The sequence below is a fragment of the Lutra lutra genome, chromosome 3 (assembly GCF_902655055.1).
Source record: "Lutra lutra chromosome 3, mLutLut1.2, whole genome shotgun sequence".
NCBI classification, from domain to species: domain Eukaryota; kingdom Metazoa; phylum Chordata; class Mammalia; order Carnivora; family Mustelidae; genus Lutra; species Lutra lutra.
Genome location: NC_062280.1, coordinates 195,202,196 through 195,274,284, shown reverse-complemented (window position 1 = coordinate 195,274,284; position 72,089 = coordinate 195,202,196). Strand labels below are relative to the sequence as shown.

The 72,089-nt window shown below is 41.0% G+C and overlaps 1 long non-coding RNA gene across 1 annotated transcript; it reads left to right on the top strand.

The window, feature by feature from the left end:
- The first annotated feature begins 34,934 nt into the window (after positions 1-34,934).
- On the top strand, positions 34,935-60,224 carry LOC125094814 (uncharacterized). Its single transcript, XR_007125710.1, has 4 exons — positions 34,935-35,096; positions 40,106-40,365; positions 52,682-52,831; positions 57,848-60,224. It is a non-coding gene; the product is annotated as an uncharacterized LOC125094814 (long non-coding RNA).
- The last annotated feature ends 11,865 nt before the right edge of the window (positions 60,225-72,089 follow it).

Here is a 72,089-nt window from a genome sequence, read left to right as displayed (position 1 = left end):
CTCCATTTTTTTTTTTGGGTGTTGATACTAACACCAATTTATTAAAGGGTAAGACACCATATGTTCATTTCAGAAATATCAGTTCCATTTTGTTCATTTTAAATTCCAGTATTTATGAAGCAGTTTGCTATTTACTTCGAACTTCTGCAGTACTTTTGTATACTTTCCATTTTTTTCATTTTAACTTGTGTTTCTCAAAGAATTTTGTCATCTTGATGCATTTTTAACTAAAAGGATGCATTTTTACTTTTATCTCCTTGCAAAGAAAAGTGGAAAATTTGGGTACCAGAAATTCTCATACACAAGCATAGTTGAGGAAACTTAACTTGTTTGTTTGTTTGTTTGTTTGTTTTTGAGACATGCCAAAGAGCTAAAAATGTTGTTTGAGTGAAATAAAAGATGACTGAAAATATCATATAATGAGCAGAATCACCAACTGAGGTATACCTGCACAGGGACTAAAAATAAGACCCATAAAATATGTCCCAGTATGGAAATGAGATCAAAATTATTAAATGTTTCCAATATTTGGCTTACATGATATAAAATACTTGACTGAGTAATCTTTAAAATTGGATTTCCAGTTGCTATGTGGAATTGAGATCATATTTAAAATTGGCTTTTTCAAGCGTACTCATTTATGATGTATCATTTTTAAGATAATCTTTGAGGTTGAATGTTAAAGGTACATACACATCAATGGCCATTTGTTAGCATAACTATTTACCAATTATGTTTGACTTTTATTGATGCCCATTTTAGACCTGGGGAGGAAGCCAAATCCCAGTACTACTGTCAAATGGAATTTTCTATAGAAAAAGATAAACTTAGTTGATTTCACTCCCATTTTAATATGTTATATATATAAGTATGATGCTATTGAAGTTTACATAATGTGTGGTGATGAGGTTCGTATGTTGTTTTCCCTGTTACTTGAGACTATATATATATATATATAGTACTTAGAGTACTATCTGTAGTCCTCCATACCCTTAAAATTGCTCATTATTTAGCTCACTAATCTTTCCAGATTAATACAACCCACTGAAAAATCGTTACACTGAAGGAATATTTGAAACAATTTTCTTTAAAACATCGTATGATTTTAACAATTTCCATATCTCTTTTTTATTTTTTTTTAAAAGATTTTATTTATTTATTTGACAGACAGTGATCACAAGGAGGCAGAGAGGCAGGCAGAGAGAGAGGGGGAAGCAGGCTCCCTGCTGAGCAGAGAGCCTGCTGCGGGGCTCCATCCCAAGTCCCTGAGATCATGACCTGAGCTGAAGGCAGAGGCTTTACCCCACTGAGCCATCCAGGTGCCCCAATCTCTCTCTTTTTCTTAATCTGTAATCTATCCATTAGACTTTAGCCTCTCAAGGACCAGTAAATACCTGGGTTAAGTGCTTTTGGGGGAATAAAACCTTAATGGAAATAGCCTCAGGACAAACCAATATGTTCAGTGTTCTGGGAGACCAATCCCACCATACAAGGAAACAAACCAAACGTTCACTGTCTCTGAAAATCAGTTTGATATGTAGACAAATCTCTGGTGCATTTTAAAATTTATCCTGCTGGTTGGTAGTGAACATATTTCAAATATAACCAGTGTTTTACTACTTTCCTCTGAATATCAACATCCTCATCCTTATAAAATCATGATATTGGTGTAAACTGAAGTTGAAAATCACCAAAGGAATAAAATTAAACAGTTAAACTTGATGCTCTGAGGAAATTCTTGGTTACACTTTCTAAAATCTACAATGTCGTTTGATCCCAAACAAGCCAGCTCGGTTAAATGGGAACTTTTTGCAATTGTGGTACAGATAAAGCATGAGTTTTCTTTCTTTCTTTCTTTCTTCTTCTTCTTTTTTTTTTTTTTTTTTAGATTTTATTTATTTATTTGACAGAGAGAGATCACAAGTAGTCAGAGAGGCAGGCAGAGAGAGAGGAGGAAGCAGGCTCCCAGCTGAGCAGAGAGCCCGATGTGGGGCTCCATCCCGGACTCGGAGATCATAACCTGAGCTGAAGGCAGAGGCTTAACCCACTGAGCCATCCAGGTGCCCCATGAGTTTTGTTCCTTACAGTGAACTGATATCAAGTCTGCACTGCTTCCCTAAGACCTATTTTAAAAGACAATGAGTAAGTACACTTGGCTGTATCTGAAGTATTGGGGTCTGATTTTGTTATTTAAGTCTCTAGTTCAAGATGGGGGTGGGGCAGGGAGGAAGGAAGCCTGTTGCTGATATTATTTATAGTTCAATCTTTGGGAGAGATAGGGTAAGTTAGCAAGACAAATGTAAGACATTTACAGTGTTTCTTTCTTTCTTTTTTTTTTTTTTTCTCCTGGAAGCAAAACAATAATAGTGGAGTGGAAAGTTAATGCTAAAGTCTGAACTCTGAATACTCAAGTAGTCTACTCTGCATTGGTGGAAACAATGATGTTTTTTCTTCTTAAATTCCTAATTGTCCTGGAAATGCATAGACGCTAGGCAGAAATGAGGACCGCAGTTCTCAGTTCGTGAAGAAAGATGTTGAAGTGGAGAAACAACAGTTTCAGGTTGAATCACTATTGTCATAGCTAACTTAAAAGCCATTCTGAATCGGTTATTATAACTTACAGTCCGTGGTTCTATTAAAGCACACATTCAGAGTGAATGTGCCCTTTTCACGTAGCATTTCATATTTCTAGAACTCGCATGACCTAAACTAGATTGCCCTTTTTTTTGAAATTCATTTTTCCCTTCACAGGTGATGTCATTTGTCCCATATTAGATACTGACTTCATAATAAAAGTACTTATCTCAAGATTTTGTTGAAAACACATTTGTGAACCCATTTTTCCCATTCCTAGTCATTTCCTGGGTCTTGCATACCAGTTATTTTTAATTTTTATTCTTTACATGAGAATCTTTTACTTTGAGCACTTGAAACAGAACACCAATTAGCTGAGCCAGAATGAATCCATAGAGACAGAAGCAAAGCAGAACTTAGAGAGGAAAGTTCATCAGCTGCATACAGTAACTGGAATGCTTGAACATGAAGGAACTGGAAGATTCCTATAAAATGACTTTCCCCCAGTAGTGATCAGCCTTATTGTTACCATAAGTCGCAAAGATAAGTATCAGATTGTGTCAACTGTGTGTCGTGGCACCACACTAGCAAAAGAATTCCAAGGTTTCTATGGAGACTGGTTTACAAGACTCAATTTCCTACTTTTAGGTGCATATTTCTGATAACCTCTTCCCTTTTTAGCAAATTACCTAAGGTGTGGGGTGAGTTGATGTTTGTTACTAGATCTATAAATACAAATGCCTCCATACATACACTAACTTATTCCCTTTTTCCATTTAGAAAAGTTGAGAAGGAAAACATATGTAATGACCAGAGTGTGCATGTGGGCATACGTGAACTGTGATTACGTTACCAAAGGCAAGCAATTGCATGAGTATTGTTTCTGTCTCTGATGCGTGATCAGAGTGCTTGCTTGGTAACTTATAAAGACTTGACGTGACTCTATACCCTTTGATAAGGAAGAGGGATGCTACTTCATTAACATGTGACTATTAAATTTGACAGACAACCCACAATTCTTTTTTTCCAACTTAATCAGTATTACATGATATGTCAGTGTCTATGCAAGACAGTGCAGAGCATGCAGAAATGAAACATTGAAGGAGTTTGGAATCCAGTGGAGGAGACAGAAAATGTTAATATATTCTGTATTGTGGTAGAGTGAATTGTAAAGTGTTAAAAGAGAGCTCCAAATACTTGTGGTCTTAAGAAGCAGGGAGATACAAATGCCTCTTTGGGACTGTAGATTGTAAAAGCCATTGCTCAAGCAATGGCTTGTGAGTTAGGTCTGGCCATTGGAGGTAAGAGAAAGGGCAGTTCGGGCAGGGAACACTATAGGGTAGGTGTGTGGACAACAGAGCTTTGTAGGCAGGACTAGAGACCCCAGTATCTAAGGAAGGAGATATATACAGTTGGAGAGCAGGGGTTGGAAACCTATGCTCAAGCTTTTGACTCAGTTCTAAATGTAGGTAACAATCCTCAAGGATTTTGAGCAAGAGAATACCAAGAGTCAAAAGCTGTACAATAGGAAAATTAATCTCATCTCAATACAAAGGATGACGAGGAGGTGAATGGGATCAGAGCGTTGAAGCCATCAATCATCAGTCATTTGTCTGACAAGCAATTACTGAACACCAGTTTATTCTGAGGGCTAAACCAGGATCAGTATTGTTGGGAACTGCATGAGTTTCCTAGGGCTACCAGGACAAAGTACAGACTGGGTGGCTTAAAATAAATTTATTGTCATATAGTTTGGAAATGTCAGCAGGACCATGTTCCCTCCAAGACTTCTAGAGCAGTACCCTTCCTTGTTTCTTCTTGTTTCTGGTGGCCCTAAGCATTCCTTGGCTTGCAGCAACAGGACTCCTGTTTCTCCCGTTTTCACATGGTTGTCCTCCCCTGGTGTCTGTGTCTTTCCCCATATAAGAGCACTAGTCATACTGGATTGAGCCCATCCTAATGGCTTCATCTTGATCACCTCTACAATGACCTAATTATAAATAAGGTCACATTCACGTAAGAGACTATAACTTCACCACTTTAGGGAGGCATAATTCAACCTGTAACAAAGATGGACAGTGGAGTATATTGGGAAAGGCAGTACCAAGGCAGGACTGACCTATGTTGCAGAGGTGGTGGAGAAAGAGCTTCCATGCTTCCAGACCAGAATGGGGAAACTCTGAAGAGTCAGGCACTTGGGAAGGGTAGGAAACTGGGGGATCCCAACTGTCAGGGACCCCTCTCACTATGTGTTTATATCTTATTGTAGCAACTATCAGACTGAAATTCTCCCAAAGGGAAAATGTTAGTAACAAGCAAGTCCGTCATGGAGATAGTCCTAAGTGCAGAGGCATCACCATTTTGTCTTATACATTCTGATAAGTACTCCACATGAAAGGTTAATTCTAAGGTGGATACAATGGTAACCTGATAGATGGTTGGGCAAACTTCTAGTCAGGACAGGAAATAGGGGACCGAAGATGGATGGAGTTGGCAGCAGTGGGGTGGGGGTAGAAAGATTTCTAAACATAGCTCCATGTGAGACTCCTAGATCTTCTACCTCATGTTGGGATTGTGGGCTCTATGAAATCTTTCATGGATATTTGTTTTATCAATGAAAAGCCTGGTGTAATTTATATTGAGTCTGTGTAACTTAGGTAATGGTGTTTAAAACATGTGCGGTAGCTACTGTATAGATTATGAATTTAATATATGAGAACAAAGCAGCCCAAATAAAAATTAATTTATGCACATATAGACATAACACGACTTACATTAAAATATTTTAAAGTGATTACCAAATAGACAGCATACATCCTCTTGAATCATACAAACATTTGGGGGTGAGTGTAACTCTTCAGTTGAAGACTGAGGTCAAGACTGGGGAAGAACTGAGGAGTCCTGTGAGGTAAGAGCAGACTGCTGAAGACCGATGCTGGAGGGAATTTAACTTTGAGAATCAGGTGTAGGAAGAAAAGCCAGCAAGGAGCCGAGGGAGGAAGGATCAGGGCAGTATATGGAAAAGCAGGAGGAAGAGGAGGAATCAGTTTCAGGAAGCAGTGAACAAGAATGCCAAGCAATCAGAGAAAGGGCAGATGGTGGAGGTTGGGGAGATGGACCTTGGAGTTGATGAGAAGGAAGACACTCCTGACCTTTCAGAGAATTTTCTATAAAGATGAGAGTCCCACAGTCTGAAGAGTCTGTGTGGGTGAATGGAGTTAAGGGTAGGGCAAGCAAACAACATGCAGAAGGCAGGATCTGCGGGGTAACGGAATTTTTTTTGTCACATCTGCCCTTTTTGATGAATGGGCTGTTGCAAGATGGGAGAATTGGCTGGGTTCATGTGACGATGTGGGCTCAGAATAAAAAGAAACACCATTTCTGAGAAGTTTGGGAAGGGACCTTGTTTGGATATTGTGAATACCATTAACTTATTTGGGTTTCAAAACCTATTTTGCCATAGACAATTGACTGTGACATTGACTTTAATGAAACCAATATATATGTTCTAGATCTTCTTCATTTTTTATGAATCACACAATTGTTTTAAAATATAATTGTTCAATAAATACTAATTCACCTTGAGAGATCAAGTCGCTGTTCCCACTGCCCATCTGGTTCTTAAATTTTTTGAAGAAATGGCAACCTGATTTAGTTTGATATGTGAGATATGGGAGTAGTCTTCAGGGAAATAGGTTTTGTATTCTTGAGAGGAGGAGTGGGTTGGATTATTCTGATTACCAAATTGCAGTTCTTAACCATAGTTACAAACATAGCCAAAAATATTCTGTAGCTACAGTGTATGAAATAAGGTGGCTAGTGCTGTTGATGGCCAAGTAACCTAGGACATTTTAGCCTGAATATAAGAGGATATATTGTATTTTCTTGACCAGGATTGTTGAGATCAGTAGAATTTCCTTTTTTTTTTTTTTTAACAAAGATATGCATGCTCTGTGCACTATCCCTAGAGAACATCATGTTAGCATTTGTGCATATTTGTATCTACATGTATATTTCATATTTATATACAATTCTAACACACTATTCCCTTTGTCTTCACCCTAGAGTGTCACACATTTGCTCCATTATGTAGATTTTTAATTTGTAAAATATATTGTTGCTTGTAGAGGTAGCCTGAACTTTGATTGTAAATGTTTTCTTTTTTTTTTTAATTGCTAATATCCATTTGTACTTTGCACATTTATTAAAATTTTGATCCAGGCTGGACAATTTATTACAGAAAAGTTCAAGAGCTATGATTTCTAAACAATTTCCCTGGAATTATTCTCTCAAATTTCAATGTTATTAAAGAACAAAATGAACCTTATGGTTATTAATAATAGCAATTTATATCTGCATAGAACCTTACACTTGCCGTTTCCTCAAAAACATTTTATTTGACCTTTCAGATGGTCATGTGAAAAAAAAATACACGAAATATACACAAGGATTTCTGTTGACCTTATTTTAGCAGTAAGGAGACAGGGTCCTTGGGAGAGTCAGTGTTATGATTAATGTTTCACCCAAGTCCTTGCTACTTATCCTATGTACTTGGTGAGCCTATTTGTTGCCTCCCTGCCAAGATAAGTACCATCCATTTAAGGAGATTTGTCTCTTTTTTGTTTAAATGGTAAGGCACTCTTCTTTGGTATATGGCAGATATTATATCTATAATCATAATTTTCATTTTCATTAATATATCCATAATATGACTGTTCTTGAACTAGATGGCTTAACACAATATAAAATTATTTTCTTCAACTTCTGGAAGTTCAAAGTCTGAAATCCAGACATTGACAAGGCTATGCTTTCCTTGAAAGTTTAGTGGAAGATTCTCTTTTTGCCTTTTTCTGGTTTCTGGTGGTTGCCATCTACTTTGGTGTCCCTTGATTTTCTCCATGGGTGTCTTCACATCTTCCAATTCTCTTTGAGTCTCTGTCCAAGTTTGCCACCTCTTTTAAGGACACCAGTCATTCGACTGGGGCAGTCACTCTGCTGCAGTATGATCTCATTTTAATTTGATTACACCTGCAAAAGCCTGAGTTTCTGGGTAGACACGCATTTTTGAGGGGGTGCTAACCTAGTACATTAAATTTGTTTTAACATTAAAATTATTTTAGTATTTCAGTAACTGAGCTTTGAGAGGGAATGTGCTTAGATGGTTTACGGGGTCTGACAGTGAGTAGCAATGCATCAAGTCTGAGTCATGAGTAGCAATGTCTGACAGTGGTATCAATGTATTAAGGCTACCATGATTATGAGAATTATAGACACAATTCTAATCCTCTGAGGACTTCTTCAGTCAGGGTCTGCAATATGTTTGGAAACTTGGCTCGTTTTATGTCTGGTCCTTTTTCTGTCCCTCTCAGTCACTCCCCACTCTGCTATGGATCTCATCTCACTTTTACTTCTGTTGTACCTGATCCTTGCCTCAAAAAACTTCAGGAACATTCTGCTTTCTCTACACTGGGCCAGTAGGGGAGTGAATGAATGTAGTTTAGGTCATACTTTATTCACTGTTTCTTAGACTTGTTTATTGGTCCACAGTGTTCAGACCCTCTGGAAGGGTGGTTCCATGGTGAAATCATCCCCTTTAGGGATAACTCAACACTTTCACCAGGAGTTGGTCTTGCTCAAGAAACCATGGACCTATTGTCATTCCCTAGCAATTTATTTCCTAAAGTTTGACACGATTACCACTGTGAGCAAGAGGGTGAGCTATGTTAGGGTTTCAGCAGTTTGGTACATAAAGAACTGGGTTCTTCACTCTCTTGACTGTCCTTGCTGGCCAATGTAAAAATGAGGAATATTTTTTACTATCAAGTAGAATTTTTTTTAGTCTTACATGTACACTTCTAATGACTAATATTAATCCTCAGAGGGAATTTAACCTAGAAGTACATTTAGAATAAAATTACTTTTTGAAGATAAAAAATTATCAGCACCAACCCTTTTGTTCAAGGAGAAAAGAGATTATAATATCATTGGAGACCTGAAGCCACGTCCTCTTCATTTTTCCTCTGTTTTCCCAGTATGTCCCCAGAATGGACGAATGTAGGACGAAATAGGTCTAGTTACGAAGCCATTCGTTCTGTGATGACAACAAAGAGAGCTCACAGAAGCTTTACAATTCTGAAACTTGAATGATGGTCTGCTTTGCCCCAGTTGTATTCCTTGGCAGATGTGTCTCCTGTCTTGATTAAAAACAGCAACAGTAGTCCTCCTAGGAAGTAACCATCTATAGGTTGAGGGCAGGTTGTGTTTTTAAGTTGCCTAAGGGATTACCTTGGACTGAGGTATTCAACGACCAAGCCTGGGGCTGGCTGCCTTTCTGAGGTAGCGAATCTATTTGCATTGCAGTGAAAGCTGCCTCTGGTGCATGGCCAATTGATGGTAGGTCGGTAGCATAATTTTTATGAACGCATCAATAACATAATGTAATTGGAGAACATCAAAACAAATGGCCATCTGCAGGGGGCTCCATTCACTGAGTTCTGGAAGTTAATGATGCCTTATTGAAGGAACATCACATGAAGCTCTTGGCATATGCCTGGTGGTGGTACGTAATTTCATAGTTCACAAACCATAATGATTTTGTTTTCTCAGAGGTATATTCATCCATCTGTGTCTGATATTGATCCCTTTCTATTATGTACTAATTTGGAGATTATATAGTTATTTATACAACCCAGAAAATGTCCAAGGAGGGAAAGCTAATACGAGGGGGAAGATTCAAGCCATCCTTTTGCTGTCATTCTATTGAGAAATAATTGACATATATTGCTCTAAAAGTTGAAGGCAAATAACATGGTGGTTTCATTTACATATATTGTGAAATGACCATAATAGGTTCAGCTAAATCCATATTTCATATAGGTACTATGAACAGAAAAAATCCTGTTTTTTAAAAAACATTTATACATTATCGTAGAGCAATGTTAACTATAGTCGTGTATGTCCTATCTCTAGTACTTCTTTCTCTTTTAACTGGAAGTTTGTATCTTTTTTCCAGGTCCCCCTCCCTCTGGCCTCCTCCACTGGCAACCGTAAATCTGATCTCTTTTTCTGTGGGGTTTTTGAGATTCTGCATATGAGTGAGATTATAACAGTATGTCTTCCCCTGTCTGACTTATTTCACTTAGCATAATACCGTCAAGATTCATCCATGTTGTCATAAATGGCAGGATTCCTAATTTTTTAATGGCTGAATATTACATTGTGTATATATATATACCCCACAACTTCATTTTTCACCCATCAGTTGGCATCTAGATTGTTTCCGTGCCTTGACTCTTGTAAATAATCAGGCAATCCTCTGAATAAATTCATAATGAAATTTCCTCTTTGAAAATCTGTATGCAGATTTACTTTTGAAAATACTTTCTACCAGCATCTTTAATCAATGGATTTATTCACAGACACATGACAGATATCAATAAGTGTCTCCCTTTTACCAGGCACTGTGCTAGGCACCCTGTTGGATACAAAGGTGCAACTTCTAAAATTTTGCCCTCCAGGACTTTACAGTCTAACTGAACAGATGAGTCATGTAGTCTCCTTATCCAATAGCTCCTAGGAAGTGTCAATGTATAGATATTGAAATTCATTAAAACTATAATTTAGTTGAGGGTATCTAAGAACTGTAATGAAGATAGAAAAACTGCTATGGGTGTTCAAGGGAGAAAGAGAAAGAACTCTTTTTTTTTTTTTTTTTTTTTTTTTTTTTTTTTTTAAAGATTTTATTTATTTATTTGTCAGAGAGAGAGAGGGAGAGAGAGAGAGCACAGGCAGACAGAATGGCAGGCAGAGGCAGAGGGAGAAGCAGGCTCCCTGCCAAGCAAGGAGCCCGATGTGGGACTCGATCCCAGGACGCTGGGATCATGACCTGAGCCGAAGGCAGCTGCTTAACCAACTGAGCCACCCAGGCGTCCCGAGAAAGAACTCTTGAACGGTCAGCCTAAATTGGAAAATGTAGATTTGTCCCTCTCCCTCCCCCATCCACATCTCCTGTCTGCCCTTATTCTTGAAATATTCACTTCCCTTTACTTAAGGAATAAAATACTCTCCCTGCTTGCATTCTACCTATCTACTACTTTTTAATCTCCCCTTTGGGGACTCTCTTGTTTGACAGTTGTGAAGCTCCTGCTTCTTCTGACACGGCACATGCCTGAAAGTCTAAATACTGTATGACTTCGTTTATAGGATATTCTGAAAAAAGCACAACTATAGGGACAGGAAACAGATCAGTGTTTGTCAGTGGCTGAGGCTGGGGAGAGTGGTAACTGTGGAGGGATGAGGGAGATTTGTGGGGTAATGGGACTGTCTTAGATCTTAATTGTGATGGTTCTAGTACAATGTACTTGTTAAAATTTCTACAACTGTATATCTAGAAAGGATGAATCTCACCGTGTGTGCATTTTACTTGAACAAACCTGACTTTCATTCACCTCAAATCCCTGCTTTCTTTTGCATGGGAAGACTTAGTTTTTTTCTTCGTTTTTCCCACCACCCTTGATAGTTTTGCTTTGAGTAGCTTCTGACAAAAATTAGAAACTTATTTTGAGACTATGGACCACAGAATTATAATTACTCAAGCATATGCAGTGTGTAGGGGTTCTAATTTGTAACCCCAAATGGAGATGCCTAAAACAGGAAGCACCTTTCAAATACCTCTGCCCTGGGTATGGAAATATTGATCACAGGATGCAAGCAGCATCTACAAAACTCCGTTTTGTACTGTCTGTCATTTTAGAACAGTTAAGATGGAAAATTAACTGGCATTTTCAGCCATAAAAGAAGTTGAGTTTGCATGCTAGGTTAACACACAGCTAAGGGATTAGAACAATATTTTTCATGACCAGTGGCACCGAGGGAGAAGAGTTTTAGTTTACAGTGGAAATTCATTCTTTAAAAATAAAGTCCAATGTTTTGTTCTTTTGCAGGAAACCAGTAGAAGAGGGAGACTGTTCTTGGTTCTTTGATGTGATCTGTGTATATGCTTGTAGATCGGGGGCTTTTCTGAATTGTAAGTGCTGAATTCTATTTTACACACTTTGAATTTTAAAGGAGCAGAAATCTTTTTCTCCCTTCCAAGGGGAACTTCCTCCCTTCTAAGAGGCCTCACAAACCATCGGTGAGCTTTGGATTAGAATTCCAAACACGCGTGTCCCTGTCCCAGCTCTGCCATAAACTGAGCTATGAGGCACCAGGAAGGTGGTGGGAGGCCAGCTCTGCCTGTGCCTGGTTTTCGGTTGGTTGGTAGGTAAGCAGGAGGTTGGGCCATCTGACCTCTACAGGTGTCTCTTTAGATTGAAATACATCGGTCAGGGCTATTCTCTGTCCTATCATATTGCGAATTTCCATGAGCACAGCTTTCCTCCTTAAATCTCATTCTTTTACTGTACAGACTTTTTCACCAGAAGACTGTGTTGTCCCTAATGTGTTCTTGCCTCCCGAATATAGTGTCTTTGCCCATGCTTCCAGCCTAGGAAGCTGCCATGTTGCCAGCAAACACATCAGGTATACTAGTAAGTGCTCAGCTTGCCAAAGTCTGTCCCAGCACCGTGGCACGCTGGCTTTCAGAATTAACTGGGAAGTCAGAATTTAAAACACAAGGTTTTAAAGCATAAAAGTGCTTTCTAATTCAACATTAAATGTGTGTGTATGCATTTTAAATTATATATATATATAAATATTTATATATTGATTTATATATTTGTATTATTTTATTATATATAATATATAATAAATATATAAATATAATAATTATATTATTAACAAATATATATTTATTATATAATATATTATATTATTTATATACATATATATTATATATATATATATATTTCTGAATCAGGGTGTCATTTAGCTGTGGAAGTGTCAGCTGTCTAGATGCCTTTTAGGTAAGAGCCTTTGGTTTACTGGCCAGTGTTTTCAGAAAAGGAAACTGAAATCTAGAACTCTGAAATCCTTATTACAAATATTTTATGAAATTACAGGGACATCAACTTTGAGGAAACTCAGGGTGGTTTATCTCATTTGACTTCTGGTCAGACTGAATTTTTCTGTATGCCAGTGTGATCCCCGTGTCAGGGGCAGGTGCCCGCAGTCTGAGAATGCCTTGGGAGAGCGTGGTTCTGCTTTGGGGAAGACAAGAGAGTTGAAAGGACCCTCTAAGCATTTTTGCTGCTTTACTGCCATTCACAAATTATTCCAATATCTTGGTTTCCTTTCTGAGTCTAAAAGTCCTCAGGGAGGTCTTCTACTCTCTGACTAGTCGAGAGACAGCTTCTCTATTGTCAGGAAGTTCCTGATAGAGTGAATGTCTCCTGCTTCTGTCTCCAGTGGGAGAGCAGAAGCAAAAGGAGAGTTCCCCACAATTTCAGGGGCGATCCCCCACAAAATGAAATGGCCTTGGGAAAATGAATACTTCTGTGGCAATTTGGGAAATGAGCTTAGAGGCAGAGCAATTAAAAGAAGAAGAGGAAATGGGGGAAAAACAGAAGTTTCAGAATTAGTGACTGTATTATCCTCTAACACTTCCAGAAGGGAACATACCTTGTGGGAGTTTGTCTGAGGGGTGTGGGCTGAGAGTACACACCTACCAGGATGCTGGCAAGACACACGGGAACTATGAAATAGCTGGAATATGGAAAATAGAGAAAATTGGCTGGGTGATATTTTGGAAAAAACTAGTGCTGGGAGGAAATGAAGAAAGGCAGGAAAGTATATACTTAAGAACCACATATGTAATGAGATGTTTGACAGGTCTTAAAAAGAAGCCCCCCGTGGGGATGGGAGAGGCCAGGAGTTTGGCAGGAGGGCCCCCCGTAACTTTGCTAAGTGAAATTCTCTCCCATCAAGTTGTCTTCTGTTTTCATCGTCTTGAAGGAATTTGGATATGGCTGTGATGAATATCACATTCTCTTTACTAAAACCATAAAATGGAAAGGCTGCAAGGCAAAAGGCTCCGGAGTAATCATTTTTGCATCATTAACTGTTCCATAATTAGAACCCCCACTCCCCATGTCTCTTAAGCCAATTACGTATTACACGGTAAGTGATGGCTAAGCAACAGTGAGAAAATAGGAAGAACTACAAGGCTTTTCTTATCTTTTTTTTTCTACCATAGCCAGCTATGTATTTACAAGGTGGGTCTAGATCTATTGCTACAACCCTCTCAGAATAAACTCATGTTCTATGGAAAACCCTTTCCCCATATCTCCATTTCTCCTTTCACTTAAGTGTTTGCTTGGTATCTAATGTGCTTTGGGCTCTCCTTTAGCCAGAGATAAATCGTATGTACCCTTGCCTATTATTTGCAAACTATCAATTCTCTTAAACATTTATATATAAAAAAGTCATAATAGGAAACATCTTGAATCTCTGTGACATAAAACACATTTATTCATATGTGAATCCATTATTAGTTAATTCATTTGATAAATATTTACTGACTATGTTTCTGATGCCAGTAACTGGATTGGTGGTATAAACTCAGCAAGTAGCAGAAGAAGGAAGGTTCCGGCACTCATGGTGGTGCATTCTTGCGCATGTGACGGAGGCTTTAATAAGACACCAGATTAAAAGTGTTGGTTGGGTTTGGTATATGTGTTTGAATGACAAAGCAAGAGAAGCATCAATTGAATGCGGAACAATTTTGATTTTCCTTAGTGCATGCTCTCGGTAATTCATTAGCTTGGCTCAGTGAACTTGCACTCAGGCTAGCATTCACCATATTCTGTGGAGTAGCTCAGACTCTCAGAGTAGGGTGTTTCTTTAAAAAAAAATGCCAAATTAGGTCTATTAAATAGAAATAGGTTCATGTTTCTCAATCTCCTTATGGAAAGACACTTTGTATCATCCAGTGTTTCATTCTGTATGTCTCTTTCCAATCCATCATTGTCTTCTGTCCTTTTGAGTCATTAAATATTAGACATCTCGTCCTATAATCTGCATCAGGTATGTCAACATTCGATGTCCTCCAGCCCAGAATTGAGAGGATATTGGGACCCTGAGGCTGTAAGTGTCATTTGGGCATCTTCATGAACTAGATTCTACCTAAACAGTGGCAAGATCATGGGTTCAATCATCATACAGGATTTTAAATCCCTTCTCGTGTTAATAACATTCTTTGACAAGCCTCAGTTGCTATGTTGGCCATGGGAATAATCTTATCTGCTTTTCAAGATTCTTGTGAGAGATAAATGAGAATAACTATGTGAAGCAACTGATCCAGGAGGTTTATAGTGAAAAATCAGTCTGTCAGTTTTCTCAGAGTAGGTAGGGCTACAACGGACGGACTCTCCCAGGCTCAAAGTGAATACAATTATTAATCTATGGCATACTCATAATGAAGAATATTGCTTTTATTTTACTGTTGAGTGTGTAAGATTAACCTCTAACCTGGGAGAGTTTATACTAGGGAGCTGATGCTGGGCATGCATCATTGTGTTTCCGTCAGGGCATAAAGATGCATAAATCACTTTCATTTTATCTTAAGTCAACATGAAAAGGGCCACACAGAGAGGATTAAGATGAAGGATGAAAAAAAAGGTCCTTCAACATCTTGACTGCTCCTTCTCTCACCAGTTAGATCCATTTCTATTTAAACATTTGGAAGAGGATAGAAGTTGTCATCACTCATCTGTTGTTGGGAAGTAGCTTCACACTAACATCTTAGGTAGGTTTGCAGGAAAAACAAGTCTTCCTTCAGCAATGGACCAGGATATTGCTTCTGCCTGCGCCTGCTAGGTCCCTTCCTACTGGGCCCCTTAAAACTTGATTAGTAAAATGAATGCTTCATTGGACCAGCAGGGCCAATGTCCAGTGTATTTTTCCAATAAACATATTCGGTGTCTGGTTCTCAGCCACCCACACTGTAAATCAGACAGAAGATGCAGCCTCTTAAGAGCCTAATAAAAGATGTTTTGTTGTTGTTGTTGTTTTGTTTTGTTTTTTCATGGGCAAAGAAGAATGCCAAAGAGAAATTTCCATATCCTGCCATGATGCTTAATGGGTCAAAATTCTAAATTGGTTGTTTTTCCTTGCCTTGCTTGAAACAACTAAATAAACATGTATGTCTCCATTTCAAACAATGGTTTATCAGCCTTTTGGAGTCTTTATTTCCAAATCCAGGTACCAGAACTTTGTGGTTAAAGCCCCATTAAAGAGACCTCTGCTTTTTTTTTTTTTTCCCCTCCTTTTTAATGTATATAGACTGCTTGTAAGATACTATACAGTTGTGCATGGCCAGGAAAATATTGGAATTACCGTGGCACAGCAGGAAATTTACAATGCAGGAGATAATCATGCTTGCTTATAGATAATGCATTCAGTGCTTAAAATAGCAGTTTGCCACCCATGTGTCATTTCACACCAGATGGTTGGAAGAGCACAGGACATTTTTTTTTTTTTTTTTTACATTAGAAGGGTACGTTTAAAAATCTGTTAATAGTAACATACCAAAAAAAGGAAAATTTTCTATAATTTAGGATAAGTGAATGTTTGTCAAATTGCCTTCATCTATATCAAGCTCAAAGCTATTTTTATGTATTCAGTAAGTAAAAATATTCTGTTCAATGAAATATAAAAATTGTGACATTATGTGCTTCCAGAATTTTCAGTAGGGATCCTTTTTGAGTCTAGGGCCCAGCTTGAACAGGTAAACTGAGAACTCTGGGACAAATTCCACCTTTGGTTACATTGGTTCATGTTTAATCCAAGGTGAAAGCCATTGTCACTCCAGTGGGAGGGTTTAAGGCAGCACTTGAGGGAGGAACTCACTACTTTGACTGTTCCCACCCAGAGGTTTAAATGTCCTGCCCACTGTAGACTTACAGGAATATTAATTAAACTCCTTAACTTCAGGGCGTTAAAATAGCGTCTGAGTGAAAATACAGGATTCTGAAAACACAAGCTTTCCTACCTAGGCTCTGTCCCTCAAACTGCGGATAATGCAGACTGTTGCTGGGAGGACACCTGAAATCCAAGTTCCTTACCTCGTGGCCTGGAAAACTGGCTCTCGAGGGACTTTTGGCAATACCTGGATACATTTTTGTCACAAGTGGGGGCAGGGGAAGTTGCTGACGGCTATCTACCAAGTATCAGACAGGAAAACTCCTAAACATCCTGCAAGACAGACTCCCTCAAGGAAGAATTATGATGATTCATTGAATGAGCTGGGCTAGGCTACAGAACCCAATTATTTAACCGGTCTGGGCGTTGACGTGAAGGCATTCTGTAGATGTGGCTGATATGTACAATCAGTTGACTTCAAGTCAGGTTATTCTCCATCATGTGGGAGGGCCTTATCCATTCAGCTGGAGGCTTTAAGAGCAAGAACCCAGATTGACTCTACCCGGAGTGAGGAACTAGTGGGATTCCTGGTGCGTCTCTGTGTGTGTTTGCTTAATAGTCCTCTTAACCTGGGGGACCCGATGATGTGTGCCGCCCCCCGCCGACCCTAGTTCCGATGTTGAAGTCTAGGTCCTCAGTGTAATGGCGTTTGGCTTTCGGGAACTTTGGGAGGTAATTAGGTCATGAGGATGGATCCCTCATGAATGACATTAGTGCCCTTATGAAAAGAGGCCCAGGGAGATGGCTTCTCTCTGCTACATGAGCATATAGCAAGAAGACAGCTTTGTGCACTCCAGGAAGTGGGCCCTCCCAAAGAACAACTCTGCCACCACCTTCATCTTGGACTTCCAACCTCCAGAACTGTGAGAAACAAATGTTTGTTTAAGCCACTGAGTCCATGGTACTGGGTTATAGCTACCCCTGCTGACTAAGACAGTCCGTGACTAATACAGTTCCAAATATCAATGGTGCAAACGTTGTCCCTAATGTAGGGACAAAAATAGACCTTCAGGCAGTGTCTGCGGTCTTGCAGCAACGATGCCCCCTCAGGATCTCCAGAACCTTCTGTGATCTGCAGAGAAGTCTCCTACTTGTTGTGATCTGCTGTGCTCTGCTTAAAGATCCAGGAACCTGCCAGGATCTGGCTGATTATAGTTAAGGCCCTGGACTCTCCTCCTTCCCCTCAAAAGAAGCTCAACTTCCATCTCCTCCTTTCTTCTCCCTTTAAGGCTAGGACTCCTGCCCGCCACACCCCTGCACTGCCTGCTCGCACTGCCTCTCTCCTGGTTTAATGTTGTTTCCAGATTTTGTCTTGTGTATGTTTGCAGAACGAAGCCGATGACGCTTTCATCCTCAAGCTGACTTTCTTTAGCATCCTCCGCTGACTGACTTTCTTTCTTTCTTTCTTTCTTTCTTTCTTTCTTTCTTTCTTTCTTTCTTTCTTTCTTCTTCTTCTTCTTTTTTTTTTTTTAACACACAACTTACAATATTTGAAAATAGAGGGGCATTATCTTGAAGCTGTGAACTTTAACTGGATGGCCTAGGGACGTCCATGCCTGGGCTGGGACTGAAACCCCGGGGGGACCGTCATGGAGCGGTGATTAGGCAGGAGCCTGCCTTTCTCAGGAGAGCGAATAAACGCGGCTTTGTTTACGGACCTTCCCGCATTCCCACCCGGTCCGGGAGGGCTCGGAGGAGGGGGGCGGGGACCGAGGATCAAACGCCGGCAGCGCGGCTGCTCCACCATCCCGCCGCCCTCGCGCTTCTGCCGGAGGCGAGTCCTGGCAGCGGCCCCCGGCCGGGGTACAGGGCATCAAAGCCCCGCCATCAGAGGCCCTGCCCGGGGTTCCAGGCCATGGGCCCCTCGGAGCGCGGTGGTCGCCTGGAAGCCCCTGCGCAGCGACCCCCCCCCCCACCCGGCGGCCTCCAGCTGCCGCAGCAGGTGGGAGCGGCCCGGCGGGGCCTGCGGGACGGGACCTGCGCGGGGCACCGGGCGGGGACGCGGGCGCGCGGGGTGGCCCTGGGCCGGCAGCCCGCGGGGCTCCGTTTCCTCCCGGGGGGCCGCGGGCTCAGCCTTCCGGCGGCCGCGGCCTCCTCGCTGAAAACCTACCCCCTTCCTCCCCTCGCCTGTGTCATCCAGTTATCACTCCCACACATTTCTTGCAGCTGTGCTTATGGATGACAAACATCTCTGCTTTATTGTTCCGGGAGAGCCACAAACATGAACCCCAGCTGATCGCTTCTCAAGAGGTTGGAATGCAGAATAGGCAGCGAGCGGCCCAATGTGACTTTGGAGGACGCCGGCGGCAGCCCCGGGGCAGGTGTTCTTTAGGTGGGAGCCCTGCAGCTCAGCCCAGCTTCTGTGGGACGAAGTGTTTTGTGAGAGCAAAAATAAAGTAAGCAGGGGGAGCAGCAGGCAGAGGGAGAAGCAGCTTCCTGGCTAAGCAGGGAGCCCGATGCGGGGCAGGATCCCAGGACTCTGGGCTCATGACCTGAGCGCAAGGTAGACAGACACTTAACCAACTGAGCCACCCGGTCACTCCCGTATTTTTTTTTTTTTTTTTTAATACTGTTCCAGAAAGGCTTCAGGCAAGTTGGTTATGTGGAAATTACTCACTGTGCTTGGAACCTGAAATATACAGAAGGGCAAAGGGCCGGAGCAGGAGGCAGGTTGCCCCACATCCCGGGCCCTGACCATCCTGTGTGGGCAAGGCTGGGTTTGCTGCTTTGGGAGACTTTTAGTGTTAAAAATGGGCTAGGGGTGCCTGGGTGGCTCAGTGGGTTAAGCCTCTGCCTTCTGCTCAAGTCCTGATCTCAGGGTCCTGAGATCGAGCCCTGCATTGGGCTCTCTGCTCAGCAGGGAGCCTGCTTCCCCCTCCCCTCTCTCTCTGTCTCCCTCTCTGCCTACTTGTGATCTCTCTCTCTCTCTCTGCCAAATAATAAATAAAATCTTAAAAATGTAAAAAGAATTAATAAGAGTGGGTCAGTCCCTGGCTAACCAGGATAGGTGGTCACCCTATAATTTTCCTCAGTTGGGGGTCAGAGGTGGTTCTCTTTGGGTTTGCATTAGATCAAAGATAGTCTCTAAACAAGATAGCTTTAGGGTAAACAGAATTTGTGGAATGTCTCCCCGAGACCCTGGGGACAGCACTAATAATTTTTAAAAGCATCATCGCTTGAACAGTCACAGCTTGCTCCTAGGTACAGAATTTCTGCATCACTGAACAGAGGGCTTAGAAAAAGTTGGGGAAGGAAAATGCCCTTTGTGTTTTGTAGGGGAGGGAGAAAAAATCACTTGCAAGAGCTGTATGTACATGTTAATTGGCGGTGATGTGTGCATTTGGTTTCCGTTCTTTGAGTCCTGTTACACACACACACGCACAAACAGACACACAACTGGCAAGCACAGAGTGACAAGTGCAGTAGAAGGAGGGAAGTGGCCAGAACATATTGTTTTGCTTTTAAAAGATAAATCAACATGCATGGGAAAGGAGCAGAGGGTCAGCGGGAGGGTAATCTAGTTAAAGGTGGAATAATATTAGCCTGACTGCCCAGCTATGCATCCTTTCTGGAAACAGAACATGATACAGCTGCTCTAAGGCCCAGGCAGGAGATTAATAAGGCAGAAATCACAACAGCATATGTGCATTGCTTTACAGTTTGCAAAGGACTTTCACCTACTTTATCCCCATTGGGCCTCACAAAATATCCTGAAAAATGGGCAGGGCAAAGACGGTAATCTCATTTGTAGAAATGGGGACACCAGCGGGGCAAGATCACATAATTAAGTAGAACACGAACGGAGTCCCTGGCCGTCCAGCTTCTGATACACCAAGGAGTTTGTCTGCTTTCTTACAGGTTGTAGGAGCGAGCACATCACCACTGTAGCTCCCTAGCATTCGGACCTTCTTGACCTATGGCTCTATTTTCCAAGGTTAAGGTGTAAAAATAAGGAAAAGCCTAGGCTCACGTAGGAGAAAGAGCAACAGCTTAAAATCGACAACAATCTCAACCAGGCCCTGGCTTAGAGCGATTATTCAATCTCTTTCAATTTTATTTTCTTTGTTTGAAAAATACCCGTAACGATGGTTTCTGCAAAGGGGATAGGAATAATAAGACAGTGTGGGGATGGTGCCCAATTCAGCATTCAAACCATGGTTAACTGTTACTGTTCCTACTATGATTAATAATGGTAATATGACAAAGGTAAGTGGACAAGTTTGGTGGGAATGGCTGCCATGGTAACAGGAGAAGCTTGGCATCCCCTGCTGTAGAGTAGGGCTTTCTCCAGCGCTGATCCTATTAACAGGCAACATTCCTGTCTGTCCTGAGCAGTTACCTCAAAGAAGAAAGACTCTAACTTTCCTGTGTGGCCTCTAATTTACCCGATAAGGAAACGTCAGAGACTTTGAAGGCAAAATGTCAGAACAGCAGGGCCAATAGGCTGGAGTGATGGTGACCCTAATACTCCTGAATGTCGTTGTGACATTCAGATGAGCCCAGTATTGAAAATGGTTTTGTCAGAGGAGATGCTGAGTTAAAAGTTAGCCACGGGATAAAATTAAATTGAGTCACTCATCAGCTATAGAAGATGTTCCCTGTCTCCTTTATTCTATGTTGAATCTGAACGTGGGTGGCAATAATCTCACATAGGTTCCTTCAAAAAGGATCTATTTTAGATTAATTAACACTAAAGATCTCTTTGCTTGCTTTTAATGCCATTCAGGTCTGATTACCACTGTAATGGACAATCAGAACTACTTTTAAGAAAGTAGTCATCAAGCCTATTTTCCTGTGCTATCACATTGCTTTAAAGTCCTGTAAAATTCTAGAAACAGAAGGTGACCCAGAAGGTTAATGGCCAGTCTAGTTATTCAGGAAAGATGGTTGGCTCTGCGAATATGAATAATTCCCCAAATTTCTAGAGAGAATTTGTTAGATGCATTTTGTTAGCAAATTTTGGAAAGTTCTATTGTAAAACATTTGTATTAGGCAATCGACTTATAAATGCAAACTTCTGAGACTTCAACCAAAAATAAAATCCAGTGTTAACTCGATGGAGGGGAGAATTTCTTTCAGTGTATAATAATCATCCTATTCTACGCTTGAAATATTGTATGACTTTACTTGTCACTTATACCTCAAAGTTGGGGCGGGGGCCTTTTAAAACATATCCAGGCATACGACATTAATAACACTTGAAATATAAATGCTGCAAACCTAGATTTTCACCACTGACCCCTGTTTCTCCTTTTCTTCCTTCCATGAAAAGCTTTTCCTTCCTAGCCTGATGACTTTTGTTTTTTTTGCAAACTTTCAAGGCCTGTGCTTTAGAACGTCTGGGCTCATGGTGTTTTTATCCCTATAATCTTACCTTGGTTTTGATTTCTTTGGCTTTGTTGGGTTTGTTTGTTTGCTTTAATTGGACTTTCTACTCCATCTCCTTAAAGTTAGGGTGTCTCCCTATCTTTGTTGGCACGACTTTTGCTAACTGACTTGAGGGTTCTGAGTCTGACCCATTATGGGCTCTCTGTCTACTGCAACGGATGAAAGGCAGGTCCTAGAGTCCAACAGGTCTAGTTGGAACCCAGGCTCCTAGCAACTGGCACCCTTTGGCAAATGACCCAGTACATCTCATCTACAGTGTGGAGGATTGATTGCATCAGGGAACCGTTCTTAAGCCCACGCTCTGGCAACAGTCTTGGAGAGATGACTTTGCCTTTTGTGCCCACTCTGACTCTGGGCCTTGCTAGGTGAACGTCTTGGGCTACCAGATTGCCAGCAGAAACTAAAAAAATCACCTGCACTTTCCTACTTGGGTTTTTGCTCTCTGCCCTTGGCACAGGGAGGACACACCTGAGGTAGCCTGTTGAAGACCAGAATGTGTGGATCCCACACACGTTGCTCCGGATCTAGCTGAGGCTATCTTACAACAGCTCCCAGCCAGCCTACCACCAAACACAGGTGACTAGCTTACCTGCATTTGGCCATATACACTTGAGCAGGTACAGCTGAGGTGCATGGGGGCGGGGGCGGGGGCCGGGGGGTTGGTGGTGGTGGTGCTGAAACCCAGGCCAGATCACCGTGACATTGATTGCTCCTGAGTATGTAATTAGTGTTCTATGCCACTGAGATTTTGTGGACATTTGTATGCAGGGTTCTTGCAGCAATAGATAAAAGAACCACTCAAGTTTCTCATCTTTAATTAAACAAAATATTTGGGAGTATCTCAAAAGTTACTGAGAAGGTTAAAAGATAAAATATATAGAAAATACTCTGGGGCCTGCCACAGAGTACACACCCAGGGGATGTTCGTTATTACCATCTGGACGTGGGGGCTGCCATGACTCCTTCCATTCTTGACTTTGCCACGTTCTTCTCTAGGGTAGAACCCTTCCTGTGAAGTTATATTTCCTCTTCTTAGCAAGCAAATTATTTTCTTAAGCATGCCACATTGTGTGCCTTAATTTCAAGTATCTTATTCTGTCCTCTCAAAGATGATTAGGGTAAATTTTTATCTCTTCAATTATAAGTATAGACTTTTATATTCTATTATATGTAACTCTCCTATATCTCTTTATAGATTCTTGATCTTCTCCAATCTGTTCACTTCTTTTCTGTGCTATTTTAAAATTCTTTTTTTTTTTTTTATTGCAACATCTTTGCTTTTATTTCAGTTTTTACATCATTTCAACTTGGGCATGTGGAACCTGAGGCTTGCTCTTCTATTTTCTTGTTTCCAGCTCCTTACGATCAGAACACAAAATGTAAACATAAAACAACCTCTGTTCATTGTGTCTGGCCGCCTTCTTCCAGCGACAGATGAACCTCTGGTGGTCAGGCTGTTGGTAACTTCAAGGACTGGGACTGGAGCCCAGGCACAGAAATTCACGTACAAAGCCATTGCAACACATGGGGATCAGCTCCCATGAAGCCCACACATTTTTTTTTTTTCCTCCAGAGACAGAAATAGAGTAATCTCAGGCTAGTATCAATTGTGAAATGTCTGAATTAGGTATGTGATTTACACATTTGCTTTTCTGGTGTGTCCTAACAACTCTGCTGGGTCAGAAGATAGATGTGGATGAGAGGTGAGGGTCAAGAAGTAGTTGAAGGAGCTGAGTGGTGCTTAAAGTAGATGCCTTAAGAGGATGAGAAGTCATAGCTGCTAGCAAAGCAGGAAATAGAGGGAAAGGCAGATGTTCTGGTTCTTCTCAGAGTTATTCTCTTGAGGTATCTGTGGGTGTAAATGAGGTAAACCCACATAGAAATTTATTTTGATAACAATAACTCCAATACAGAGGGGCGCCTGGGTGGCTCAGTGGGTTAAGCCGCTGCCTTCGGCTCAGGTCATGATCTCAGAGTCCTGGGATCGAGCCCCGCATCGGGCTCTCTGCTCAGCGGGGAGCCTGCTTCCTCCTCTCTCTCTGCCTGCTTGTGATCTCTCTGTCAAATAAATAAATAAAATCTTTAAAAAAAAAATAACTCCAATACAGAGACAGGAAAATTGTTCCTGGATATTCTGTTGATCAACCCAGGGGCATATATAATGAAGTTTAGAATTTTTAAAATATAAACCTGACCAAGGGCAACAAACCAGAAAATTGACTCATTCAGCTTATGTCTTCTCTCGATGATGTCAGATATTTAGGTCTTACAAAATAACTTTTACTGGTTGGTGACACTTAACACATTGACTTATTGTTCTCCTAATCAATAATTAGAACAGACTGATTTTCTGGTTTAGATTAATCTATTCACTCTTCCAGCAAGGCGATCTTTGTTAACTTCACCTTTGGGTATCAGGAATGTAAAATTTGGGGCCGGCTGGGTGGCTCAGTTGGTTAAACGTCTGCCTTCATCTCAGGTCATGATCCTAGGGTCCTGGCATTGAGTCCCACATTGGGGTTCCCACTCAGGTGGATCCTGTTTCTCCGTCTCCCTCTGCTGCTCCCCTTGCTTGTGCTCTCTCTCTCTGTGTCAAATAATGAACAGAATCTTAAAAAAAAAAAAGAATGCAAAATTTGATAAAACACCTTTTACCTTGTCTATGTACATATCAAGGTGTAGTTGGGTTTAGGCATGTAAAAAAGTAAGCACAGCAAAGTATTCTAGGAGCTATGATAGAAACAAGGGTGTGGTGGGTGTCTGAAGAAGGGAGAGGCTCACTGGGAGGGCAGGGGCTTTCCCCACGGTGGTGACTGATGAGTGAACAGGTGCTACAGGTGGATGTGGTTGGCTTCTCGGAAGAAGGACCAGTGTGAGCAAAGGTATAGAACCCATGGGGCAAGAAGCCTTGCATGACAGCTGGAACTGGAACCTCACCAATGTGTCACAAGAGTGTGATTAGAGGTAGGACTATAGAGACAAAACAGGGTAGCCAGAACACAGAAGGTTTTGTACACCACACAGAGGAGTTTGTCTCTGCCCTGCTCAGACTTGTGATTGGAAAGGTGACTTTCGTAGCAGGCAGAGAATGGGGTGGGGAGGAGTGAGTCAGCAAGACAGGTGAGAGGCCAATTCCTTAAGCGAGGGGTGGTGAGGAACTGGCTTAAGATGGTAAGCGAGTAAGTGATCTTTCGTCACTCATTTGGACGAATAACCAAGGACATCTGAAGTGTATGGCTGTGCTGGGTGCTGTAGGGTGTATGAAGATCATGACCCAGTCTCTGCCATCAGTGAGGTTGCAGACTGGCAGGGAAGACACTGTTACCACCACAAAGACGACATCGGGACAACGGACGAGGGAGATGAGAGAAGTAGTATGAACAGTTAAAAGGACTCAGGAGAAAGCGAACACATGCTGTTGGGTCAACCATAGAATGATTTGTGAATAGTGTAGGATTTCATACTGTCCTTGTAAAACAGCCTTTTTTAAGGGAAAATTGTGGAGGAGGACTCACCAACTGAGGTGACAGCTGAGTAGAAGGCATCGGGCCATATGCACGGACCATTTTTGATGAGCAATAAGCAGCCATGTTGGTACTTGTAGAGGAGATGTGTGAAACGAGGCTGGAAAGGGAGGTGGTACCATATGGTGGAGACCCTGAAAGGCAAGGGTGAGCAATTGATACGTAACTGAGCTTCTGATAGGGAGGTGCTGGTGGTTCTGATTAAAAAAATTAAAAAAAAAAAAGCATAATGTGAGTTACTTTGAGAAAGCTTTATCCAATGTCATTGGCTAGGATGGATTAAAGGTTGGGAATTAGTGTGAGGGAATGAAGACCAGCACCAGGGGGAGAAACTGGAAATGAGAGACTTGGGATTTGAAGTCAATGTCACGTATTTTAGTGATCGTTTGGAGGTGGAGGCTGAAGTAGATATAGATGGTAGAGAGGTTTAGAGTGTGAATGACTGAGGTAAATTAGATCCACTGATAGAAATTAGGAATTAAAATGGAGATGTTTGGGGGAAGACTTCCTGGAGGAAAGCCAGACAGAATTTTAGGAGCTGGCAGGATATCCAGTCAGAATTCAATGGTTCTCAAGTGGGGCCATTTAATACACATCCCCTGAGGATATTTTGGAATGCCTGGGAACATTTTGGTTGTCACAACTGGGAGCAGGGAGGGCTCCTGGAATCTGGTGGGTAAACATCCCTGCAATGCACCGGCTACAGCCCCAGCTCCCATACAAAGTTCCCTAATCCAAGATGCTGTTAGAACTGAGGTTGAGAAGGTCTGAACTAGTAGAAAAACAGAAATGTTAGCAAGAACATACAGATTTCAGAAGTTGCTGTCTCAAAACAGAATATAAATTATTTTGCCTATAGACCCAGGGGATAGAAGAATTTGACCTCAGAGGGAGTTCTGCCCTTGACAACTGTACCTTTCAAGAGGTAGAAGGCAAAAAAGGGACCCAGAGGGCAGCCAGAGCTAGATGCCTCAGAGAAATGTGGCCCTGGCAGGCTATTGTGGTGGTACAGATCTCAGGACCGGCAGCAGGGTGGAGCAGAAAATGCACAGGACCCAGGAGTCGGGCAGAACCGGGTCTCCTGTAGCTGCCTCGTGGTGGTGCCAACTTGGACAAGTCAACTCAACCTCTCTGTTTCAGCTTCCCCATCTAAAAAGAGCAGTGATGATACTCACCTGGTGGGGCTGTGAAGATTAGAGCTTGTTTATAGAAGGTTTCTGGGAAATGACTTGCCGTATAGTATACACTCAATAAATGACCATTCCAAAGAAGGAAAAAAAACAGTCAGCTGGTGAGTAGATGACCATATTGGAGAAAATAGGGGATTAAAATAGCACTGGGGATTTGGAATGTGTACGGTAGACATAAAGTTTAGGTGTGCACTAAACTAAGTCTTTAATACGGACAAAGTCTAATGAGTGCTGTGGCTTTCTTTGGAAGTTGGTGTTTCTGGGCCATAGAATTTCCAAAATTTAGTTCTATTAGGTGCTTGCAGGTGTAACTCTGATGCTCAACCAGAGTCAACTAGAACATTTTGCTGGATGTGTGAAAGAAAAAACACCAGATCTTGTGCCCAGAGTTGCAGTAGAAGACACATAAACACAAACAAGTAGTGATCCAAAATCCTCCCTCCTGTGAAAATCTAGGTTTAGCCAAGAAATGGCACATACAGAGAAGCTGAAGCTCTGGGAGGTAGTGGTGGGAGACAGAGTGGAGGGAAATGGGATTAATGAGAGCAGTTCTGATTATTTTCATGTTAATCACTTATGGGATTTAATACTTTAGCTGTTGAAGAAGTAACCCATGTACATGGTTTAAAAATGAAAATATCACAGGAGAGTAAATGATAAAATCAAGTCAACCGTCTTCCATAGTTTGCCTTCATTTGAAGCAACTTTTACCAGTGTCCAGTGTTTCATTATAGAAAATTTCTAAGAATGTACAGATGTTTTCATCTATTCATCCTATCGGTTCTTCTCCTCTGGAGAAACATAATGCACTATTATCTATTATGCAACTAATCTTTTAAAAAAATGCTCATGGGAGCATTCTTTATATATTCTTTTTATTTCTGCCTTGCTCTCAACTATATTAGCATGTTTCATACAGCTGTACAAGGGCGTGTGTGGACGAAACCCTTCAACTACATGGTAGAATTGCTGAGACAGCAGGTAGAAGCAGACTACATCGTGATAGCAATGGCTAAATTGTTCTCCAAAAGTGCATACCCATTTACAAAACTGGCAGCGGGGCATAAAAGGGTTTGTTTTTCTATATTCTTGCCACCCTTTATCATTGTAAGGTGAACGGTAGAATCTCATTGTTTTTGAGACTTACATTTCTTTATGTGTGAAAATTTGAATTCAGAATCACCAGTTTTCTTTGTATGCGTTGATGTAAACTGGGTGTCCATTTTTTCCTTGCACAGTTTTGCAGTGTTTTAATGATACAGGGAACTCTAGTGCTAATGCAGATTTAGATAAAATGGAACAGGCAATTGGCTTTGATTCCTTGAGTCCTTCGCCTCCAGAGCTGCTGGGTCTATCAGTCACTGGATTAATCTTGTAATAACATGACTTTGCACTTAATGTGATTGCAGTTCTGGAACCTACTGAGAGCATTAGGATAGGAATTTATTGTTCAAAATTAAACATAAAGTTAAGTAAAGGATTTTATTAAATGAAAAATTTGAATACTACTAAATTTTTAAAACGAAGACACCATTTACTATAGCATCAAATATATCATATAGGAATAAATCCAACAACAGAACTGAGAGTTGAAAATTGTTTATAGAAGAAATTATAAAGCTTCATTGACAGACATTAATGATGACTTACTTACATGGGAAGATAGTCCATATCTGTATAGGTTGGATATGCTCAGTGTTTTAAAGATATTAAATTTTCCAGATTGAATGACACATTCAATGTAGTCCAATGAAAACCCAAACATGTTTTCGGTAAAACTTAATAAGCCAAATCTAAAATTTGTATAAAACTGCAAAAGGCTAAGAATAGCTAAGCTATTCAAAATATAGAAGAACCAAGTGAGAGGATAAATTTAACAAATATCATGAATTATTATAAGACTGTAGCAATGAAGACAATGTAGGATTGGGCTAGGAATATAGAAATAGGTCAGTGGAAAAAACATATACACACCAAGAAGTGACATGGCAGAAATAGAAGACAACTAGATTTTCAGCAAGTAGTGTTGAGAAAATTGTTTGTTTGTATGGAGAAAAATAATATTCACACAGCTCAACCCAGCCAAAAATCAATCCCAGTTGTACAAAATACATAAATGTAATAAAAAACTGGAAAACCCTCAGAATACGATATTGGAGCATATCCTCATGGTTTCAAAACAGGAGATTATTTTCTTAATATTCTTTTTTTTTAAAGATTTTATTTATTTATTTGATGGAGAGAGATCACAAGTAGGCAGAGAGGCAGGCAGAGAGAGAGGGGGAAGCAGGTTCCCTGCTGAGCAGAGAGCCCGATGTGGGGCTCGATTCCAGGACCCTGAGATCATGACCTGAGCCGAAGGCAGAGGCTTTAACCCACTGAGTCACCCAGGTGCCCCTGTTTTCTTAATATTCTTAATCATTAAGAAACAGGTTGATTAAAAAGTAACTACATCAAAAATTCAGATTTATTGTTTACCAAAATTCTGTAAGAAATGATTAATATGTAGTGAGAGATGATTACATATATATATTTTTATATATATAAAATCTCAATGTCCACTTCTTCCAAACCCACATCCATATTTGTATATCCAAGAAAGATTCTGTGTATCAAATTTGTAAGCCGTATCAACGAGAGAAGGGTAACAATAGAAAAAGGCATAGAAATATAAATGAGTTCCTCATAAAAGAAGAACATCTCAAGTGTCAACAAATGTCAAATTAACAAGAGCTCTTTTTAATTACTTATAGGACAGAGAAGCATGTATTGGAACCTATTATTTGATGTAGCGATTTCCCACAAATGTAGTCATTGAAAACAACACAGATTTATTCTGCTATAGTTCTGGAGGCCAGAAATCCAAAATCAGTTCCAATGGGTTAAAGTCGAGGTGTCGGCAGGATCAGTTCCTTCTGGAGTCTCTAGGGTTGACTTATTTTTCTTAGGTCTTCTATTTACATTTTAGATGCATAATTTTATTAATAAAAACAGTACTTAGACTCAAGGGAGTGCTGAAGAAACTGAGTAGGTTGTTAAAAGCCAAGCAGTCAAAGTATAGGAAACCATTTTGATAGAGTTATGTAGGAACACAAATGAGAGGTTTTGTGGTTTGTAGGTTATAAGAATACAGACATTCTTCATCCTTATCTTCCTTTCAGGGGAAATCAGCCAGATAACCCAGGAGGAGGTTTTACCTGTGGAGTCCCCAAGTAAAACCAGTTTTTCATTTGGTTTCACAAGGAAGTGCTGATCACTTCAATGCTCTTGCCAAGCAGTCATAGTTAAATATGGCATGATATTGCTGTGTTTTCAGTGATAAATCGATTATAGGTTATAGTAAAAGTCACACCGAGGAGGGTATGAGGGAAACTGCAATTCACAGACATCGCAAGAAAGCTAACCTCAGTCATTTTAATCAGTGTGATTGGTGAGTTACCTCCTGAGAATGTGTGATAACCCACACATGAAGATGTCATTAGAGAGACAAGAGATTTGCTTCTCAGAGTGTGGCCTGGTGAGTTAAGATAGCTGGGTGGCTGGCCAGGCAACACAATCCTAAATTGACCCACAAGGGTTCCACATGTTTTTGGCTGGAGAAGATGGTGCTGCCTGAACCCCTGACATGGCCCCTTAATTACACTATAAGCTCCTTGGTTCTCCTCATATGGTCAGCTTCACAGTTGGCATGGAGCTTAAATTTGGTTACCCCCAAACTTCCGTTGCTCCTCTCTTCTGAGGTTAGACACACACAGTGGGCATTCTGGCTGTTCCAGTTTCTTCAATAAAGGAGGTGTGTGACTGCTGAGTGTCAGAGTCAGAAGGCATGTGCCCGCCCTACACAACCAATGAGACTCAACCACTAACACGGGGACAGAGCGAAGTGAAAATACAGCCTAGTTAGGAAACACAGGAAAAACGCACGGCTTTTGCTGAGGCTTGTTTTCCCAGTCTAACGATCTTGTGTTCAAACTCCATGTAGAAAAGTGGGGGGATTTTGGCCCAGATATTCTAAACTTTCCATTCAGGTGGGAATGGCACTCTATGCCATTATCAGGAATGTATTTGTTTTGGCTTGGAAGTCCTCTTATGTCAGAGCCAAGGAATTTGCAATGACAAACCCACTCTGTAGGAGAAAGGGAGTCACCGATTTCAAAATCTACCTGAGACCTGGAGACAAACTGTAACAAGATTTCAGAAAGCCAGTTATCCATAGGACACTAAAAATGTACTCAGAGGAGTTACTTTGTCAAGATCTATTGTTGACAAAATTAGTGCATTGTTGAACTTAATAGTCAACCTGTATTGGAAGAGTCATTTCGTTATTGTTTTGCCACAGTATTTAGAATACTTGAAGCTTTGGGGATAGCTAAAAATAAGTAAATTTCAGCAGTCATCCACCTAATCAGGTTGTAGAAAGATAGGTAAACCCAGATTCTACAAACTGGGGAACTGCAGTCATCTACAAATTGGAAATGAATTGGCAAGTGTAGTTTAGTTGTTGGGGGAGGGTAATATCCCAATGTTTGATATAAATGAAACATGTAGGATGCACGTAAGCAGGGCCATGTTTAACGCCAGGGTATATAGATAACTGATGGTTGGTTGTTTCATTGAATCTCCCATTGTTGGAACATGCAATATCTGTATTGCTCCTTGCCTTGAATTTACATAATGGAACTCTTGTTGTTGGTGGTGGTTTTTTGTTTTTGTTTTTGTTTTTGCAAGAGGAGACTCAGACCTAATCTGTGCTTATCTAAAAAAAAAAAAAAATGCATCCAGTATTAACTTAAAAATTCACTATGAATATGTGGACATTGCCTCCCTTCGTGTGTGTGTGTGTGTGTGTGTGTGTGTGTGTGTGTGTGTGTGTGATATCCTATAACAAGTGTGTTTGGACAGAATAGATGATTTTTAGGATCCAATTTGATATGCATGCAGTGTTCTTTTTTTTTTTTTTTTTTTTTTTTTTTTAATCCTAGCCTGATGACCAGTCCTTGTGGGGCAACTGGAAATTTTCATGGGTCTATAGATGACTACATGTCTAGATATTTATCCTGTGCAGCAAGTTTAATCTGATAAATAAGAAATCGAAAAACTCCTACATAAGGTGACCCACAGGGCTGAAAGGCAGCAGTCCCTGCTCCTGAATCCAGGCCAGTCCTCCATAACAACCACCAGTTAGGATCTTTTATTAAGCATCTTCTATGCGCCCATCATTGCAACTGTCCATTTAGGGACCATAAATATACATTTCTATGCAAGCCCCAGGCTTCCCTCCTTTACACATGTCTATTGGCCAAGGGAATAGGTCCCTGCCTTCCTGTTTTCTCTGTGTCCTCATGTGTGAGACCTGTAGACTGACTTGACTTTTTGTGGGTTGGCCAAGAGGAAGAAAAACTGCCTCAAATACCATTTACTTGAACTAGACAGTGTTGTCTGCTTGCTATGGAGTTGTCTACATCAGACATGTGTGTGTGTCCCACAGGCTCACCCTGAACCCTGGCTCTCCTGGGTCTCCTTCAGCTCAGTGTCTAGTCCAGGAAAGGTCTGACCTGCTGGTGAAGTAATGTGTAGATAGGGTCCCTATCCTTGGCCAAACTTGCTCATTTCTTTGTTCAGAGGCAGAGGGCAGTTTCTACAGAAATGGCACCTAAAATCCACACAGCTCATATGCAGCAAAGCCAAGACTGCAACTTTGAAGCGCATGACTTTGGAGCCCAGATTTCTTGTACCGCACACCTCTACCTTCCATAATTCTCACTTAGCACCCCACTGCCCCGGAGGTTTCTGGGAGGAGGCTGAATGTGGTTGTACGGGGTGGGTGGCATGGCAGGTGCCACTGGCATCATTGAAAAGTGCCCTGGGAAACTCTACCAATTTTCCACTGTTTTGTTCTGAATACAGTTCTCAAACCTTCCTTCCTCTGCAGTGAGTGTCCATACTGCTGGCAGACGTCTGCGCTTGATCCCTCATCACAAACCTGTTGGCTATCGTTTACCTTCAGTTTAGCAGCGGGGAGAAGGTCCTGGAAGTTCAAGAGTGGAGGACGTGGGACAGACGATTGGGGGGAGAGGATGAGGTAGAGCAGCGGGTATGTCTGGTGTCAGAGAAAAGAGGGCACCCAAGGAAGCCTCCCAAATGAGATTTCTCTCCCTCAAAATTTCCCCAAGGGAATCTTGTTCTCTGTGCTTGGGTTGCATGAGGGGGCAGCCTGCCCTGTGTTTGCCTGTTATGGTTGCAATTCCAGAATTAGTTGCCTGATTCAGAAAAGAGCAAAGAAAACAGCTTCCAAATTTAACAAGGAATTAGAAATTGATGCCGCTGCCTTTATGCTACTTTCATACACTAATGATCTTGCAGAAGTCCTAAAATAATTTTTTTTCTCTTCTTTATAAGTCGCCAAATGAAATTCTCTTTAAAAAAAAATCTATTTTCCCGTCAGGTTTTTTTTTTTTTCTATTGACTTTAAAAAAAATCTTTTGGTTCATAAGACTTAAAAGCCTATTGTCTAACTGCTCCAAGATTTTCTCGGTCATTTTAAATAACAGATTATATTAAGATGATATTTTGGTCAGTCATCTTTGACATATACAATTTTATTTAAAGTTAGCAAAACACTCTGTCAGGATTCTGTCCCATCAATCTACCCATGCACACTTGAGTTGTTTAGAGTGAAAATAAGTATTTGATCTCCAATTTTTAAACTTCTAATACATTCATGTAATGTCAGTCCATTATCCAAATGATATTTATTTATATGTTTGATTCTTCATCTTAAAAAGTAATTTGAAGCTGGTCTGAATACCTAGAATTCATTCCGGATTTTCTTCAAAGCTTTTAAGACTTAATAGTGAAACTTGTATTTCATGAGAGCCCACCCAAGGTGTTAGCAGAGATGGATTCTCTGATATAGTGTAGTTTTTCAAGACCTGTTATATTATCCTTTTCTGCTAGACTCTATAAATATTTCAGTGCATGTCCAAGTAGAACACCAGTTGAGTAAAAACCATTGGTTTGACCTAATGTGATATTATTTCTTGTGAAATAATATTTGGTGTGAAAAATGCATGATAAATGCAGTAAATACTTCAAATACCTTTTATATGACAGCCAGGCAAAACTTAATTCAAGTTTATAATAAAAGCTTAAATACCATCTATTTTATTCTGATCGTTTTTGGGTACAGTGTGTGTCAGCGACATATCTATATGGAAAATGTTCTGTAAGCCAATTGTATTTTACTACTGAGTTATATGGTTTGAAAAGCAATAGAGTGGGAATAAAATATTTAAAAAGATGTGAAATAAGTATTAATGTTCTTTTTTGACTGGAAGTCTTGGATGCTGCTTTTATAAGATTTGCATTTTATATAGCATTAATTGGTTACTGTAAAGGCAGAATAGTTAATAAAACCTTTTAATCCATAGTGCCAGAATGGAGAGCTTGAATTTTGCAAAAATATAGTGAGATTTTTATTGGACTGGGATAGAAGATGACTGGAGGGTTAGCTGAGGCTGGCACAGAGGAGACGGTCATCTGTGTCCTCTAATTAGATTAATTAATTCCTGCATTGTGCAGGAACTCTACCTTTTCATCTACTCTGGCTAGACATTTAGTTGTCAACCTTTAGGATGCTCTCTCCTGTCAATACATTGTTCTCTTTGTGTGAATTAAGCATTAATTATGCCTTTGTTAATTTTGCCCTAACACAAATTCACTTAGCCACCTCCTCTTTCTCCTTGGTTGCAGAATAGGAAATAGGTTGGGAGGGGGTGGTGGAGAGAAGGATGAGCACCCACACTGGGCCCAGTCCTCTACTTCAAGGACTCTGAGTAGCCCAACAGCAGCATGTGGTCTCCCAGTAACTGGGGAGGAGAATGGAGATGGGCCTCCCGTAGAATGACCGCCCAATTCTAAGAACTGCCATGATTTCCCAATAATTCTCCGGGTTTAATATTTTCTTGTAGAACTGTCCTGGAGACCGTGATTGCATATTCTAGAACATCTGTGCATTTTGTGATACCTAAAAACAGAAGCATTTGGTATCTCAAACACCAGATTTTATACTTTAAAATCTGATACTTGAGAGTTGTTTTTTTTTTTTTTTTTCCAAAACTTAACACAACAAAAACAAAAACTCAACAGCGAACACAACAGAGAAACAAAGAAATTGCAAAACATCAAAGGAATTTGTTTTTGGTAACACAGGAGAAATAAGGAGTAGAAAAACAATCTTACAGAATTTTTGCCCTACCTAATTTAGTTCTTATAAATCATTTTTTTTCCCCCACAGAAAGAGCAGAATGCAGTGAAGGTTTCTCAACTCTTGTTCTAGAGATTTATTGCTAGGAAGATTTCTCCTCTCTCCTGATTTAGTGTCTGGGTGGTGGCATCCAGCCCCCGCTCCCAGGAAAAGGAATCCCTCGACAAGCCCAGACCATCTTGGCCCCTTGGCGGCCTTCCAGTAACAGAGTCAGGCAAATGCACGGGGGAAGCCTGCTGAGCTTTGGGGGAGTCCCTCATGTCCCTCTGTCCTTCCTCGCCCACGCAGACTTATCTGGTAAGGCCACTCTGTATCTCCTGAGCTCTGTTTGCAAGGCTGCTGAAGCCACAGCGAGAGTTCACCAGGGAGAGAATGAAGGTACCTGGGTGCTGGCTGGGAATAGGGGGTAGGACGAGCTGCAGCCTGTGCCGTGCAGGTTTTTGCAAACGGAGCTGGGCAGCCTTCCACGTGGGATTAAGGGGCAACTCCTTCAGGTGAGTAAACTATGTGGGAGTAAATTCCAGGCTGCTTTCAGATTGCTGAAACATTTTCAGGTTCCTGCTGTTTCCTTTGATTCGTTTCTCCCTGGGGACCCCAGAGATATGAAACAGTATGAAACTGCCCGTTCTCCTATGTTCTGGGATTATATCCTGCAGGATGAGAGCTCAGCCAATGTTTGTCCAGGCCCTGTGTCTGCTCCCCCACATCCAGCCTCACTGTGTAATAGCTGCTCTGAAATTAGGAAGGCTTTCGATAAAACCGAACATTCCAGGAACCCCAAGGCAGACTGGACCTTGCAAAGAATGACGGCTTGTTTATCCAAAGTGAGGCACTGATCCCAGTGACTTCAGAGTCCTACGTAATTCACAGGACCCTCATTGGCTCCCCTAGCCTTTCTATCCTATTCCAAACTTCCTCCCTGCCACCACCCCAGGTGGCGCCAGCCTCAGGCCTGCTGGAATTAGCCCTGACTTTGCTCATATATGAAATTTATTCCTCCCATGAAGAGTTTTATTTATCTTACTACTTAGCTATTTCCTAGGATTGAGGTAGTCATTTACTTTACAGTAAGCTGTGAAACTGTGTATTATTTTCATCAACACATTAAACATAGACATCTAGATTTTATGAATCTCTAATTGGAAATGAATTCCTAAAATTCTTGAAACCAACTGAAGTGATGGTAGTTGGCTCTCCCTAACACCTAAGTTCTCTGTCTACACAGAGACTTGTACATGGTGATTTGGATGTGACCTTGAATTTTCTTCCACGTGGAGTGGGCCCAGTAGATAGCTCAGTGTTAACGGGTCTAAAGCTCTCAGAAAAGTGTCTGCCATGTAGTAAACACTCATTCAGACTTAATCATTATTTTTTTCCTCACATTTCACAGTTTGATAGTCAAGACTGAGCTGGACTTCCTCAGATTCTTTCAAGTCACCAGACAGGAGGCAGGGGAAATGACCATCAGACTAGCTTCTCTACCTCTTTCCCAAGACCACTGCTAAATCACCCTCTTAAATCGGTTAATGCACATGTTCCAGAAGAAAAGAGAGACAACTCTGCTTCCCACTTGCTGGGAGCTCATTCTGAGGACCAGTTTCCATCTGAGAGCGTGGATAGCGTTGGTCTGTGAACATCATGGTTTGTTTGCGCTAGGATTCATGACGCAACCACCTGAAGCCATCCATAGTAACTCAGACCACCTCGTCCTTAGAACCAACTCTCAGAGAAGATCAGGCTGGAGATGTCCTGCCCAGCCAACTGTCAGATCATTGCACTTGAAAAACAGTAGAAGTGTTTCCACACACAAAGTGTGGAAACGTGTTTTCATATAAATTTTGACTCTTTTCAAGCCATTTATCTGAAATATCTGGATGTGATTTGGTGAAGACTTTTTAGTGGCAATGGACATGGTCACTGGCCAAAATACCAATCTGCCTATGTACGATCGGTGTAATAATACAGGTACCTCTTCTCCATGTTTTCTGGGATGACTTCTTGCCCCCTCTCTGCTCCAGGGCAAGATAATTTCTCATCCAAAGTGGACTCATTCAGGCTTCCACCATAACCTTCCCTCAAAACAGGATAAAATACTACCATCAGGCAAGGTCTGGCTTCTTATGTACTATGGAATCCAACTTGGTTTTTGTTTTTGTTTTGTTTTGTTTTAAGATTTTATTTATTTACCGACAGAGATCACAAGTAGGCAGAGAGGCAGGCAGAGAGAGAGAGAGGAAGGGACACAAGCTCCCTCCTGAACAGAGAGCCCAATGCCGGCCTCAATCCCAGTACCCCAAGATCATGACCTGAGCCAAAGGCAGAGGCTTTAACCCACTGAGCCACCCAGGTACCCCTCCAACTTGGTTTTCGCTGGAAGTGTACACATACGTGCACACGCATCACTACTGTATTCTGTCCATGTTACCACCGCTAATGTTCATGAATGAGCGTATCCATTTCACTTGTTCTGATTATTTCAAAAGGTTAATGATCCCTTCATAAAAACACAGAACTGTGTGGCTGGAAGTTTAGTTCATCTTAACTTGTTATATATTGTGACCTTGAGAAGGAGAGAACAAGAATAGGTTATTTGTAAGTTGCTGCATGGAGTCTCAAGCACTTATGGTGTTTGCTTATCCACAGGCTTGTTCATCACTTTTTTCTGCATGATGGGGACAATGAAAGGTTTCTATCCTCCTGAGAGTCTAGATGTTGCCCAGTGGGCAAGCACCATCTGTCATGAGAGTTTTCACAGTACCGTGTATATATATAGGGATGAAGAAAACCGAGAAGCACGGTTTTTCTGTGCTAAGGAGTCTACTCCATGGAAGGGACTGGAGAAGTCTCTTCTCTGGTCCAACCATCTTGCCCAAGGTTTATCTGTGAATAGGTAGAAGTTGATATGGTAGCCCTACTCATCAGATTCTGTTTGGAACCATGACTTAAAGAATATGTATCCTGCAGTGGCTTTGGAAACATCATGAGTGGGGACCTTGGGAACATGTCATGGATGAAGGACACTCCCTCTGTCCTCCCTTCTCTGTTCCCTTTCACTTTTCTACCCCTTGTTTCATTGTCACATTCTCAGGGTACACTGAAATGCTACGCATTTGACATAGAGAACTCCTCTGCTCCAAATGCCCTGATCATTTTCCCAAGGTGGAGAAGAAAAGACCCATTAATTAATTTGAATACAGATCCTCCAAATGTTGTTAGTCCTGTGTCTCAGCCTCTTTATACAAATAACCACATTGGTCTATATCCTAACACTAAGTGGCTGTAACCGTTGAGTGTATTTCTGTCTTAGTCCGTGTAGGCTGCTGTAACAGAAGAATCACAGTCTGGAGCGCTTATGAACAGCAGATTTACTTGTCAGTTCTGATGGGTGCAAGTCCAAGATCAAGGCACTGGGGGACCCAGTGTCCAGTAAGGATTCTTCCTAGTTCATAGACAGCCATCTCCTTGCTTAGTCCTTACTTAGTATGAGACGAGGAGCTCTCCAGGGCCTCATCAAAGGGCACAGATGCCATTCAGTAGGGCTTCATGCTTATGACCTAACCACCTCCAAAGGGGTGGGGACCTCCAATACCATCACCCTGAGGATGGGGCTTCAATACAAATTTTTAGTCTATAGCAGCTGCTTTCTGCACAATGTAGTGATTGACCACTGGGGTATTTATTCTGTCTTCACTTACAAGCTATGTGTGTGACCCTGAGCCAGCAGCTTGACCTCTTTGGGCCTCAGTTCCCATGCCTGTGAAATGGGAAAAATCACAGAACCTATTTTATATATATTTTACAAGGTTTAAATGAGATTCATGGAAAGTATTTTGCGTTGTGCTGGCATGTAGCAAACCCTCGGATGATTATTTTTATTTGATCTTAACTGTTAATTCTCCTCCATTTTCTCTTCCCTTGAGCAGGCATCAAAATCCAAATGTGGGGATTTGGGGGCACCTGGGAGTCCCAGTGGGTTGAGCACCTGGCTCTTGGTTTCTGCTCAGGTCATGATCTCGGGGACATGAGATCGAGCCCCGTGTCAGGCTCCACACTCAGTAGGGAGTCTGCTTGAGATTCTCTCTCTCCCTCTGACCTTCTCTGCACTTACTTGCATGTGTACTCATGCTAGCTCTGTCTCTAAAATAAATAAAATATGTAGCCATTTCTTTAAGAAAATAGAAGCATTATGTCCGTCATGGATAGGATATGGAGCTATACTGCCAGCCTACTGTTGAGGAAGTGGAGCAGTTCTGAGAGCAGTTCCTTCTCGCTGGCATCACCTCAACCTGCTACTGTTCAAGGAGGATGGTCAGAAAAGAGAAGGGCAGCAGCCATGGCGGACCCAGGCTGTCAACACCCACTTTGCCACAGTAGAGAGAACACTAAGTGTTTGAGGGCCTGGCTGCAGTCTGTGTGGCTTTGTGTGTGTGTGTGTGTGTGTGTGTGTGTGTGTGCATGTGTGTATGTGAGCAGGGGTGACGGTGAGGGAAGCAGAGAGAGAAGAGGAGAGAGAACCCTAAGCAGGTTCCACACACAGCGCAGAGCCCCACATGGGGCTCGATCTCAGGACCCTGAGATCCTGCATAGTCTGTGGTCTTAAGAAAAACAACTTCCCCTCAGTTTTGTAGATCTAAGAAAATGGAGATAATGTCTTAACCCACCATTTCCTCACTATTGTTGTGAATCTCAGGCGTGCTGGTCTTCTGAGTGATGTGTAAGACTCTCCGTATATAAATTATGGTGTTTCCTTCTGTTTCTGCCGAGCTGTGGGATCCAGAAGGTGGAAATAAATGTTTTCCCCTTTCAAATCTAGTGAGGCATGTTGCTAAGGTTCTATGTGCAGAGAAAAGTAGAGATAAGTTCAGGTTTCTACCACTTTTTAAAAAATCTGAAACAAAATTCCCTCTTAGGGAAAGTTGTTGTCCCACTGACAGAAATGTATTCATACATGCATTTATGTAGAACAAAAACTTTGGGGTACCTGGCTGGCTCAGTCGGTTGAGGGTTCTCCTCTTGATTTTTGTTTGGCTCAGGTCGTGATCCCTGGGTCCTGGGATCACGCCCCATGTCTGGCTCCACATTCAGCACGGAGTTGCTTGAGATTCTCTCTCTCCCTCTGCCCCTCCCCCGACTTGTACGCATGCACACACATGTGGGCACAGGCATGCATGCACGTGAGTGTTCTCTCAAATCTTAAAAAAACAGCAAAATTTTGATGCCTGTCTCTGAATTTCAGAAAAGTCTCAAATTACAAATTAATACTAAGATTTTTTTTCTCCGTTGTAATTTTTCTTTTTCTACTTAAGGCCAATTTGCACCGAGCACTTAGCAAGCACTTGGACACATTTGCTTCCTGTACCAAATGTCAGGACTATGAGCACCTGCCTTTGTCAAGCTTCCCCGAGCATCGGAGCTGAGGCAGACCGCAGTGGCTTCCTGTCACGCCTGGGGTTTCTTGAGTACCTTCTCCAGCGCTGTTCTTGGCTCTCTACAGGCAGTTCGTGATGGTGTTTGCTGAACGGAGGCCTTCAATCTATCCACGATGCGTTGCCACCGACAGAGCAGGGTGAGTGCCAATGAGGCCCCGTGGACAATGAGCAGGGACGGCAAAGTGTCACGCCAGGCAAAGGTTGTCCTACTGCTGTGAAGCTGCTTCGCCCCTCCGTTCTAGAACTACGCTGCCTCTCCTCTCAGCCACCTGACCATCCACTTTTCAATTGTCACTGACTCACAGACACTAAATCCCTCCAAAGGACAATTAAAAACAAGGCTGGAAACCTGGAGCAACTGCTAATCGGCTAAGCTACCTCCAGGCTTCTTGCCTAATTTCCCCTCGTTCTGCTGAATTTCTCCGGGATTCTGGGAGTAGAGGAGGAAAAGGTATTTTTCAAGGCAGGCTTCACGAGTGTGCCACAAACGGGTAATGGAATGAGCGTTCATGTTGACACCTGTAAAATCTCACTTGAATGTTTCCACATTTATATTTCATACAGTAAAGCTTTTTAGCCGTAGGGAGACAGTCAGAGCTAATCTGTCCTGAGGCAGTGATAGGACTACTTTTACCGCATGACAGACTTTCTTAGCGTGATTTTTGGGGACAGCTCTGACCAACGGCTGAGGACTGCATGGATATGTACGTCGGTTGCGGGCACTGTGAATTAAATAATTTCATGGCAATAGGTGTCGCAAAGCTGCTTTCCTTTTGGATGTTTTGCTCTTGGAAATATCAAACATTTGCCCAGGGCAAGTAGCTAAACAGTGGCAATTTTCTAGCTCGTTCCTATTTTTGGCTTTCGGTGCTGGAGGCATTTGAACACCCATGTTGGAGGCTGGATTCTCCTGGAGACTGGGGAACGAAGCCAAGCTGTTTTAGATCAATTGCTCCCCATGCTTAAAGGGCTAGTAAAAACAGGTTATAATGTTTACATGACTTTTTATGGGTCAGAGTTTATTACAGTTCTAGTCTATGGCCTACAGCGGAGGAACATTTACAAGATTTCGCTGTATTTGACAGTTCTGTTTCAGTGTATCTGGTAAGGGGAAGTTTCTTTTTTTCCCCTTCTTTTCATTGTCTCTCTTGCTCTCTCTTTAATTTTTTTTTTTTCCTTTCAAGCAGAGTGAGATTATAAGGTTCTATAATTTCCAGCAGTCTTTCTTGGAAGGCTGTCAATCGAGTTAGACTCAAGGCACTGTTGGATGAGCCAGAGGAACTTGACAGTTTCAAATGGCTTTTGGTCTTCCTTCAGAGGTGCCTTTGGATGATACTCACAGAGAAGGGGCTATTTTACCAAGAGACTTCCGAGTTCAAATGAATGCTGCTGAGTTTTCTCTTGTCCGCATTAGTCAGCAGAGCCCAGACTGGGGAGGTCCGGATGTCTATGTCATCTGTCTAGCAAATTTGCTAATCTTTCTGAGCATAGGATTCATGATCCCAACTCACAAGGTCTTCAAAGGGTTAAAAAGATACTGTGTATGAGTTACTACATGGGGATAGTCACTTTATTCATCTCGGTAACCAACTATTGTTGAACCCCGACTGGGGCGCATGGGTGGCTTTGTCAGTTAAGCCTCTGACTCTTTCCTGTGGCTCAGGCTGTGATCTCACGAGTCGTGAGATCGAGTCCTGCCTCGGGGGCTCTGTGCTCAGTGGGGAGTCTGCTTGAGAGTCTCCTACTGTGCATCACCCCACTCGCTCCCTCTCTACAAATGAATCTTTACTGAACACTTGTTATGTGTTGGATACTGCTATGAGTCTTGAAGCTGGAGAATGGGAGCTATGTTCTTGTTCTCAAGTTCTACTGAGGGAGAGAAAGATGAGAGACAAACACAGGAGAGCCCAGGGTCCAGTGCTACAAAGAAAAAGCAAGGAGAGTAAGTGGGTCAGACAGTATTGGTGTGGGTGCTGCCACCCCAGACCTGTCAAGAAAAGTCCTGTGATGAGGTGACAGTTGAACAGAAAAAGGAACTTAGTGGCCGACTAAGCCTTCAAGCTGTTCAAGGCAGAGCATTCCATTCCGGGCAAGGGGTCGAGATGTGCAAAGGCCCTGAGGCAAGAGATGGATTGAGTTCCTTGTATTGGAGGGTGAGAGGAGGGAGATATCACTGGAGGAATGTCCAGAGCCAGACCAAGCCGGGCTTGCTGGGCCATTGTGAGGACCCAGCGTTTAGTCTGAGAAAAAGGGAGCCCCTGGAGGGTCTGTTCAACGGCAGAACATCATTTGGTTTACATATTGAAAGGAGGCTTTGACCTTCCTTTAGAGAATGGACTATAAGAGGGAACAGGAAGATGCTGAGAGAAAAACCTTTTCTAATTATAGTGGGCATAACGGAAACACCAACAGCCTACTTCTCCTGAAGTTCGTGTCTCAGTCTTTGAATGCACTTCCTTTATCAATATATGGCTTTATGTCTGATCTTGAGATCATATTTACTTAGTTTTGTCTTTTCGGAGGCTTTATTAGCTGAGCAAAGAATGTAATGCCCAGACTTTTTTTTTTTTTTTTTTTGGTGGGAAGAGAGGGGGCATTTTAGTGATAAGGACACTATGGAGTAATTTTATATATGTATATTCATCTGGAAAACCTAAGAACCTAAAATAAACGTTCATGGTAAGAATCCTAAAAAATGACAGTCTTCAAAGCTGCCCTTCCCTGTAGGCAAAGTGGAGAGCAGTCTGCAGGGTGTGACACAGAGGGCCCAGAGTCCCGAGTCTGCTCTGCCGATCATGCTTGAAATTCCACCCCCAGAGATGAATGTTTTTCATACTTGACTCCTGTGAAAATATGAGTGGTGCTGGGAGGAACCATAAATAACTAATACCACTTTATGAGTTTATCAGATCCTTCCTTCTGAGTGGGCATACAGAGTCAATAGTCAGTGGCAGAGGCAGCAGAAATGCCGAGAACCGCACTAGAGGTTGGACCCCTTCCACTGGCCTGTCTGAACAGAGGCTTCCCCCTCTGGCCATGGAAAGCTTGAATCCCAGAATCTCACACGCCACAGACCAGTGTCCAGAAAGCTAGTGGCAGCAGCTAGAAGTGTGATGGCACCCCCATCATTGTTCTACAGTTCCCACTTACTCAGGGGTAATTAATATCACTTGTATGACTGGCCTTGGAGAGGCAGTCAGGGAGCTGGGTTTGTAGTTCCGAGTTACTCTAATTCAGCTGTTTAGAAACAGCAGGCCACCACATCTGTTAAAAAATGCATATATACTCTCCTGAATTCTTATGAGCTGGACTCATCACATCTCTGCTTTGGCTTAAAAAAATAATAAAAGGCTAGAATATATAACTGGTTTCCATCCCCAAGAGTAGGTACACATATCATATTATGTGATCCTTGGAAAAAGTCCCTTCCTCTGCAAAATCTAGCCACACTTGGATGTTTTCTTATGCTCAGATGGACAGTCTTTGCCAACTGTTGGACTTGTGCTCATAGTACAGGTGGCCAAATCAAAATCAGGAATGAACACATGGCACAGATTTTTTTTTTAACCTTATCATACGTAGGACAAATATTAAAAGCTTTTGTGTATTTGCGTTCCATACAGGCCACACACATATACTAAGCAATGTATTCTTTGAGTATATATGACATGCTTTAAACTTTCACCGGAATTTTGTAGAGAATATTAGTTTATCTTGGAACTTCTGGCCAATGGCACGTTTTTGGAAGAATTCTCAGACCCACATAATTCAAAGTTGGCTGTCACACCTGCAGTTGTCCAGATAAAAACAAATGATCTGAGATCTGAGATTCCCAGTGCAAACATAATGGCATAATGGCAATAGAAAAAAGGAGCCTGCATTTGCAAGTAAATCACTTTGTCCATCTTTGAATCCCGCGCCCCCTACCCAGGTGAGAGGCTAATGCTTGGGAACTCCTCAGGCAATGAGCACCAAATGAATAAACAAAATGGAGTGTGTTAGGGGAAATGGACCAGGATGGCATGTGGCATGGAAATAGCTTCAAACAATAACTGGTAAAGAAAGGAGTTGTTTCTTAAACACAATCACTGTCTTGATAGTTTTGAAAGCATTTGGTGAAAATACACTGGAATGTACTTTTCTCTAGGGGGTATGGGACTGGAAACAGAATTTGATGAATTTTCAAAGATAAAAGGGGGGCGTTTACAACTGCTTGAACGGTATAAGTAACATAAAGTTCTGCTGTAAGCGTTGTCAGCTTCTGATCATTAAAAATACTCCAAAAGAGGCTGAACGACTGTTTCTCGGGTTGGAGGATGTGCAGTCTCTAACCAGAGGCAAGGAATGGTAATAATGCTTAGAACCCACTTCAGTTCTATTAGGATGTGATTTATTTGAGCCCATATGTATTAGTACCTCATTTCCTTCCCATATGGCTATGTGTTTCTATTCCGTATATCTTCATCCCTCATTTAATGCGCTTAATCATAGCGGTTATGATATTTTGGTATCATTTGATGTGTGTCCATTAAAGAATGATTCCAATTTTCCCATTTGGCTTGTGGAATCAATCTCATAACTTTAAGGTCATGCTTTGTAAAACATGGGAAGTACAAGCAAAGTCTCAGGTGGGCCACGGTGCCCGGAGTTTTATGTGAAAGTGTCTGTAGGTTTTCTGTTTGTCATAGCGGTCCTGGGTCAATAAGGCACTTCCGGCATCTTATTTCAGTGACTATTTCTGACAATAAGACAAGCATAAGGAGAACTGACTTTTTCCTTGATGAAAAGCAGTAATTTATAATCATTTATTCTAGTTAAAAATGCTGTACTCTGTTTATGATATTAAAAAAGACCATTTTTAACTGAATAAACATTTTCTTTTCATCTCTAAGACAAATGGGGCATGCAAACGAGAAGAGACTGTGTTTGAGGAAGTTTGCATTCTGCTGGGAGGAAGATGGAATTCATGGAGAAATGCCGATGGCACAAGACGATGGTAAGTGACGGAAGCAGGCATATGACGTTGCTGTTTCAGCCCAGAAAAGAGTCATTCAAGATTGGGAGGTTATGGAAAGAGTGGCATCTGAGTGGGACTGGAAGGGTGTGCAGTGTCTGGGTATCTACAGATGATGAGCTGCAAACAGCCGACGCAGGGAGGCAGGAAAGAAGGTGAGCAGCCGTGGCTTCGAATGTTTGGAGGGAATCTCAGGAAATAAACCAGGAGGTGAGAGGACACCAGACCTAAGAAGCTGTGGGAGTGAGCCTGGGCTGTGATCGCTAGTACCAGGGTCATAAGATGAGTGGACAGAAATGGTGTATTCTGAAGATGAACTGGAAGATAGGAGCTAGCCATCTTGATTGGATGGGAAAGGCGTGGAGTTTGTAGGACAACCCAGCAGAACAGTGTCCTGAGTGAGATGAGAGAGGACTGTGATTGAGGGACTGCTGGACTGGGGAGTGCTGTGGGCACGAGAGACCATGGAAGCAGGATCTGGGTGGTTCGGATGCTGGATCTGGGGCTAAGGGAAGACAGGACGGGGACGTTGAGGGAGACCAGTGGGCTCAGGGAGGAACCTGGTGAGGCCCACCTCGAGCACTCTAGTGAGAGGTTTCTATGAGAAGGCCAGGCAGTGGTGCCACTGGGCAGCCAGAAATGCAGGGCCAACTTTTGGACAGTGGTCTGGGGTTGGAATAAATAAATCTGAGAGTTATTCACAAAGAAGCCTCAGTTGATATTACAAAGGAGGAGATGACTAAGAGAGGGAACATATAATGTATATTTTATGAATTATTTAAGCTTTCCAAAATATCAACACATGCTATTTTTAAAAAAGCGTATTTATTTTCTTGAAGAGATGAGATGGACCTAGTGACTGGAACACATCGTTTTTTGGCAACATTCCTCTAAAAATGAATCGGTTCTAGGAAGAATAAAAAAAAGATTTCCTATATTAACCCCCGTCTTCATTTCGTGTTTATTTTAGCAATGACATAAACATTAAGCAAGGTCTTTAACAACATACTTATGCTGTTTAGTATCATTCTGATCAACTTACAATATCTTGTAGCCAAAAATTGATAAATGTTTTAATAAACCACAATATACAATATTTTATTGGGATTTGAGGAGCTTGCCTTTTTAACTGCTTTCTGAGTGTTGATTCTCTCTTCAGTCTCCTCCCCAGAATGGATAGCATGAAAGGAAATGCAGATTTGTATTCAGCCCTCTATCACTGCAATGGGCCAAAAATTCACTGGTCTTTCCCACAATGAGAGAAACCATTTGCTACATTTAACTTACTTTTTTAAAAAATTCTTTATTTAAATTCAGTTTAGTTTACATATGCTGTATTATTAGTTTCAGGGGTAGAATTCAGTGATTCATCAGTTGCATACAACACCCAGTGCTCATCCCATCACATGCCCACCTTCATGCCCATCCCCCAGTTACCCCATCTCCCCACCCACCTTCCTCCTCCCCTCCAGCAGCCTCAGCTTGTTCCCTAGAGTTCAGAGTCTCTTATGGTTTGCTACATGTAACTTTTGTTGCCTTAGATCTGTAGTTACAAATCTGTCTTCTCACTCTGTTCTCATCCACATACTGGGAAGCAGGAAGATAAACATATAATCTGTGCCCCAAAACAGAATGGTTTTATGAGACTGTGGATTTGTGAGCATGGATTTCAAATACTGTGTAATGAGGAGGAAGAGTGAACTGATCTGGTCCTTTTTGGACAACTGTATGTTTTCAACACTTTTTCTGCACAGTATCACCTCGAAGGGCTACTCTAATTAGTCAAAGAATCTTTCCTGCCGGGTGTGACATTTTCGCAGACATGATGTCACCTTCCAGAATTTCTTGGCTCACTGAAGGAAATATGAAACATGTTGACGTTATGCTAAAGATTAATTGGGTTCTAATTTTTAATTTTGGAAATCTTCTTGGTCTGTTTGAGTGACAGCTGAGATCAAATTTGCAAATATATTGGAATAAATTACCTAAGGGAATACTATCCTCTGGGAATTTACAATCTTAATAGAGATGTCATACAAGCATGGGATGGCTGGTAGACCACATATGGCAGACAGTCTAAGCTTTGTGTCGAGTTTCACTAGAAGAGGAGATTAGACTAAATTTAGATAAAACCATACTTAAGTATTCCAGTATCACAGATTCTGGGCTATTGTTACTGAATTTTTCAGACTATCTCAAGTTTCTGGAAGGCTTTTGAAAAGTATCTGCTTTTGTGATTTTCTTTTTTTTGCTACTTTTTAATTTTTTTAGGATTTTTTTTAACTTTAGCCCAAAATAGGATGGTAGGACTTTTCTATTTTTAAACAGATCATTAACTATGGATTAATCCATTAAATGTTCATGCAGATATTTTGAAATAAACCACACAACTTTAAATTGTTTTTTCACAGCTAAGTAAAATTCACAAAGTATGTATGAATCAATTTTTTAAAATTTAGAATTGGAAGCTAACACCACCCTAGTACTATTTCATACTTAATACTACTTTAATATAAACAGCGTTATTTGTCTTGTCCATAGGAAACAAATTAGAGCATGCTTTAATAAAATTTTCACTCTAACATTTGTTACAAAACATAATTACACATTAATATTCACAGTAGTGTGTTTCAATCTAATTATAGCAATAGCTTCTAAGAGTTGAAATAAATTTACTCTTAGATGGAGCATTACTATATCTGAGAATATTAGAATAAACAATTACTAAAGCAAGAAGTGGAATGATTTTCAAAAGAAGTAAGAGATTCAAGAATCTCTTGATTCAAGAAGAGAGTCTTGAGGTAGACAAGACAATGGCATTCAGTGTTTGGAAGCTCTAGAAAAGGTCATATATGGAAATTCAAGAAGATCAGCAGAATGGCACCTGTTAGGAGCCTTGAAATCTCCACGCTGGATACTGAATCAGGGCCATAGATGGGCCAATATAGCTTACAAGCAGGCATAGAATTGGGTCCAAGGTAGATACCTGTGTGTCATGTGGGGGAGCAGAATGGCTGCCCTGCCGTCCTGGAGCTCTGAGCTGTAAATCCCTCTGTCGGAGCTCCTGGGCACTGGGATGGCCCGAGTCTAGAATGAGAGTCAGGGGAATGCTACAAATGGCAAAAGGAGGGACACTAATAGCAGGATCCAGGAAGGCTTAAAACCCACTGGACCAGAGATGGGAAATCTAAGGGCCTTGACTTAGGAAAGATCATGAAGTGAACAATTGCACAGAACAGTGGCCCTAAGGAAACTGGTGCTGAACTGTTTCTGCCATGAGCAAGGATGATGTCTGCTTTGGAACTGCTGCATGGGCACACAGGTGACCCTGTCAGGCCCTTGGAGAGCTGAGCACTGGAAATCAGTGGGGCCAGACCACATCAGGTCCTATAAGACATGGTGAGGAGTTCGGATTCTATCCTTTGCTTGATGGAAGGCCTTTGGAGGTTTAAGCAGGTGGCAGCACAACCCGGTTTGCATTTTGAAAGGATTGCTGTGGCTTTTGGGTGGAGAGCAGACGTCAAAAGTAGAATGTCTAAGGGTGCCTGTGTGGTTCAGTCAATTAAGTGTCTCTCTTCAGCTCAGGTCATGACTTCAGGGTCATGGGATTGAGCCCTATGTCAGGGTCCCTGCTCAGAGGGAAGTCTCTTTCTCCCTCTCCCTCTGCCCTTTTCCCCTTTCCCCCACCACTCATGCTCTCTCATGCTTTCTCTCTCTCAAATTTAAAAAGAAGTAGAATTGTCTAAACTGATTAGAAAGCCATGACCACCTCAGGTGACACAATATGGGTGGTGGCCTTGCCTAGGAAAAGAGGAGACGCCAGATCCTGAGGAGTTGTGGAGGTGGTGTCAGCACAGCTTACTGAGGGAGGATATGGCAGCTGAGGGAGAGAAGGAAGCCCGATGTGACTCCTGCCTTCTAGCTTGAGTAACTGGCCAGGTGCTGAAGGCACACCTCAGTACAGGTGCCACAATGACATTGTGGTCTCAGATCATCTGCATTTATCTTCTTCAGCTATCTTTTTGTTACTGTTTCTGTGAAAACCTCAGGTAACCATCCCTCCACTAATACTATCCTTTCTTCTTACCATGCAGTGCTTGTGACCTCAGTGAGAGCCCACATGTATCCTCAAAGAGTCCTTCTTAGGGCATGTACAGGTAGCTTGTCTCTGTGTCCCACATTTCTGTTAAATATTTTTACATGTTTTGTTCAAAGTGTATTTTAATAGCAAGGGAAGGTGGCATGTGACTTCAAAGTGTTAACAAGTGGGGTCTTCTGAAGGGGCAGGTGCATGTGCCTTGAGAATATGAAAGGACAGTCACATTGATAGGAGTCTGCGCCTGTGTCCAAAACCAACTTTGAAGTGTCTTGAAGGGAAATGGAAAGTTGGAGATGAATACGACTCCTGGATACAAAGTACATAAGAAGTGTACTTCTTGAAGTGGCTTGAAAAACCACTGTCTCGGGGCACAGGCAAAGATTCCCCTGCCCCTTCCCAGTGCAGACTTAGAATCAGGAGCAAACCTGGCTCTCAGTTCCAACTGTGCCCTGTGTTAGCCCCGTGGTCTTAGAAGAATCATTCATCTTTTTGAGCTTCATTTTCTTTCTTTGCAAAGGTGGATGAGGACACCTGTTCTGTGGGATTGCTATGACACTCAGAAGTACTCTGTTTGAAGTGCCACCACATTTATCTTGCTAAAAGTTATCTCTTTTTATGAAAATCTTTAATCAGGTTATTCATTCATGTATTATTTTATCCACTGATCTATTTGAGGAGCCTCAGCAGCTACTCTGGACCCTGCTAGTCATGGGGCATGCAGGAGAGATGAAAGCATCCCTGCCTTGGCCTGATCTCACGTGACCAGTTCTAAACTTAGTGTGTACTAAGTGCTATTGTAACTAAAATGTTTTTAAAAAATTAGAACATGACTTGGGGAGATGCCAGAAAGGATAGGAAGTTCATTTGAGCTTTATGTATAGTGGAGAGAGAAAGATGAATTGTCAAGGAGGGCAACACGTGAACAAAATGGACATTGGAAACTTCTTCATTGTCTAGGAGATGGTGAAGAGTTTAGCGTGGCGTGTGTGTGAGTTGGGATCTGTGGTAGATACAGTCTGAAAGGAAGTACGGAATCTGGACTTGATAAGGAGACACAGGTAAGCATCAAGTTTTTACACAAATTTTGAAACACAACATATGCATAGGCACCTTCATCCATGAAATCATTTTTATTTTTATTTTTATTTTTTTCATTTTAAGTGCCTAGGATACATTGTAACCCGCCCTTTACACTGGTACATAGCTCTTTCCAAACAGCTCTAATGGGATATACTTGACAGGCAATCAACACTTTTTTTTTTTTTTAATTTTTTATTTTTTCAGCATAACAGTATTCATTATTTTTGCACCACACACAGTGCTCCATGCAATCCGTGCCCTCTACAATACCCACCACCTGGTGCCCCCAACCTCCCACCCCCCACCCCTTAACAAAATTCTCAGATCGTTTTTCAGAGTCCATAGTCTCTCATGGTTCACCTCCCCTTCCAATTTCCCTCAAATAAGTGAAACCATATGATAATTGACTCTTTCTGCTAATCAACACGTTTTTAAAGTGTACAGTGTGGTAGATCTTGACATATGTATAAACCTATGGAAACATCCTCATCCTGGCCATTGGACCCAAAAGTTTGCCCAGACCCCTTTATAATGCTACCCTGTTATTTTTTTACATCTCTCCCTGGACAGCCATGACGTTTTTGTTTTGTTTTTTTTTTTTTTTTTTCTTTGTTTCTTTTCTTTTTGTTTTTTTTTTGTTTTTTGGTTTTTTTTTCCACTATGGATTAGTTTTTATTTTCTAGTGTTTATGTTAATGGACAAATACAGTATGTACCTTTTTTGTGGGCTTCCTTCAGTCAGAATGAGTATTTTGAGATTCATCCAGGTCACAGCATTTATTAATCATCAGTTAGCTCCGGGCTGAGTAATGTTCCATGGTGTGAGTATCTGGTGACTTATCCATTCCCCTGCTGAAGGACATTTGACTTCTTATCAGTTTGGGAGGAAACCATGACTTCCACTTATTTCCATTAACTGGATGTCAGTCACATGGTCACACCATAGCTCAGAAAAGAAGGGACCATGTATATCTTCTAGCTGATTTCCCCTGAAATGGGATGAAGATTTGGTGGGTTGTTATCACATTGTGAACTCCAGTGAGTTGAGTTTTGCTTGATGTACTTGATTACCTACATACGTCAAGCTTTGCATGGGAAAGGTGTGGCATGGTAGGAACTTATGTGCCCAATACCACATCAGAAGTAAGGTTTGAAGCTGCATTTGAAACCATTGGAAACCATCTTGTACAGTAGACTGGGCCAGCGCCTTTTCATAGTGGAGGTCCTCAAACGTTCCGACCTCAAGGCCATTCCTGCCAGATATTCAAGGCAATTCAGAATTTGAAAGCCATTTTATACTGTCTTCTCTCAAAACTTGTTCTATTTTTTATGATGTATGAAAAGTAAATTCTGACTTAATTGACAATGTAAATCTCCTTTTAATTTATCATCGACCAGCCAGATTGTGAGGGAGAATGTTCTTCACATGCACACAAAATGTGAGTGTGACCTAGAACGATGGGTCCCTTGACTCTGTGTTACTTGACATGCATTATTCAAACATGACAGTCCTATCAACTTCAAATTAAAAATGTTCTTGAAGGTCTTTTTAAAAATTAAAACTTCAAGATAGTGATCAAAACCTAAAACTTTCTTCTGGAAATGTTATATCAAAAACACATACCCCACCATAGTAAAATAGTTTATTAGAAATTGTTATATCTCAGTTAGGTTCTATTAAACTCATCACCTAAAGGGAGTATTTATTAAGATGTATTGGTATTTTCGTTTCTACAAGTTAAGCATCTGCTCTTGGTTTACCTCCACCTTCCTAGCCTCCAATGAAGATAGCATCCCAGGATGTGTTATCAATACTACTTAATGATAGAATGGGAATACAAGAAGGTATTTGAGTGCTGGCCTCAGAAACAGAACACTCTAATGTGAAGCAAAACAACAAAAACTCCTTTAAAATGTCTAAGTAGCTCCAAATCCTTTCTCAAGAAATTGAGATATTAAGTTTTGCCTTATTCATTGTACAATTGAATAAACTACTTCAAGTAAATGGATGAAATTTAAAAAATCATCTCTAAGATTCTTTTTAGTGGAATCAGAGCAACGATGAGTCTTTCCCATTAAGATCCAGGGGTGCCATGAATATATTAACTCACTGTCACGAGGGCTGCAGATCAGCATGAGGCAGCACCGACAAGAATGGGGTTGTTTATATATCCTGTCCTAATTGGCCCCGTAAGCTGTTGCCAGCAGAACTGGCTTTCTGATTCTGATGAATAATGAAGGTCCTCTGTTTCTCATGCCAGCGTCTGAAGGGTGGCCCAGCCTGGTCCTGGCCAGAGCCAGCAGCAGCATTGTTTGAACTTCCTTGAGCGTCCTCCTAGAGCGCCACCCGGACGTGAACTCTGGGTTCGCAACTCACTCCTAACTGCTCAGTGTCGGGAATATTAACGAATGTGAATGATTATCTCAAACTATTCATGTAAGTGGCTCTGAGTCATGATTTCGTATTGAGCACATTCTCCCTAATGAGTGGAAGATGATTAGTCGCTTCCAGCTTGTATAAAAAGGGCAGTCAAATGTAGATTCTGGGTTTTGCTAGGGGTGCAGGGAGAGAGCAGGTGTATGACCAACCACTGTTCTCACCCCCAGGGTCCCACACACTTTGTATCCAAGGAGACATCTCAGAAGATTCAGTCTGTGGCCCAATTCTCTGCCATGTCATGGTGTTGGAACAGCACTGGCAGCTAGCTGGAGAGCTGCTCTTAAAAACCGAATATCCAGTTGAACAGCCTTCACTCTTCACCTCATCTGTCTGCTTGTAAATTCTCATGATATGGTAGGGCTGATACCAACCCACACAGACCTTTGGCTTCCTTCACTTCAAATGACACCTCTCTCCTCTGTCTTTTAGCAAACTTCTTCCATACTGAAAACTTGATTTTTGTCATCACGTGAAACTGTCAGGAACCTTGAACTTTCTAACCATGGCTCCCTTCTATGTTCATTTCCCTTCTTTGAGCAGCAGTTTCAGGATTTCTGCGCTGTTGACCCACCCTCTCCCCAGTCCATCACTGTCTGCCTGACTCCTTTATAATGCTCATCCCCTTCTTGATGTTTTAGGAAATAATTTCTGTTGCATACTCCTTAGAACTTTCTCATCCTATTTGTATTACCTAACTTTTCAAAATTTTTTACTAAAATCAACCCAAATATTCTCTCTCCAGTCCTGTCTTTGGTTGAAAATACATTGAGTGGAGAATTCTGATCCAATTATGACTATCCTTACTTGGAAAGCAAATTATAGCTGCAAAGGACACTTCTACCCATGTACAGAATAGGCTAGAGTTTGAAAAAGATGGACACCACCAAATGCTGGTGAGGGTCTGGACCATTTATCACTGCTGGTGGTGCAAACAGGTGTAATTGCTTTCACAAACTGTTTTGCAGGCTCTGGAAAGGTTACACATTCACCTAATTTATAACCCAGTAATGGCCTTCCAAATAATTTAGGAAAAATGAAAATATGAGAAAAAGACTTGCCCACAGATGTTCATTGCAACTTTATTATTAATCAAATGCTAGAGACAGTATGACAAATGGATAAACAATTGATGGTCTGATAATACAGCAGAGGACAAGCCTGCACCAGAAGGAAAATGGCATACAGCACCATGGACAAGTTCCGAATATTTTGTTGAACCAGAGAAACTGGGCATAACATATATGCACTGAATGACTTCATTATATGAAGTTCCAGAACAAGTCAAACCATGTGATGAGGGGGGGAAAAAAAAGCAAGCTAGAACAGTGGTTTCCTCTATAGGAGGGCAGAAAAAAAATACAAAAGAAAAATTTCTGGGTGATAGAAATTTCTATAACCTGATCAGGGCATTGTCACATGGGAAATTCACTTGTCAAAACTCTGCAAATTCTAAATTTAAGGTCTTTGGAATTCCCTATATACTTCTTTTCCTTAAAGATTTGTCAGAGAGGGCGCCTGGGTGGCTCAGTGGGTTAAGCCGCTGCCTTCGGCTCAGGTCATGATCTCGGGGTCCTGGGATTGAGTCCCGCATTGGGCTCTCTGCTCAGCAGGGAGCCTGCTTCCCTTCCTCTCTCTCTCTGCCTGCCTCTCTGCCTACTTGTGATCTCTCTCTGTCAAAAAAAAAAAAAAAAAAAAAAGATTTGTCAGAGAATGTGGGTGTGGACATGTACATGCGCACCAGCAGGGGAGGCAGCAGGCAGAGGGAGAAGCAGTCTCCCTACTGAGCAAGGAGCCCTATCAGGGACTCCATCCCAGAACCCTGGATTATAACCTAGAGCCAAAGGCAGACACCCAACTGACTGAGCCACCCAGGCATCCCTACTTTTCTTTTTTTCTTTTTCTTTTTTTAATATATTTTAGAGAGAGTGAGCAAGCAAGCAGGGGAGATGGGAGGAGAAATGTAAGCAGACTCCGTGCTGAGCACAGAGCCTGATGCAGGGCTCGATCTCATGACCCTGAGATCACAACCTGAGCCAAAACCAAGAGTCAGACACTTAACTAACTGAGCCACCCAAGTGCCCCACAATATGTTTTATCAACAAAAATTTAAAAAAATATATATATTAATGTGCCCCTCCTCTTTTTCTAAGTTTATTTTTCTGGGGACCTTTCATTTGTCCAAATACCTATGCTCCTTCAGAATCACCTATCTGTACCATCCTAAGGATTTTCCTTTCCTTCCTTCTGTAGATAGACATAAACCTCTTCTATTGGAATCATCCTTTGGCCCTCCTGTCTTCACAGAACACTTTCAGTATTCACATTTCTGAAAACTTCTGGAAGCAATATCAGTTTCTCTACTTCCAACCTTCCACTCATGCTCTAACTTCCTGCTGTCAGGGTTTTGCACCCAACACTCTGTTTGGTCTGCTGTCAATAGCATTACCAAGAATCTTCTAATTTCTGTATTTATATACTTTTCCTAATTCTTTTCTTTTTTGACCCTTCTGCTATTTGGTACAATTCACTGTCATTTTCTTCTTTAAATTCTCACCTTAGATTTTGTGATGCTTTATTTCCCAGTTTCTTTTCCATTTGAAATACCTTTGCTTTGGATCTTTTAATATTGAAATGGTAATGCTTGGGTCTCCCGCAGATCTGCCCTTGGTCCTTTTCTTGGCCTGTTTTAAATACAACCATAGGGCAAATAAAGGTACTTCGATGCCATTAACTACTAAATCTCTAGCTTAACTGGTGACCTTTTTGGCTCAGATACCGGAATCCCCCAAATCAAACCCAAACTTCTTGCCTTATCAACTAGAGAGTCTCTTACATCTGTGCACTTCCCTTTCTTTCCACTGGCCTCAACAGTTAGTGACAATGTAAAAACAAAAATCAAAACCAGAAAAACCACCTTTGAGAACTTTGACTCTTCTTCCTCTTCAGCGCACTCCCTCACACCCAGCCACTTTGTTTCTTCTAATATTATCAAGAAAATATCATCACGACGCTGTTACTGTCCTCCATCTGCAGTTCTGCTGGCTTCAGGCCCTTACCTTCCCTCAGCCAAGCTACTGTGTGCACCTCACATTTCTCTCTCTCTCTGTTCTTTTCCTGCCAAGACTCCAGTCCACCTCACCAACAGTTATCTTCTGTCTAAATTAGGACTCTTGTGACAGCGGACTTCCTACCCACATCTTCCTACCCACATCCATTCACTACCTGATAAAACCCCATTTACTTAGCATGTCAAATAATGATTTCACAATCCCCCAAACTACATGTGGCCGACATGGTTTATTTCCCACACTAATCCCTCCTTCTTTGTCTACAGGACCCAATTTTATGAGGTGTCTGGGTAAGAATCCCTTTATCTCGGTTGGTCAGAGTTAGACATGGATTCCTCTTCTGTGGAATACATTTGAAAAAATTTCCTGGGAGCTTCTGGCAGAGATTTCCTCTCTGAATGGAGCCATATCTTTCATTTTAGCTTTTAAATGCCATAGCTTGAGGACATGAAGTTTGAAGGTCTGGAAGCCATTTTTCAGTCGCAGGAGAAAGGCAAAGGCCAAGGGAACAGCACGGATGCCAACTCAGAACCGAGGTGAGGCTCACCAATGCCAGTATCATGCCAATTCCAACACAGCTTCACATGCGGAGAAATAACCCTTAGTTTTTAGATAGCCGTCAGTCAGATAAATGCCTTCCTCAGTGGCATACCATTTCCGCCAAGGTGTCCACCTATCATTCCCTCCCTCACGTCCCGTGATCATCTCATGGAGGTGTTCCCCGTGCCTAGGGCACAGTGCTGCTCAGTTTTTGTTTCAGATTCATGTTTGTATCTTTTAGCCTCAATGCCCCTTTCTGCCATGGTGCCACCCACCCATCCTTGAACACATTCTCAACCAACGCTTTCTCCATGCACCCTTTACCCCAGGTTTGCCCAAATTTGCCCAGATTTTTTCCATGTTTCTATAACCCTTGATATATATATATATGGTAATTTTGACCCTCATCCCTTTTTATTTATTATTAATAAGTATTTATGTGCTTATTTACTCTCCAGAAATTGTGTATTTATTGGCAGGGATTGTATACTTTCTAGGTCTCCTTTGTATGTAATCATCAGGGACTGGATTCTTTTCTATACGTATTTGGAATAGTGGTCAGTAAATATTTGTAGAATGAAACAGAAAGGGAAGAATCTTTGAATAAAATTTACCATGACAATTACTGAATTCTATTTGTAGTTTCATTAACATTTGTAAAAACACTTAGTTCACATATGTAAGTTTTACACATATTGTCATTTTCTTTGTGTTTGGTTTTCAAATGAAGAAATCATCAATACCAGATACCAGGCGCACTGGCTGAACAAAACAAGATTCTTTGCCTTCACCGAATTTGTATTATGAAAAAGGCTGTATCTGATGTGTATATGGGTGCCATGAACCAAATGCTAATATATAGGGTGGTCATGTCACAAATGCTTTTGTAACTTCTTAAAAATAATGTATTCTGTGACAGACATTTACCGTCAAGATACAAAACTATAAAATGTGTAGCATGTAACACACTAAATAGTTCTAAAAGTAAAGACTATTAAATAGAAAATGCCAGTATTTTATAGAAAATGAAAAGGTTCTAAAAAGTCACCTGTCAGAAGAATGATAACATTGGCTAAGAAAAGAATCACCTGCACTTACATCTGCTCCAGAGTAAAACAACACAGCTGGGAGGAAGATGCCTGAAGGGTCCCCTTCTCTCATAACTGTCAGGAGATTACTGTGATTGTACAAGGTAAATAATTCCTGGATGTTATGTTTTTTGAGAGTATTGTAGGGAAAAATGGGAGAGACACAGTCAGACACAGATGCTTTTCAATAAGTCATGGTTCTCTTTCCACATTACTTCAACATACAACATATTTCACTATTCTTACTTTTGTTTATAACAAGGTCTCTCATTCTAATTTCCTCCCCACCAGCCATGTCTCCAGGCCAGTCATATCAACTTTCAAAGACCTACCTGTTCTTCCACGGAAAAAAATTCCAAAAGCCTCCAAAAATGACATGTTCACTACAACAGGAAATGACGTTCTACTGAATAACCACAGTGCTCACTATAATCAGCCTATAGTCAAGCACATGCCTCTGGTCTGGAGATGCCATGGTCTCCCATCACATAAAGTTCCTGCTAATAACTTCTTCTGGAAGAACTCCCCTCATTCAAAAATCAAGGAGAAGCAGAAGAAAATGTACCCAAAGATACTACAAGAAAATGAATCACATATGTCTCTAAAGCTCATCTCAAAGCAGAGCCAAAAGAAGTCATGGTCAGACAAAAGGAAGAGGTAAAATATAAACTGACACTATTCACAAAATAAGTTGAATAACGAAATAAATAGGAATGAAGACCACATTGGAAGCAGTGAACTGGGAAATTGATATTGCTGTAAACACAGTGAAGAACTAGGAGGACAGAATCCAAAAAACAACAATGTCAGCAAATACATAATGCTTATATGTGCCTGGAACTATTATTAAGTATTTTATATACATTTTATATACATTGTCTTGTTCAATGTTTACTGCAACCTTGTGAAATAAGTAGGCACTATTATTAATCAGCTGTACAAAATAAAACAAAAGCAGTTAACTTACCAAAGTTAGAAACTAAAATTCCAATTCAGGAAGACTGAATTCAGAGCTTACACTTTTAATCATTATGCTGTCTTCCGGGAAAAAAAAAAAAAAAAGATATGTGTTGAACAAAGATTTATGAATACTAAGTAGAGAAAAAACATTAAGTATGAAGTCAAGAGAAATGTAACACATGTATGATTGCTATTTCAGAAAAAAAATTAGATAGAACATTTATAGATAGTGTTCAAGAAAATTTCCCCAAAATAAAAGATAATTTGATTCTCTATCTTGAAAGCATGCCCTATGTATAAGAAAACAACTGGAATAATGCTCAAATATGAGATATATGCCATAAATTTGTGAGCATTAGAAGTCCTTAGGGCATATAGACAGAAAATTGAGTCCTCTACAAAGAAGAAATCTCCAGCTGGCTAATGAGTTCTTCATTACAATATTTAGTAATGAAAGCTACCAGAACTTTGCCTATAATGTCCTCAAAAAAAAAAAAAAAAAAAAAAAAGAGAGAGAGAGACCCAAGGATTTTGTACCAAGCCTAACTGTCTTATTAGTAGAAAGGCAGCAGATGTATTTTTAGATGAAGACACAATGAGGAAAATAGATGTCCCATAATTAGCATATTTCCATGAGCAGATACTAGGAGGTAAATCTTAATTAACCGAGGAATATGTAGAGAAACTGACAGAAGATGTCAGCCAAGCCCATCCTCTGCACATGGACTGGATGCCACATCACCTACTTTGGTATGAACTGATGTCTAGAACTTGATCTACAATCCCCAGATAACACTCATTTAACAAACATTATTATGGTTCACCAGATTCCCTTGCCTTCTCCTTTGGGTCAGGAGGAAGAATTGTGTATCTATGCTGCATTCAGGTTGGTCAGGGTGACTTGCTTTGTTTGATGTATTGCAAATAGAAGTGAAAGGTGTCATTTCTAAGGAAAAGTATTTAACAGCCAGAGGTGATACCTTTCCTCCTCTTTGCCCTCACGTGGTGAAGGCACATGTTCCTGATGGTGAATGCTTCAATGACCCAGGACACGGTGTGAGAGTAACATGAAACAGAGTCCCCTACAACTCAACGGGGATGGGAAGTGTGAGCAAGGCGTACAGTTGTGTGGTTTTAAGTTAGATTTCAAAGTTGTTTCAGACAGTGTATATAACTGATGCTGACCAAAAACCATGATGCACGTGAACAAAATGAGTGTCGAGGATTACACATTTCTGCCCTGATCTTTTACTCTTTTGTAGACTCCCTTCACATTTCTTTCTTTTCACTGTTGTAATCCCCTTAATAGAATCTTTCCAATGCATTAAACTTAGCTGTTGGAGAAACATATCTCTTTCCCTTCATACTTCTACCCAATTACATTATATTATGTCTAATTACATTACACAATTACACTAGCAAATAGAATATGCATCAGTAACACAGAGAACTATTGGTAGACAGACAGTGGAAGGGAGGGATGGGGCACACCAGTGACAAGCGTACTGGCAAGTTACCAACAGGCACTAGTGTGTGTGAGCATGGTTTGTAAAGGCAAGGAAGTTTGTGGGTCAGTTAATGGGAAGTTGATTAAGATAATTTTATTATAAATATTCACTCAAGGGGTGCCTGGGTGGTTCAGTCAGTTAGGTGTCTAACTTTGGCTCAGGTTGGTCTTGGGGTCTTGGGATCAAGCCCTTCATTGGGCTCTCTGCTCAGCAAGGAGTTTGCTTCTCCCACTCCCTCTGTTCTCCCTTTCTCTCTCTCAAATACAATCTTTAAAAAAGTAAAATATTCACTCAATATAATAGTCTGTTGCCCCTTTTAAGTTCTAGATACAGTTTGTGTATATGCACCCTAAGTATGTGTGTAAGTATGTGCACACATATGTTGGGTTGTGTGTGTATATCTGTGCATGCACACACATAAATCTAATAGTTATTTTCCACAGTGGTATTAGGGAATCAGGGAAAAATAAAAAAAAATAAAAATCTTTGGCTTTTTAGAAAACTTTGATTTATCCCAAAATACTTTCATAAAGTAAAATTTTTAAAATATCTTTAAAATAGAATAGCTCTTGAAAAATGCCACACTGTCAGATTGCGTAGCACCGCTGGTCTTCTGGAATCTCAGGTCCTCATTGGAATGATGCTGTTTTGTTGAGTGTTTTGCTATGTAGAGCATAGTCCAGTCGGGGGAGAGATTTAATGAGTGTGCATTGATTGCATGTTACTGAGATACTAGTATCATTGACTGGAGAAGGAGAACATCTCCTTCTCTACTTCTCTCTTCTTCTACTTCAACAAAGTAGAAATAAAAGAAAAACTTTTCAGGACAATTTCTGGATTTTTGCATTTTTAATAAAAGTGTTGTTTGTTTTTTGCTGTCTCACAAGTCCTTTATCAAATTTGTTTCCTGCTTGCCAGCTGCCGTGGAGTAAGGACTAATGTGGAAATGGAAAACTTGGAGCCGAGGAGAGGCTGGTTTTTCACCTCCAAGGGTTGCAATTTTCCCCCAGAAAGTAGTTAAACCAGATTATGCATACAACCTCCTTTAGTGCAAAAATACACAGCTGAATTCAAATCAACATTTATTCTGTGCCTGAGTCATGTCTGGATTGTTTGAAGGGAAACTTATTTTTCTTGTGTATTTATTTTTGCTTAAAATTGTGGTCAGAGACAATGTTTCATTTTGTTTTTCATCTGTTTTCTTTCCAAGTGTGGACACTGACATGGAGGGTTTGGTGCTGAGTGAGGCAGCTACATTCCTATTCTTTTTCAAATCTTTCCATATTTTCCCCTCCATATTCTAAAACCCTGCCAGCTACACTGTGAATTATTTTTACCTGCCCATTAACTGCAGCTTATATTACTCTCACTCTTACCATTTTGTGATATTAGTTATGGGAAATTAAGATATTCAGAAAGGGGGTTTTATTTAACCTGAAAATGATTTGGAAATCACATTCTCTTACTGTTGTATTATGTGTGTCTACCCTCATATGATTTCTGACTTTCAACATATTGTGAAATATTTTTTTTAAAGATTTTATTTATTTGACAGAGAGAGAGAGAACACAAGTAGGCAGAGAGGCAGGCAGAGAGAGAGAGGGGAGGAAGCAGGCTCCCTGCGGAGCAGAGAGCCCAAAGCAGGGCTGGATCCCAGGACCCTGAGATCATGACCTGAGCCGAAGGCAGCGGCTTAACCCACTGAGCCACCCAGGCGCCCGCATTGTGAAATATTTTAAACGCAGCTAATTACATGGTCAGCAACAAATTTCTGATTCTCCTTTAGTCACAAACTGGATACTTTAAGCAAAATGTTTTATGGATTTCTAAAAATACATGCATCAAATCTACCTTTATTAAGACAGACAAAAATTAACGATTATAAAAATAATGTTAAAATAAGAAACCTCATTCAAAATTAATTCTATGTGCAAATGCTTGGGTACATTTGGCCAAATTGTAATAAGCAACGCTTCTTGCTCTGGGGTCTTTGAAATAGCCGTGAGGGGCTTCTCCATTTATCAGTACTCGAGTCTGACATTCGGAGGCTGAGCAGTCACAGAGAAATACCCATGACCCAGATTTCACATCCCTTCTCTGTCAATTAAGCAGCATCTAAAAGAAAAAAAATAGGAAAAAAAAGTCTAGTAGTTTGTATTAAATTTTTACTTGATGAACTTGGGTGGTTTTGGTAAATAAAGGTTAGAGAATGCCCATAATTCCTTCTCTCTCCCTCTCTCTCTCTCTCTCTCTCTCTTTTTTTTTTTTTTTTTTGTAATTGTTTGAATTTTATAATCTGCAAAAAAGATTTCAGGCATTTTTATTACATTTCTATTTTTACCAAATATTGGGGTGACTTGTAATATTTGTATGTTGATAACATCTGGAGAGCTAGATTGGGATGTATTTTCTCTCCATTCTTTATGCCTTTACTACATCATGGCTTCTATGGATAACATGTTTGAGCAAGTTGATATGATATAGGAAACTGTGGTTTGAAGTTCAGAAGACCTGTGTTCAGGGGCTATCTCTAGATGCACTTACAATGAAAACTTAGACCCATTATTTATCCTTTCTAATTTCAAATTTTTAATCTGAAAAGCTAGTATAGTGTAACTCCTGGATTTAAGAGAGGAATTCACACTCACACAAATTCATAGGATTAGATGCATAGTATTAATCACAAGGCAAGATGTTAAGCTATTTTTTTTTTTTTAAGAGAGGGAGGTGGGGTGGAGAAGGAGAGAATCTTAAGCAGACTCCATGCCCTGTGTGGACCCTGATGTGGGGCTTGAAACCAGGACCTTGAGATCATGACCGAAGCTCAAATCAAGAGTCAGACACTTAACCGACTGAGCTATCCAGGTGCCTCATGTTATGCTACTTTAAAGCTAAAATATTTATAGTTCTAAAAATTCAATGGACCCATAAAAAAGAATGTTTGGTATAAGATCATCCCTTCAAGTCACCTCCAGAGGTGATTCTTCCTACCATTCACCAGCTGTGTGTAGTAATTTTTCACCTGCCCTTACTCTGATTTGGTGGAAGGCAGAATAATGCCCCTACGTCCCCACAAAATGTCCGTACTCTGATCCCTGAAACCTGTGAATACATTACATTGCCTGGCAAAGAGAGTTAAAGATGTTCTTAAGATTATGGATGTTAAAATAAGTAAATTGTCCTGGATTTCTCAGATGGGCTCAATTTAATCATATGGGCCATTGAAAGAAGATAAGTCTTTCTAGCCAGAAGTAGAGAAACAAAGTTGAAGGAGAAGTCATAAAGATTCCAAGTGTGAGTATGATCCCAAGTGCCTTTGTGGCTCTGAGATTAGGTGCTAAATATAAGGACCAGGGAAAGGTCTCTAGGAACTAAGAGAACTAGCACACAACTAGCAAGGAAGCAGGGACCCCTGTCCCCCCAGGGGAGAATCTGGGCTCTGAAAACATCCTGAGTGAACCTAGAAGGAGCTTCTTCTCCAGGGGCTTGAGATAGGAGCCCAGGGAGCCAAAACGTGGACTTTCGACTTGAAAGACCAAGACCTGAGAAACCAGCCAACCCGGACTGCTGACCCACCAATCTGTGAGATAAACAACATATGATGCCTTGAGCCCCTACATTGCAGGGCCTAACAGCTCCAGCATTACCAGAAGGCTCTTCCTGCCCCAATATGGGCAGGGAATCCTCCGGGGCAAAACAATCAGCTAATTCACCCACAGCCGACATACCATAAGCAAATAACCTAACAGAGAATGTTTGTGGAACACACATCTCATAAAACTAAAACCTTTAGAGAAACATCATTCTCTCTGAAGAATGAGTCCACATGACTAACGCAAAAAATTTGGGATCATCCCAGAGGAGTGAGAGTCCTCCTTTTCAAGTGTTAGGACTATTCTAAATCAAGCTGCCCCTTCACTCTAGAGAGATTTGCAAGCGGCCTCTTACCGGCTGACTCAGTCTTCACAGTATCCCTGTGTTTTTGTAAATGATGTATTGGCTTCTCTGCAGGGCCAGATGTTGATGTGGACTTTCGTTTGTTGGACTGGAGATTATAGAGACTCTCTATATAAAAGTGTCCACTCTGGATTTCATTAGGAAACAAATGAGCTATGGCCAGTCCTGAGGTTTAAACAGGGACCCAGGCTCAAAGCACAGCTGTTTCCTTCCCTCTTCCAGATCAGAAATAAACAGCGTTGCTCGAAATTGACCAGGTCCCCTGTCTACCCCCTACTGGTCACAGGCCACCCTTTGATTTCAGCTGGTCCCCAGCTGTCCCTGCATCCTGACTCCCTAACCCTCACCTGCCTCCCTCATAGCCCACTGCACTTAGGAAAGATTAGGACCAAGAGACAGTGTATCCATCCATGTCCATTTCAATCAGTTAATGTATCTTTGTCTCCTGGCCAGGACCCAAAAAACTCCGGTTGTAGAGTGGATTACATTCGTGAAAATATTTTACCTAATTTGGCAACTTGTTTTCCTGTCTGCCACAGCAGGTTCAAATTCTCATTTGGGCTGTCAGAGGTATCGTTGGTCTGCCTGCATTTGGCAGTGAATCGCTCTGGGGGAGGCACTCTTAGTTTTCATCCTGCCTCGAGGACCTTGGACTCCCCTTCTCTGGCTAATACACAGAGCGAACTATACAAAGCAGCACCTTAGTTTTAGTGATTCTAAATTTATTGCCTTTTTAATTTTATAGCATTTTTTACTCAGAGCATTATGCAGAGTTTCAGTGTTGGCAGTCTGAATGTCTACCAGGACACACGTCCAAAAATCCAGTCCTGGTGGCAGCCGATTAACAAGAGCCTTTTGCAAGAGTCCTGAGTTTCTGCGTTTTATTCTTTCTCAGCAACACGGTTCTAAAAAAGACAGGGTGAGGAAAACCTTCAATGGGAGGTCTGCGGGTGTCTATTTACTTCTCCGTTAAAACCTTCTATTTTTAATCAAACCTTTTAAAATGTTTCCTTCTCTGCATAGAGCGATACTCTCCTACGAGGGGTGGGTACTCTCTTTCTGATAGGACATTAAGGAGTCGTGCAGTTATGGATGCAATGACCCAACAGAGGAGCAGGATGCAGCTGGCTCGAGCTGGCTCTCTCAAATCACGACAGTTCTGTTTCCCGAAGTCCTCCAGGAGTTTTACTAGAATTTATCTTTCTTACACCTTTCCTTTCTCTACTTACCGCTTATCACAAGACCTAATATAGGGCTTCTCGAACCTTAGCTGGCATGTGAACCCCTCTGGGATGATGTCACGAAACAGATTCTGATTTAGTAATTCTCTGGGGAGGGTTGAATGTCTGCATTCCTAACCATGTCCTAGGAGAGGCTCAGGCTCCAGTTCCAGGCTACAATTTGAGAAACTCAGCCTTAATCTGTGTGGTAAGAGCACCGTGTATAGACTCAGGCCAGTCTGGTGCTGCCACTCACCAGCACGTGACCCTGGGTGGGTTACATTTTTTCCTTGTGAGTTGGTTCATATGTAGTATTATCTATCTAAAAACGTTGCAGGCAGGATAACATGGGACAATGGAGGTATAACATGTGGCAGCATGCTTTGCCTATAGAAAACACTAAATAATGTTTTCTTAATTGTATTTTTTATCTCCCACTCACTTACTCCTGTACAGACTGCATTTTTATCCATTTTCTCAGAAAAGCAGGGGCTCTTGAGTGGCTCAGCTGTTAAGCATCTGCCTTTGGCTCAGGTCATGATCCCACAGTTCTGGGGTTGAGCCCCTCGTAAGGCTCCCTGCTCAGCAGGAAGCCTGCTTCTCCTTCACCCACTCCTCCTGATTGTGTTCCCTCTCTGCTATCTCTCTCTCTCTGTCAAATAAAAATAAAATCTTAAGATAGGAAGAAAGGAAGGAAGGAAGGAAGGACGGGCGAGCAAAGCTGAGAGGCAGGGAACAGCATCCAGAACCTGGCTAGAGGCATTCCATCACAGAGGAATGTCATCAGGCAGCATCTGCTAACCAGATAATTCTGGGGTGGGCAGAGTCTAGACAGTGGGACTGTCGTGCTCCTCCTGTGTGGGGAGGTAAGCAGGACTGGTGGGGCCAGGATGGCACGAGTCAGTGGTGTCCAGTCCTGGTAACAGTGGCAGGAGGGTCCTCACTCAGAGATACCTGTGTGCTGGATCACTGTTTATGGGCAGGTGCATTCCAGGGAGCTCACATTTGAGGTTGCCCAGAGACAGAAAAGACTGGTCCCAGGGTGCTCCTTCCAAAGTTGGCTTTACGGAATGACAACCGCTGACCCACTTTCATGCATCATGAAATATCTTACATTTGTCTGTCTCTTCATTATTTATTACACTTTTGAATATTTTTGTCTTGCTTCCTCCCTACACTTCTCCTGTGAGAGAAGAGGCCGTGTTTCGATTTTCATAAGGACGATGAGATTTCAAATGGCCTAGAAACCTCAAGTACGTGGCAGAGCTGGAGTCTTGCACAGCTCCAGCCTCTAGGCCCAGGGCACTCTGGCACCCTTTCCCGTGGCTAGAGAAAACTGGGAATGTCTCAGAAAGGCGATGTTCCAAGTTCACAGCAGAGTGGACTGCAGTGGGAAATTCTTGTCTGTGACTATGTGTATGTAAAGCAAATTCATGTGGCCCAACCTCATTCTATTTACTCTTTTAAAACAGGAGGGAAAAAATAAATGCAAGAGGGAAAGTGAGCTGAAGGTCGGTGTTATGGGCAGAGTGGTGATAGCAGAGAGTGCCAACCGTAGCAGCAGATGGAAATCCCCAGATTCTCAAAACACCCGATTTTTTTTTTTTTAATATAGGAGAAAAGGGGGAATGTACAGAAAGGAAAATAACATAAAGCTAAGTGGTTTAGAGAGCACCTATGCCCACTGACTCACTTTCCATGTAAGTAAGTGAGGCAGAGGTGGCGTGGTCTGACAACCTTGAGAATCCCAGACCCTCCCTCTCCACTGCAGAAAGCTGCTCCCCTCTTGCCTTCCTTGCTTTCATTCTCAAGGGCAGGATTAAACCCCAAATCCAGCACAAACCAATGGGTCTATTCCGTGTGGTAGGTAGTGGATTGTGTTAGCTGTTTCTGCTGCTTGTCTGCTGCACAAGATGTCTCCCTTGTTTCTCTTGGTAATTGACCTTGACTGCAGGAAGGGGCCGGCTGTCTGCCTGGGCCACTTAACAGGACTATATTTTGCTCTTATTAGGTTGAGGACGAATTATGTGACCCCTACTAACTAATTAGAGTTTCTCACTGAGCAAAATGGGAGATGATGAGCTACAAGCGTGGGGGTGAGTGGACACCCTTGCTGAAGGCAGAGCAGCGCTCCTGAGGCACCATGCCTGGGGCATCTCCTCCTCTGGGGCAGAGTCATCACTGGCCATGTTAGTTATCTGAGTTGCGTCCTGGTCATTGATAAAATTTTATAACTGATAAGCCAATGGTATTTGGGACAAACACCAAAGTACCTGGTTTCCAAGAGCCTTTGTGAAAGCTTGAAGGCTATTTATGGCCCATGCTACATGCACCTTCTCACCAAATATACCCCCACCCCCCCCGCTTCCATCATCTTGCATCGTGCACATAACCATCAGGTTTTGCACTAACTATGGAATATGTCTTCCTGCTAGACTAGTACCATCCAGAGTAGCATACTTCTGGTTATTCTCAGAAGTACATTTTGAATGGGCAAAAATAAAGCCCAGGGGACTAGCAAATGTAGGTGGACAAAAAATTTAGGGAAGGATTTGGAATACGGGATGTACGAAGAAGACCATCCTTTCTCAGCACCACGTAAAGATGCTCTGTGTAGAGTGAAAACAATGACACCTGTTGGGGTAGAACAATTTTGTTGAGGGAGGAGGGGAGTCTCCCAAAACCAAGGGATCAGCAAATAAATGTTCCCCAAAGATTAACTTTGCCTTCTCTAGTTTCCCAGGACACATTTCCATTTTAGGCCAGTTGATCTTCTTATGCCTTTATTTTTATTTTGAATCTTATAATCTGAATATCATTTCACTCAATCCGAGCAGAAACTGACAAGGAAGCATTGTCTTGAAAGCTTGAGCTCATGTAGGTAACTTAAAAAAAACACTGTATTTTATGATGGAAAATTCGGCTTTATTGTGCAAAACCTATTTTATCTATTTTACTGTGGTGAATCTAAATGGCTTCATCTAAGGTTTAAATCGATGCTGTTCAAGGAAGGCAGATACACTTTTGTTAATATGCATCATTCGCTATTATCTTGAGGTAGAGACTTTATTGGTTTTAGTCCTATAAAGTAGCCATGATATAGGGTTTGAAATTTGCTAAATTCTTCCATTTAGTTTAAAATATTAATTTGGCTGTCACTAAATATATGTCTTTTGGTTGGGTCATTTTATATCTTTAATGAGGTTAATTAAAATTACATAATGGATTTATCCCTGTGAAATTTCTGTTTTTCATTAAGACCAAACTTGCAGGGAAAAAGAACATATGGTTATTTAGAGCTAATTCAGTGAAATAAAGGAGGGTTTACACTCCCCTAATTCGAGTGAAAAGACCAGACATTCGCGTACTAGCCCACAAATGCACATGCATACCTCCTGGAACACACACACACTCTTGTACACACGGACACACACGCATATACTTGCACCCATGGCCAGGAAGATGGAGTTGTCTAATTCTTTTTTATTCTCATTAGTTGGGTGTTCTTTTCCATCGCCGTGTTTATATGCTCCTTTTCCCTCCTTCAACATGTATGTGTGTGTTTACACATGTGTGTGTGTATAGTTGTTAAAATGGACAGTAGCTAAGGAATGAGCACAAACAGGAGAAATTAAGTGGATGCATTGCCTTTAGGGCCATTTAAGCTAGGTGAAATACTGGTGGATGACTTAAAATCGTCCTTACCTTGGCATCGTTTTTCTGATGGAACAATAGCTATGATTAGAGTGAAGTCCTACAAATAGTAAGATGTTATTCACTCTCTCATATGTTGCAAAAGAAGAAAAGGTATTTTTGGCTTGGAATACTCCAGAGTATTCCTGGGATATTTTGAAGCAGCAGGTGAAGAGGAGAAAGAAGTAAGGGGGTGCCCCCAAGAGAAGGCCTGGGGTAGGTTCTCAGGGACCAATGGAGGATGGGTTGGAGGGTTGGGGTTCCAGGAGAAAACCCTCTGGCAGACCTTGAGGAGGTCTAGGAATTGGAGACAAGAGAAAAGTATTTTGAAGCATTGCAATAGCCTATGAACTGGATCCTTCAGTGCTCTTCAAAAAGCACAAGTAATAAGTTTCTGTTTTTTTAAATTAATTTTGACTGATGGCCTCTCTTTGAAATCAACTTTGTGTGAAAAAGGCCCTGGCTTATATTTGGGCATTTTACTTTTATATGTAATTTTTGGTTTCATTCTTATGATTTTGATTCTTTATCCTGATAGAAGAAAAAAATAGAGATCATTTACAACTTTTTAAAAAAATATTATATTTTAAGGCTTATTAAATACATTTACATTGTCTTTTCTATTACTCCAGTGAGTGTTTTTTTTTTTTTAAGTTTTTATTAGAATCACTTGGTGCCCATCACAAGTGTATTATTTAATACCCATCACCTATTTCCCTCACCCCCACCAACCTCCCCATCTGGTTACTGTCAGTTTGTTCTCTGTAGTTAAGAGTCTGTTTTTGGGTTTTTCTCTTTCTCTCTTTCTCTTTTGCTCATTTGTTTTGGTTCTTAAATTCTACATATGAGTGAAATAATCTGGTATTTGTCTTTCTGTGACTGACTTATCTCACTTAGCATTACACTATTTAGCTCCATCCCTATCATTACAAATGGCAAAATTTAATTCCTTTTTAATGGCTGAATAATATTCTAATGTGTGTGTGTGTGTACCACATCTTTATCCATTCATCTATTGCTGGACACTTGGGCTGCTTCCATATGTTGGCTATTGTAAATAATGCAGCTTTAAGCATGGAAGTGGATGTATCCCTTTGAATTAATGTGTTTGTACTTTTTGGGTAAACACCCAGTAGTGTGATTGGTGGATTGTAAGTAGTTCTATTTTTAACTTTTTGAGGAAATTCCATTCTGGTTTTCACAGTGGCTGCCCCAGTTTGCATTCCCACCAAGAGTGCCAAAGGGTTCCTTTTTCTCCCACCCTCACCAACTCCTGTTGTTTCTTGTGTTGTTGATTTTAGCCATTCTGACAGGTGTGGGGTGATGTCTCATTGTAGTTTTGATCTGCATTTCCCTGATGCTAAGTGATGTTGAACATCTTTCCATGTGTCTGTTAGCCATTTGTATATCTTCTTTGGAGAAATGCCTGTTCATGTTTTCTACCCATTTTTTTTTTTAATTGGATTATTTGTTTTTGGAATGTTGAGTTGTAGAAGTTCTTTATATATTTTAGATACTAACCCTTTATAGGATATGCCATTTACAAATATCTTCTCCCATTCAGAAAGTTGCATGCTAGTTTTGCTGACTGTTTCCTTTGCTGTGTAAGATTTCATCTGATGCAGGCCTAATAGTTGATTTTTGCTTTTGTTTTTCTTGCCTCAGGGGACTTACCTAGAAAAAAGTTGCTATAGCCAATGTCAGAAAGATTACCACCTGTGCTCTTTTCTAGGATTTTTATGGTTTTAGGTCTCACATTCAGGTCTTTAATCCATTTTGAGTTTATTTTTTGTGTATGGTTCAGTTTCATTATTTTGCATGTTGCTGTCTAGTTTCCCTGACACCTTTTGCTGAAGAGGCCGTCTTTTTCTCATTAGGTATTATTTCCTGCTTTGTTGACAATTGATCGTGTAACTGTGGGTTTATTTCTGGATTTTCTGTTCTACTGATCTATGTGTCTATTTTTATGTCACTACCATACTGTTTTGATTACTAAAGCGCTGTAATGTGACTTGAAGTCTGGAATTGTGATGCCTCCAGCTTTTCTTTTTCAAGATTGCTTTGGCTCTTCAGGGTCTTTTGCGATTCCATACAAATTTTAGGATTCTTTATTTTAGCTCTGAAAAATGCTGGTGGTATTTTGGTAGGGATTACATTAAATGTGTAGATTGCTTTGGGAAGTATAGACATTTCAACAATATTTATTCTTCCAATCTATGAGCACGGAACGTCTTTCTATTTCTTTGTGTTGTCTTCAATTTCTTTCATCAGTGTTTTATAGTTTTCAGAGTACAGGTCTTTCACCTCTTTTATTAGGTTTATTCTTAAGTATCTTATTTTTGGTGTAATTGTAAATGGGATTGCTATCTTAATTTATGCTTCTGCTGATTCATCATTGGTGTATAGAAATGCAACAAATTTCTGTAGATTGATTTTGTATTCTGTGACTTTATTGGATTCATGTATTAGTTCTAACAGTTTTTTGGTGGAGTCTTTTGGGTTTTCTATATGTATGTCATCGGCAAATAATGAAAATTTTACTTTTTCCTTACTGATTTAGATGCCTTTTATTTATTTTTATTGTCTGATTTCTGTAACCAAGACTTCCACTACGTTGAATAAAAGTGGTGAGAGTGGACTTCCTTGTCTTGTTCCTGAACTTAAAGGAAGGGATCTCAGGTTTTTTTTTGTTTGTTTGTTTGTTTGTTTTGTTTTGTTTTTGTTTTTTTTTTGTTTGTTTGTTTTTGTTTTTCATTGAGGATGATATCAGTTGTAGATTTTTCATGTCTGGCCTTTATTATGATGAGCTATGTTCCCTCTAAACTTACTTTGTTGAGGGTTTTTATCATGAATGAATGTTGTACTTTGTCAAATGCTTTTTTCTGCATCTATTGAAATGATCATATGGTTCTTATCCTTCCTCATATTGATGTGATGTATCACACTGATTGATTTGCAAATACTGAACCACTCTTACAACCCAGGAATAAAACTTACTTGATCATGGTAAATAGTTTTTTAAGTTTATTTAAATTTAATTTATTTAGTGTTGGATTTGGTTTGCTAGTATTTTGTTGAGGATTTTCACATGTATGTTCATCAGAGATATTGGCCTGTAATTCTCTATTTTTGGGTTGTATCTTTATTTGGTTTTGGTGTCAAGATAATGCTGACCTCATAGAATGAATTTGGAAG